The sequence below is a fragment of the Trachypithecus francoisi genome, unplaced genomic scaffold (genome assembly GCF_009764315.1).
Source record: "Trachypithecus francoisi isolate TF-2019V2 unplaced genomic scaffold, Tfra_2.0 Lachesis_group10, whole genome shotgun sequence".
NCBI classification, from domain to species: domain Eukaryota; kingdom Metazoa; phylum Chordata; class Mammalia; order Primates; family Cercopithecidae; genus Trachypithecus; species Trachypithecus francoisi.
This window is the reverse complement of record NW_022681455.1, coordinates 112,826,751-112,891,659: the sequence shown is the minus strand read 5'-3', so window position 1 is coordinate 112,891,659 and position 64,909 is coordinate 112,826,751. Positions and strand designations below refer to the sequence as shown.

The 64,909-nt window shown below is 42.8% G+C and overlaps 1 protein-coding gene across 3 annotated transcripts; it reads right to left on the bottom strand.

The window, feature by feature from the left end:
• Nucleotides 1–4,303: 4,303 nt before the first annotated feature.
• PMFBP1 (polyamine modulated factor 1 binding protein 1) lies at nucleotides 4,304–59,289 on the bottom strand. Of its 3 annotated transcripts, none has more exons than XM_033218847.1 (21): nucleotides 59,115–59,289; nucleotides 58,047–58,118; nucleotides 51,754–51,906; nucleotides 41,085–41,333; nucleotides 37,516–37,737; nucleotides 27,269–27,439; nucleotides 25,822–25,932; nucleotides 23,335–23,461; nucleotides 23,090–23,247; nucleotides 19,444–19,687; nucleotides 17,226–17,415; nucleotides 16,903–17,056; nucleotides 15,763–15,930; nucleotides 15,354–15,491; nucleotides 11,108–11,272; nucleotides 10,377–10,544; nucleotides 9,904–10,071; nucleotides 8,660–8,763; nucleotides 8,053–8,127; nucleotides 5,066–5,304; nucleotides 4,304–4,560 (listed from the first exon to the last, which is right to left on the bottom strand). In XM_033218847.1, the coding sequence occupies exons 2-21, from the start codon at nucleotides 58,056–58,058 to the stop codon at nucleotides 4,544–4,546; spliced, it is 3,033 nt and encodes a 1,010-aa protein (XP_033074738.1). In that variant the 5' UTR covers nucleotides 58,059–58,118; nucleotides 59,115–59,289; the 3' UTR covers nucleotides 4,304–4,543. The 3 variants fall into 3 exon arrangements, with proteins under 3 accessions (XP_033074738.1, XP_033074737.1, XP_033074739.1); XM_033218846.1 differs by lacking the exon at nucleotides 59,115–59,289 and adding an exon at nucleotides 58,892–59,093; XM_033218848.1 differs by lacking the exon at nucleotides 37,516–37,737.
• Between the last annotated feature and the right edge of the window lie 5,620 nt (nucleotides 59,290–64,909).

Genomic DNA, 64,909 nt, shown 5'->3' with positions numbered 1-64,909 from the left:
GTGTACACCTACTCATGGGATTGCTGGGTCGAATGGTAGGTCTGTTTTAAGTTATATGAGAAACCTTCAAATCTTTTTTCACAGTGGCTGAACTAATTTACATTCTCACCAGCAGTATATAAGCATTGCCTTTTCTCACCAGCCTTGCCAGCATCTGTTATTTTTTGACATTTTAGTAATAGCCATTCTGACTGGTGTGAAATAGTATTTCATTGTGGTTTTGATTTGCATTTCTCTGATGATTAGTGATGAGCACTTTTTCATATGTTCGTTGGCTGCTTGTATGTCTTCTTTTGAGAAGTGTCTGTTCATGTCCTTTGCCCATTTTTAATGGGGTTGTTTTTTACTTGATTTAAGTTCCTTATAGATTCTAGATATTAGGCCTTTGTCAGCTGCGTAGTTTGTGACTATTTTCTCCCACTCTGTAGGTTGTTTATTCTGCTGTTAGTTTCTTTTGCTGTATAGAAGCTCTTTAGTTTATTAGGTCTCTCCTACCAATTTTTGTTTTTGTTGCAATTGTTTTTGCTGACTTAGCCAAAAATTCTTGGCCAAGGCGGATGTCAAGAACAATTTTTTTTTTTTTTTGAGACGGAGTCTTGGTCTGTTGCCAGGCTGGAGTGCAGTGGCTTGATCTCGGCTCACTGCAACCTCCACCTCCTGGGTTTAAGCGATTCTCCTGCCTCAGCCTCCCAAGTAGCTGGGACTACAGATGAGCGCCACCACGCCCAGCTAACATTTGTATTTTTACTAGAGATGGGGTTTCACTATGTTGGCCAGGATGGTCTTGATCTGTTGACCTCGTGATCTGCCTGCCTCAGCCTCCCAAAGTGCTGGGATTACAGGTGTGAGCCACCACACCTGACCTGATAATGATTTCTTTTTGTTTTTCTTTTTTTTTTTTGAGTAGGAGTCTTGCTCTGTCACCAGGCTGGAGTGCAGTGGTGCGATCTCGGCTCAATGAAAGCTCCGCCTCCCAGGTTCACGCCATTCTCCTGCCTCAGCCTCCCTAGTAGCTGGGACTACAGGCACCCGCCACCATGCCCAGCTAATTTTTTTTCTACTAGTAGAGACAGGGTTTCACCATGTTAGCCAGGATGGTCTTGATCTCCTGACCTCGTGATCTGCCCGCCTCGGCCTCCCAAAGTGCTGGGATTACAGGCGGTAACGATTTCTATAGTTTGAGGTCTTGCATTTAAATCTTTAATCCATCTGGAGTTAATTTTTGTATATGGTGAAAGATAGGGGTCCAGTTTCATTCTTTGGCATATGCTCCGCCCGTTTTCAAACTGGGTCGTTTGTTTTCTTGAGTTTTAGGAGTTCTCTATATATTCTGGATATTAGCATCAGAGATATGATTTGGAAATATTTTCTCCTATTCTGTGGGTTGCTTTTTACTCTGTTGGTATTGCTTTTGATGCACAAAATGTTTAAAGTTTCATGATGTCTAATTTGTCTATTATTTCTTTTGGTGCCTGTGCCTTTGGTGTTATACCCAGGAAATCACTGCCAAATCCAATGTCATGAAGGGTTTGTTCTATATTTTCTTCTATAAGTTTTATAGTTTTAGTGGCTACATTTAGGTCTGTGATTCATTTTGAGCTAATTTTTGTATATGGTATTAGGTAAGAGCACAGCCTTATTCTTTTGCATGCAAATATTGTTTTCCCAGCACCATTTGTTGGAAAACAAAATAAAAAACTATCCTTTCCCCATTTCATAGTCTCAGCATCCTTGTCAAAATGATTTGACCACATATGTGAGGGTTTATTTCCGAGATTCTTCCTAGTCTATTCCACTGGTCTGTATGTCTGTCTTTTGATTTATGTGGCAGTACCACACTATTTTGATTACTGCAGGTTTGTAGTAAGTTTTGAAATCAGTAAGTTCTTCAGCTTTGTTCTTCTTTTTGAGACTGTTTTGGCTATTGGGATCCCTTAAGATTCCATGTGAGTTTTAGGTTGAGTTTTCCTATTTCTGCAAAAGAAAAAAAATAATAATAATAATTGGGATTTTGACAGAGATTACATTGAAACTGTAGATCACCTTACGTATATTGACATCTTAATATAAGTCTTTCAATCCATGAACATGGGATGTGTTTCTGTTTATGTCTTCTTTAATTTCTCTCAGTAATGTTTTACAGTTTTCATTGTACAAGTCTTTTACTGCCTTGGTTAATTCCCAAGTATTTGTTTATTTTTGATGCTATTATAAATGAAGTGAAATTATTTTTATAATTTCCTTTTCAGATTATTAATTGTTGTTATATAAACCTGCAGTTCGTTTTTGTGTGTTGACTTTGTATCCTGTTACTTTGCTGAATTCATTATTAGTTCTACCAGGCTTTTTTTGGGAGGGGAGGTGGTCTGTAGAGTCTTTAGGGTTTTTTACATATAAGATCTGTGAACAGAGATAATTTTACTTCTTCCTTTCCAATTTGAATCCTTTTTCTTTCTTTTTCTTGCCTAATTGCTCTGGCTAGAACTGCCAGTACAATGCTGAATAGAAGTGGCAAAGTAGGTGTTCTTGCCTTATTCCTTATCTTAGAGGAAAAGCTTTTAGTTTTTCACCATTGAGTATGATGTTTGTTCTGGGTTTTTCATATGTGGTTTTATTATGCTGAGGTAGTTTCCTTCTAATCTTCATTTATTGAGTACTTTTAAAAAAATTCATAGGGAGGCCGAGACGGGTGGATCACGAGGTCAGGAGATCGAGACCATCCTGGTCTACACGGTGAAACCCCGTCTCTACTAAAAAATACAAAAAACTAGCCGGGCAAGATGGCGGGCGCCTGTAGTCCCAGCTACTCGGGAGGCTGAGGCAGGAGAATGGCGTAAACCCGGGAGGCGGAGCTTGCAGTGAGCCGAGATCCGGCCACTGCACTCCAGCCTGGGCGACAGAGCGAGACTCCGTCTCAAAAAAAAAAAAAAAAAAAAAATTCATAAAAGAGTGTTGTTGTAACCATTTCTTTTTATCATCAGCTGTTGGGACTACTTTTTAGGAACTCAATTCCTTGGTTATTTCTTACCAAATTATTATCAGTTTCCCTGCCCTTCCTCCTGTCTTCAGAGAAACTGCACTTCTCTAAGTCCATCCCCTGTACTCCGCCAGGTCTTCTGCTTGGCTGGGCTGTCAAAGTCAGATGGCTGGGTAATATGTCGATGTTTTTCTGGCTCTGCCACCAATTAGCTCTCCATAACTGACTACCTGCTTTGCTCTGGTGTAATCACTCCACAGGAAGTGAAAAATAACTTGGGAAAGATGTACAACATTAAAAGAAACCAGAGATTGTCATTTTGGCCAACATATATGAAATATTTTGGTAAATTATAGAGATAAAATCCCTTTTTAGTAGACTAGGCTGGGGATTTTAATGGCATTGAACTTTTGTTTGAATAAAGTAAGCCACAGGCTAGATTAGTACTAGATTTTTCAATCTTTGTTTTCTCTAGAAAATAAACCCATATTCTAAACCACATGAGGGAACATAGTTCAAAGGGCTTAAACAGACAACAAGTATCATAACAGAAACTACCAGAGATGCCTGTCACTCCTAGCTCACACTGCATTTCTGGAACTGCCCTTCCCAAGTTCTATCAGGGGCATCCTATGTAACTTGTTAGTGTTCCTATTAGCAGTGAATGTTCTTGACCTTTATTAGGCCCAGGAAGAATATTGAAGAATCATTGCTAACCAGTGGGTTTCTTCCTTCACTTTTACTGCCCCCCTCAGAAGTGTAAGATCTTTCATTTCTTTCTCTTATATCAATATTACACTAGTAGTGAGTTGTCTCCACTTCCTATAGACTAGAAATATAAATTCTAGACATGTACTCAGTTTAACAAAATCCTACCAGAATAAAATATTAGCTGTCCTTGGAGTTTGTCCTAATGGAATTTCACTTGTACTGAGGTGGCTGGGGAGGAAAACACAATTGTTAGAGGGAGGCACGGAATGTGGAGCTCGGGGGCGGGGGCAGGGGGTGTGCTCTTGCTCCCCCATTGGAAAAACACAGCCCTTATTGCTCTTCCTTTCTTTGGGGGTCTCAGGATTACTTCCTTTTTGGAGTTCTTAGACTTTTTCTTAAGTTTCAGATAGTAATGGAAAGAAAATAAAAAAGGCACTACTTATCACTTTTGTTTGTTTAAAAACGAATCCAGAAGCTTGCATTGGGGATTATGGCTTCCCCGTATATGGAAGAGACCAATATCTCTTAGAATCCAGAGAAAAACAGGATGAACATGTTGCTGGGGGATTGCAGGGCAGAAATGTCTGCAAGACACCAAGAGCTCACCACAACCGCTGTGCTCATGCTCATGTCTTTATTTCATATTTGGGCCTGGAGATGGATGTCTGCTTCTAAAGCTCACTCCATGGCAGGAAGTGGCCAAAACTCAACGAACGTTAGTGTCTTGCAAAATAGGCTGGGACCATGATCTATTCCCGTAAGAGCTGATCCAGGTCAAGAGAGAGGGAGGGCTGGGAACTCACTGTCCTCGGAAGAAACACGCGTGGAAATGCTGCTCATGGCTAGATGTGGATTCTAGCAATACGAGGAACCTGAGGGAACAGGGAGGAAATGAGAGTTTTGATTTGAGGAGAAATTAACGAGGTGATTCCTCAAGGACTGGCCGCATGGCCAGGCAGCTCTGCCTGGTGACTGCCGCAGGTGACTTCTTGCCTCTGGGGTGACATGGAGTTTACAGGTGGCAGGAAAGGTGGCTGTGGACTCAGGCTCGGTAGGTGGCTGGGGTGCTCTTACAGGGTTTCCAGATGTGGAAGGAAGATGCCTCTACTACCTGTTCCCTAAAAGCGGTCTGGGTCAGGGGAAGGGACAGGTCTGAGATGTGAGGCACTTGGGTATGCTTCAGATGTTCTTAGATCAGAAGGGGTCTTAATTTGCCTCCTGCCTTTACAGATGTGAAAACAACAATCTTTGGTCCCAAGTAGCTAAGAAAATGACTTGAGGTCACAAAAGGCCTATTTTCTTCTTCCTACTTGAATTCTCAATCCAGTGATTTAAAAAAAAAAACACACTTATTTTATTGACAAATGGCAGACGTACCCGGGCAATGGGGCATCCCGATGTACTTGGTGAGGTCCATTCTTTGACCCACGTCCTGGGGCAACCCCTTCCAGCCCAAGGCACCGCACACTTTCCCTCTCTGTGTGGACTCCGTTTTGCTTGGGCCTAGGGCTTTGGTGCATAGCCTTGTGTTCTCAGCTTTTGTCTTCTTATCTTCTATTTCCTTCTTCAGCTTCTTGTTTTCCTGCTGCAGGTGGACCATTACATTGTGGAGGTGGCTGTGGGAAGAAGAGGAAGGATGGGTTGTGTTGGGGCTGCTGGTTCTGCTTGGTTCCCTGCTAGAAAGGACAGATAAAGGTGTCACAGGGAAGACAGCACAGACGCCCACGTCTGTTCACAGCAGGGCTGTTACATGTGCTCTGTAGAAATGGAGGCCTACATGTGTACTGTGGAAGAAGCCCAGGCCTGGGGTCTGAGTAGACCAGGAGCTGGTACTCCTGCCCAACTCTGCCAGTTCTGGGCCTGTTTTCTTATCTGTCAGACGGGGACAGTGAGGCCTGGCCTGACTGCTGGGGTTCATATGAGGATCTGGTTTGATAAATGATAGAAATTTGACTTGAAGAACCAGATAGGGACAACTGTGATCAGGTGTCCTCGGGTTCTCATGGCCGTGCCTTCGAAACATTCTCACCCAGCACCAATGCCAAAGCCCGTATTCTCTCTACTTCCCTTTGCTGAAGAGTCAGGAGCACAGGAGATCCTAGCTCTGTCAAGAACTTGGGCAAGTTACTTATCCCCATTTTACAGATGAGGAAATGGAGGCTGCCATGCAGAGGAGGGGAAAGATAATTTAGCACATTCCCTATGCCTCAATAAATGGCAACTTGTATTATCACTGTTGTGTGTCTCCAAATGAATGTTGAGGGCAGTGGGTGAAAGTGGGCTCTGAAACCAGACTTCCCACATTGGAATTGTGACTCTGCCACTTACTAGTTTTGAGACCAGGGGCAAGTTACTTAGTTTCCCAGGTCCTCTCTTTCCTCATCCATAAATGGGGTTCATGACTATACTGAACGCAGGAGGTCTTATGAAGATGAAATGAGCTCATACGTGTTAACACTTAGATAGTACCTCACACACAGCAAAAATATGTATTAGTTGAGCCACTATTATCATTAAAAGATGCTTTTCTTTCAAATAAGAACAGGAAAACTCAAGAGTGAGTTCTTTGTAAAAGAGAACTTCCTGGACTTGGCACAACAGAAGAAAAAGACTGAAGTTATCTGTTACCTTCAGAGTCTGACAACTTTTCTTTTAGTTACACCCTAGTAAAAAGTTTCATGGTCTTTTCTAGAGGAAATCAAGTAGAGAATTCATCCTCAACCTCCTCTCTGGGCAATATGCTCTACCCTTTTCCTCTCGACAAAGCTGGCCAACCTTGAGGACGCCTCTTCCCCCGCCCCTCAGCCCCTCATTCCCAGTGCCGCTGGGTCTGGAGAGGGGGTCTCAGCAGTGCCCTCCTTCCCTGGCTCTCTGGGCCCCTCCTGTCAGCATCTTGAAAGCCTTCAATATCCCATCCACGTCCTGGTTTCTCAATTCCTTGGCCTCCTTATTCCAAAGGTCTCAGCCTTCTCTTCAACTCAGCCATGTACCCAAGGCCAAAGCCTAGAATAGGGCTTTCCACCTGGGGTGCCATGAATGGATTCCAGGTGTTTGGAGATGCCCACAGCCCTAGGGGCAAGGCTCTGGGGCAGCCACTGCTTGGTCAGCTTTGTCACAAGTATGCCAAACAAATGTGGTTATTTTTACCCTTCTTTTTTAGAGATGGGGTCTCATTCTGTCACCTATGCCAGAGTGCAGTGGTGTGAACATAGGTCACTGCAGCCTCAACCTCTTGGGCTCAAGCAATCCTCCCGCCCCAGCCTCCCGATTAGCTGGGACTATAGGTGTGCACCACCACGCCTGGCTAGGCTAATTCTTAATTTTTTTTTGTAGAGTCAGGGCCTTGCTGTCACCCAGGATAGTCTTAAACTCCTGGCCTCAAGTGATCCTAAACTGTGGTCATTTTCTTTTTCACTTTTATTTTATTTTCACTTTTGTTAGGTTCAGGGTACATGTTGCATCAGCAAGCTCACGTCACAGGAGTTTGTTGTACAGATTATTCCATCACCCAGGAATTAAGCCCAGTACCCAATAGTTATCTTTTCTGCTCCTCTCCCTCCTCCCACCCTCCCCCAGCTCTCACTTACAAGTGAGAACATGTGGTATTTGGTTTTCTATTCCTGTGTCAGTTTGCTAAGGATAATAGCCTCTAGCTCCATCCATGTTTCCACAAAGACATGATCTCATTCTTTTTGATAGCTGCACAGTATCCATGGTGCTATGTAAGGTATTGTCGTTTTCTAAGTGTTCCCTGAGGAAAGGATGGGAAGCGCTGTCCTAAGGCTTGTTGTTAGTTGTTACTTTGCCACCTCCAAAATCTCAGTTTTAGATCTTCATACCTTCACCTCCATTCTCAAACTGGTAACACTCCTCGCATACCTCCCTCTTAATGGACCCAGCTTTGACCATGAGGGGAAGCAAGACCACCGGCCCCCAGATGACCAGGGGGAACAGAAGGGCTTCTCCAACCTGGCCTGCTCACTTGATGATTTCACGAAGAGATGTTCCTTGTCTGTGCCTTCACTTGGGATCTGTTAGAGCAGCTCAGCCCCTGCCCTAACTAATCCAGTCTGCCTTCCACTGCCTGTTCCCTGCTTAGCACCCTTGACCTCTGAGAACCAAGAGAGCAGGAAGGAACAAAAAGACCACTAAACTCCCTTTGGATTTTTGGTGAGAGAACTAAGGCTCTGAGAGGTCAAGTGATATGCCCAAGGTGACACAGATGCAGATTCGGGACCTGGAGGTCTTTCCGAAGCACTTTCCTGGGCTGATCCCCCTATCAAGGGCTAAAGCCAGCCCTGGCTCCCTGCTGACCCTTCCAGTCAGCTCCCAGGAAGTAGCCGGGGTAGTGTAAGATGACTTACTCCTTTTCACCACTCAGCTTGGCGATGTATTTCACCTGCTCTCGGAGCTTGTTTCCCAGTTTCTCATTGGCGACCCTGTAATAAAATCACAGGAGAAAAGAGTGGCCAGTTGCCAGACTCCTGTGAGCAAGGGTGCAGGGGCTGAATGGGACGCTGGGTTCTCAGCAAGATGGCAGCTACATCCCAGGCCCCCCATGCATCACCCTGTCCCCAGAGTTGGGGCCTTCCTAGCACCTGGGCATTCAGTGGACTCTCTGAACTCAACTCCTATGCAAAATCCCTGTCAGCCCAGGTGAGTTCAAGGGAATGAGTTCAAGAGGGCCAGGCAGTGAAGCTGGATCCCGGGACGGGAGGAGGACATCTGAGCCACAGCAAAGCAGTCCTTCCTTCTTGCTGCTGCTGTTTCCAGGTCAGCAGGGCTCTCCAGACCTGCCTGAAGGGTTGAGCCCTCCTCTCCATCTTATTCCCATCCCTTGGGTGTGGGCTGAGACTGGATCTGTTTTCCAGGAGTTCAGGGATGTGTGTGTGACTAATCTTTAGCACCCGTGTGGCTCCTCGGCTCAGTCCAGGCCTTGGACCCTGCCTTCCTTTTTCCTCTCATACTCACTTCTGCTGTTTCGCCCATTGCTCCAAGCTGGTCATAATCTGATCATTCTCTCGGTAGAGCCTACAGGTGTCTTTGGGTACAGACCGCTGGGGCAGGCAGCAGGGCTTGGGTACAAGAAGAAAACGAGACAGTCAGAGGTGGGAGCACAGGCCTGTCATCCCTCCTTCCGAGTCAGGCCTCTTCTGTCTTCCTGGGAAAAGAAAACTTGACTCTGCTGTCCAACCCGAGGCCAGAGTTGTGGAGTTGCCACCAGGCCTCCCCCTCTGGCTGTGTGTGTGGCATCCCACACAAAGGTGACATTTCTGAGAAGGCACCATTTATAGCAGAGACACAGTAGATTCGTACATTTATAATCCTGGTTTCCAGTGTGAAGGCATTAAAGTGACTCCTAAAAAAGAAGTATGCTAAGCCAATTTTCTAACAGATGGAAGAAAAACATCTGGAGGAAGAGGAAGAGATGCCTTCTTTCTCTCTCTCTTTCTCTCTCTCTCTCTTTTTTTTTTTTTTTTTGGACAGTCTTGTCCTGTCATTCAGGCTGGAGTGCAGTGGCGTGATCACAGCTCATGGCAGCTTAACTTCCCCCCGGCTCAAGCTATCCTCCCACTCAGCCTGCCGAGTAGCTGGGACCACAGGCGTAGGCCACCATGCCCAGCTAACATTTAAACTTATTGTAGAGACGAGGTCTTGCTGTGTTGCCCAGGCTGGTCTCAAACTCCTGGACTCAAGCGATCCTCCTGCCTTGGCCTCCCAAAACGTAGGGATTGCAGGTGTGAACCACTGTGCCTGGCCTAAGATGACTTCTTGGTAATTTGAGTAAAGGCCCAGTGACCACCTGAGCTGTCCTGTGGCCTCCAGCCATGAACTTCACTGCTCAGGGAGGTGGGCCTGGGACAAGCCCAGAAGGTCACTTAGCCCATTCTACTGTAGGGTCCAGGGCTGCCAAAAGTGTCAGGATGTACTCTGGAAGGGCACCCAGTGGACCAGGTCAGGGGTAGCTGGTGTACCTGACAGTCTCTTCTCTAGAATGGGGCCTTCATTCTGCTCAGTATCTATCAACAAAGCCACAAGAACACGGGTGGGTTGAACCAGCAGCTGTGGCCCTTGCTTTGTGCTAAATGGAGGGGATGACCTTTCCTTTGCTCCCAGGCTCCCCCACCCCACCAAGGGCTGTCTGGCATTTGGGTGGCCATAGGATGTGCCTGAAGGCACAGAGAGGAGGCACGCAGAAGCTGAGGCATGCCCACCTCCTTATCGTCCTCAAGGAGGTTCTCTTTCAGGGCGGCCATCTCCTCCTGGAACTCCCTGAGCTGCTCCTCTTTGGCTGCCAGCATCTTGAGGTCATTCTGGTGTTGCTTCTGCCACTGCAGCACCTGACAGCTCATCTCTTCTAGCTTCTTGTCGAAGGCGTGCACCTACTCAGGGGAGCAAAGTGAGGAGGGGGACTCCAGCTGGCCTCCCTGACCCCAGGACCCACAATAAGGCTGGGGGGTGCTTCCTGGGCCTTGGGAGACGTGTTGGGGGTATTTTCTTCCCAGCAGCCAGCAGAGGGCACCCATGCTCCGATCTTTGCCGCCTCTGCCTGAAGTTCAGGGAGCCAAGAAAGTGGAGGGAACCTATCAGCCCAAGGAACAGCTTCGTGCTAAATAATTCTGGATGCAAGAGGTGACCTTGTGGACCCCTACGAGGAAGGCAGCCCAAGCCCCGGGCAGCTCCTCACCTCCAGCTCACTCTCCTGGTGGAAGCCCCGCAGTTTTTTTAATTCCATATTGAGCTTTTTCATCCTTTCCTCATAAGCAATGATTTCCTCTTCCAGCTGAGCTTTCCTCTCTTGGGTCTGTGTCAAGCTTCGCTGCAGGCTCTTTGTCTCCGAGGTCACATGATTGAGCTTCCGGAAAAGACAAAGAGGACGAATGGCTGTCAGAGCCTTTGGCCCTCTCTGCTGAGTCCTGAATGGAGGAGGGTTCCAGTCCCTTCCTGTCCTCTGCCCAGGGTGAAACAGATGGTCACATTGCTTAGTCTCCCAGAGGGGGGTGGGAAATGACAGTGGTTGGTTTTCTGTACCCTGCTTTCTCCTCCCTACCCACTCCCCTCATTTCTTCCTTTTCCAATCCCATGAATTGATGGGCCGGGCCATGATCAGCACAGGATGGGGCGTGAATTTCCCTGACAATCCAGACTTCGGGAAAACCTTGCCCCCGAGTCACCCAGGGGCAGAAAGGCTTGCCAGATTTGGCCTTGATCTTTGGCCTCTTCCTCTGCCCTCCACCCAGCTCCAAGCCTCACAAAGAGGAAGCAGGCCTTCTCTGCACAGACATCCCAGCCCACATAAGGGTTTGTGATGGCCCCAATGACAGTCAATAGGCAGGAAATTGGCTCCTGTGCCTCTCCCGCTCCCTTGACATTTCCTCGCCTGAAAACAGGCCTGGAGACTAGAGGGTGTGGCCTCACCTTCTCCAGGGTTTGTGTCAGGTCGTCCTGGCAGGCGGCTGACTTCCGGGATAATGCATCATAGGCTTCTTTGGTGATGGTGGTCTGGAGATAGTGCTTCTCCTTCTGCAGAGCTTTGTCCAGCTGGGCCTGCAGGCTCATTAAGGACTCCTTCTGAAGGGCTATCTTTAGGGAGGGAGAGCAGAACTGTCAAGGTGCCAGCTCAGGGTCATAGAGGCATTCTCTGTGCCTATAGGAAAGGAACAAGAGCTAGGCTCTCTCCTGTCTGCAACAACCTGCAGAGTCCGTGTTAACACCCACGTCTTCACTTCACCGTTGTAAAAGGTAGAGCTGTCTTTCTAGGCTCTTTTGCACCCCCCAGCCACATTTTCCTTTCTAGTTAGCATTTCCCTCAAACACCAGGAGTACCAGCCGTGCTGGGGCATGATATACCAAGTACACAAAAAAGTCCCTTTCACATACTCTGCAGTCTTTGATAAAGACCCGGAATCCGATTTGAGGTTAGTGAACATGATAACAACGTTTCCTTTGTGTTTTATGACTCACTTAGTTCCTGACGTAATTCACTAGACTTGATGTACCATGAAAGCAGGACTGTGCCTGTGTTTTGTTTCCTGCTGTTTCCCCATTGCTGTAACTCAGGGCACGGCACATGACAGAGGTTCAGGAAATGCTCAGAAATGGCCATTGTTCTGTCACGTGAAATATTGTATTTTTGGAGTTAGGGATCAATTGATCAACATGTTAGGGAACATGTAGGTCTGGTAGAAGTGTGTTTAAAAACTGAAGTCTGTTTTCAACTTCGTAATGAGTATTCATGGTATAGTTAAAAGGAAGTTGAGGTCTGGAGTCAGAAAAATCTGGGTTGAGGTCCAGGTTCTATCATTTACTTATTTCTCCAGCCTCAGTTTCTGCTTCCACAAATTGAAATCATTTTGTTTCATGGAGTTTTTATGATGATCAAATGAGGTGATACATGTACAAAGGGCTTTCTTTTACTATACGACTATGAGTTATTGTCATAGACACACAGAGAAACTAGCCACCTTCTATACTTTAAGTACAGGACAGATATCTGCTTCTGAGTCTGGAAGCTGGAAGGAGACTGCAGAAATTCATATGCCTGACTTGTATTCTTTGGTATTCTAGCACACCTGCATCTGAAAGTGGCCATGCACACAGAAACACATTCTTTTGGGTTTTCTTGTTTTATCTCCAGTAACTATTCAGTGCTTCAAGTTTATTACTTTTTCAGATACAATTTTGAGTACCTTTGGCCCTGGGAATTAGTGAGACGAAAAGTGGTAGATTGGACTTCTGACACTATATTTTACATGCCCTGGTGGTGAAACTATTCCTAAAGATGAAATAATTTGGTCTTCTGAAAACAGAAGTGAATCTTTTCTGGGGACTTCTGAAAAACATGGAGTCAGCAGGGTCTGCCCAGTAAACCAGAGGAATCACTGGAGAAACTATAACTCACTGTCAGTGCTTGATAAGTGATGGTTGAATGAGAAATGTCAGTATAGAGGTAAGACACTAAAACTGAGGATGGTGAAAAAAAAATGACAGTGAAGCTAGAAGCTAAAATGGAAGCTTTAAAAAATTTTGCTAACATGAGTGGTTTAGCTTGGAGAAAGATTCTAAAAATCTACATATAGAAATATGTGAATTATAGAATTCAAGAAGTTCTAGTAAAAGTTCTAATAAAATACCTACTCTCTCTGTTGTCAATGGTATTAGGTCTAGATGGTTTTATAGGTGAATTTCATGAAGTCATCATTGATTCCTCACTTTCTCTCACATCCATTCCATCAGCTAGACTGGTGAATTCTAGCTAGACCTCCAAAACACATCTTGAATTTGTTCGCTTCCTTCTTCACTGATACCATTCTAGCCTGGACAGAAATAGCTTCCTAAATGGTCTCTTCACTTCCATACCTACCACTCCCTCCAATCCATTTCCACACAGTAGTCAAAGTTATATTTTGCAAACTTAGATCAAATCACCTCCCCTGTCCCTTTGAGGAAATCCATCAATGGCTTTCTGTTGCTTTTAGAATAAAACCCCAAATTTCTTAACAGAGGCCATAATGTCTGTCCCTGCTTCCTTTTTAATCTCATTCTATACCAACGTCTCCCTTGATCAATGCATTCCAATCATACTGATCTTATTTCACTTCTTAGAATGTGCCAAATGTTATATTAAAAGATTGAGACATGATGCACAATCAGGACTCATACTAGGAATGCAAGGGTAGGCCAAAATTGGGATCAATTACTTAATTTTATTCACCACATTATTTATTTAACTCATTTCCCATTTGCCCCAAGAATACTGCACTAGCAGTGAGCTGCAATTTTTTTCTTTCTAAATGGGAAATGGGTTAAGAAGGTTGATATAATCATCTCAATAATTTTTTTAAAAAAAGCATTTGATAAAATTCAGCATCCATATTAATAAAACTCTTAGTAATGTGAAACTGAAAAAAAATTGCTAAAGGCAGCAACAAGAAGGCTACAGGGAACATCATACTAAAACAGAGGCATTCCTTTAAGATTCAGAAAAAAAAAGCCTGCCAACACTGCTGCTGTTGAACATTAAACTGTAGGTACTGTCCAATGCAATAAGGCAAGAAAAATTAAATAAATATAAATATTGCAAAGAGATATTAGAAAACTGTTGTTGCTTGCAAATAATATAATCATCTACTTAAAAAAAAACCATGAGAAGTAACTAAAAAAAAATTACAACTTATAAGTGAGTTCAATAAAATGTCCAAATACAGACTGAATATGTAAAAAATAAATGAGCTTTCCTATTATTGACAGTAATTAATTTATAAAATACTGTGGAAATATTCTAGAATCAAAGAGATGAAAAAGATATCAAGGTATATTGCCTTGGCTTCAAATGGAAAATTTTCAAATTAAAATATGGAATATTAATGAAAGGAAGTACATTCTAGAAAAATAATCAAAGCTTCTTTCTAATGGTTATTTCAATTAATTAAGTTTTCCATATGTGAGGTATGTTTTTAAAAGTTGAAGATGCTTCTACACACACACACATCCCTTAACTTCCTGATTCTCATTAAAGGTAATCTGAAATTATTGTTTTTACTTTCACATTTACTTGGTTATCTTTCTTTTGGCAAATATGACACTAGGTTCATACTAAACACGTAGGAATCTGAGTATCCCATATGTTCATGGAGGTTCCTTAGGGATCTCAGTGACTCAGACTTCAACTCTGGGTCACACTCAAGGAGAGATTATTATCTCTGGAGGACAACTCTGAGAACAGTCAGTGCCTTAGGCCTGTGCTGTATAATATAGTAGCCACTAGCCACATGAGGCTATTTATGTTTAAATAAGCTTAACATTAATTACAATTACAAATTCAGTTCCTCAGTTATACCGGGGCTCTTTGATTCTAGAATATTTCCACAGTATTTTATAAATTAATTACTGTCAATAATAGGAAAGGGCTGCTTGGCCTTTCATTTGTAGCCCAAGAGACCATCTACCAAGGTGTTATATTTTTCTCTTGCCCAGAAAGGTGGAAATGATTTAGCTGGAGAAAGGATGGCTGCTTATGATGAGGGAGAAATGGAAGAGGTGTTAGAACTGGATAATTCACAGATTCAAATAGTGGTTCATCCTATCACTTGCTGGTCAGTGACTTTGGCCCTCCATCTTTCTTTCCTCTATCATGTCTCTCATGTTGGCTGTAGAGCAGATGGAAGCCATGTAAAGAGCTTAAGTGGATGATAAATAAATGATGACTGAATTCAAGCACAGTGCTTAGCATATGTCAGATGCTATTTACTCCTTTCTGTCATTTTTACTTGTGTAATGAAAAATAACTATCCCCCCTTTCATCTCCTTTTTGTGCTTCATGACAAGTTTTGGAAGTGTTCCCTAGCAAATTGCCCCCCAAAATGGATTCATTCAACTCTGGTCTAAAATGGAACATTGGAAGACTTGATGCCAAAGCCCAAATAGCTTGGGGGCTCCACCAGATATGAGATGAGATCTTCCACATATGGAAGAAACATTTCTCTGGCTCAGCAACCAGGTGCCAACCGGGAGGGAAGTGGAGCTGCAGGTGGCCCGGGATCCGCAGTTGGCTGAGCAGTTAGCTGCATTTCTGTGTGGAGGAGAGGTGGGTACAGATTTCAGGTCAAGGGTCACCGGGTTCAAGTTCCTCACTCCCTTGGGGTTCCTGTTCCTGTCTACTCACCTCTTTATTCAAGTCTTGGATGACTTGCTGGCTGGTGTTGTATTTGTTGACAGAGGATTCCAGTTGTGTAGAACAACACTGTAACTCTGCTCGGAGATTCTCATTTTCTTCCTCCAACTTTCTGGAATTCTCTTTCAACTGTTCCCTCGTTAAAGAACAAAGCACAGCAAAGAGGTGTTAATCTCAGATAACTGTAAAAGCCCCACTCCATCCTCCCTCTCCCCCAGCTCTGTCTCCACCCTGCGGGAACTCAGGCCTTCTCACTCCCCTCCTCACTGGCCTTTTCCACTGTCCTTCCTGTCTTTCCTAAGGTCTGAGCATCCATTGCCTCTGCATCCCCCAAGGCCCTGCTGGGGTCATGTCCCACTCTGGATTCCTGACCCAGCTCTCCTGGGATTCTCCCACTCACCGTCTTGTCTTTCTTTTTAAATTCCTGCCGCAGAGCTTCAAGTTCTTCCTCCATCAGCTTCTCACGGTCTTTGTTTTTCTTCAACTGCTCCCGTTTGTCCTCCAGTAGCTTTGTGGCCTCCTGAAGATCATCTTCTAACTTGCATTTGGTGGATTCTTGCTCCCTGTGCTGAAAAAATAAAGACTGAGCTGAAAGACTGTCTTAGATTATATTATATTTGGGGGAAAAATACAGACAATTGCACACAGAGCATGGCTGGAATGAATAAGAAGACAATTCCTTAGTTATATAGCATACGTAAAATAAAAAGTTTCCTCTAATGTCTGTAATATTTTTTCTTTGTTCAGTCAGATATAGCAATTTATTTTATTTATTGATCCAATTCCTAAGCACCGCTTTCTTTCCCAATTTCTCACCAATTCTTCCCAAAGATTTGGAAGATTCCAAATCTTTATCAAAAACCTTTTTGAATGAAGTTTAAAAATCTTAGAAGAGCATAAAAAGAGTAATTCAGAGATCAAAGACTTTAAATTGACTGACAATTATCTCCTGCTGCTGGGCACTATTTAAAAAATAAATAAATTGACTGATAAGAATAGCTTTTGAATCCTAGAAAGAACAACATTGTTGTTTGATTAATTTTAAGGTTAACCATTGAAAATGCTTCTTACTGGTAATGGGAGCTGGTGCTGAGTGGCTGGCTTAGCATACTAACACAATTCTGGTCAATTAATTTGCATGGATTGGTAGTGACATCTTCCCAAATAATGACTGATATATTTAATCTTTCTCCTTTTTTTTGAGACAGGGTCTCTGTCACCTAGGCTGTAGTGCAGTGGTGAGATCATAGCTCATTGAAGCCTCAATCTACCAGGCTTAAGGGATCCTCCCACCTCATCCTCCCAAGTAGCTGGGACTACAGGCATGTACCATTATGCCCTGATAATGTTTGTATTTTTTTTTTGTAAGGTGGGGTCTTGCTATGTTGCCCAGGCTGGTCTGGAACACCTGGGCTCAAGTGATCTGCCTGCCTTGGCCTCCCAAAGAGCTGGGATTACAGGTGTGAGCCACTGCTCCTGGCCTGTGTTTTATCTTAAGCAGAGCAAGCATTTGAATGGGCTGTCTGCCTGCCCGTCACACCTGGTGCTGAATGAGCTTGATACGATCGAGCATGTCATTCATTTTCATATCCTGCTCAGCCACTGTCTTCTGAAGCTGCCTCTTTTCCTTGTCTGAATTTTCAAGCTTCCTCAGGGCTTCAGAGAGTTCTGATGACAGCTCCTCCACCCGTTTTCTAAAGCAAAATAACAGCCACAGGAGGACAGACTTCAGTGCCCATGTGGGCAGATTGCAGAGCTGACCCCATGGGAAGTCCTTGCTTTCCCATGCCTGGGCAGCTGCCCACAGAGGGCCCAGCTGGCTCAAGAAGGACAGAACCTCTCTCTGGAGGTGAGCCTGGGCACCTGTTGCAGGTTTGTTCCTTCTCAGCCATCGAAGACTCCTTCTGCAGCTTCTGAAGTTCTCGCTGCAGTTCCTGGATGGTGTCTGCCTTCTGCTTGTCCAGGAGGAGGCCATTCTGCAGTTTCCTCTGGGTGTCCTCCAGGTGACAGCCTGCCAGCACAGCCTCTTCTTTGCACTGGGCTGCTTGCTGAGCTGCGGGAGCGGGGAGATGGCCACGTGAGAAGGGAGGGTGTATGAAGATCACACTCTTATCAGCCTGGCTGAAGAGTTTCTCCTTTCATTTTGTGCTCTACTTCAATTCCCAGTCTGTCCTTATTTTTCTCCATTTCACGATCAGTCCTAAAGAACCCTATTAAATTATCTGTCTTTGTCTACCCCTCATCTGTGGACACCTTCTGGACTAAAATTAAACACATTGGTAGAAATTTCTCAGTAACTCATGTGCAACTCATTCTGTCATTGGGGACAAATCCTGACCCTCCTGGAGTTTAGAGGCTCCTGAGGGAGGGTTACCGGCCCACCATCCTAGAGAACACTGTCACGTTAAACTCACACTGACCAGGTTCAGGAAGAGAGATCCACATGGGCCAGAGCGCTTGGAGATGGATGAGTGGACAAACAGAAGCCGAGATGTAGAAAAAGAAGTGGGAGGAAGGGAATTCCAGGGGCGGGGATTGTTAGAGCAAATGCCTGGTGAGGAGAATGGGGAAGGTGTGTGGGAGGAAGGGAGAAGACATCGATTTGACTGGAAAGGGAAGTGGGGAGGAATGGTGGCTGATAGAGTTGAGTAAGTGGATGGATGAGTGGGGGCTTTGGAGGACTTTGGAAGCCTAAGAGAAATGCTTAGATGTGATTTAGTGCGTTCTTGAGCAGGAATCTGACATAAAAGAAAAACTGCTTCAGGAAAATTGGAATACATTAGAATAGAGAAAAACGTCCAGCAATATTCTTCTAGCCCATGCCTTTGCTTCCACTGGGTATGAGGGGAAGGCAGTTACAAAGTTAGAGCTGGGGCTTGAAGTTTTGGAGTTACCTGTGGAGAAAGGGAGCTACACAGAGGAGGGAGCTCACTGAAGAATGAGGAAGAAGGGGAGAGTCCTTGATGACTACAGTCAAAGCAGGAGAGAAAAGAGAACAATGGGGAGGTTTGTGGGAGAAGGATGGACCCGTGATATCTCCAAAGCTGAGAAACAAGCTTTGAGGCATAAGTAGCCAATAGCATCAAGGAACACAGCATTAAAGGAGGGTAAAGAAGGAAGCCAAGCTTGGATCTTATCTTATAAATTGATAAGTAATTCATGTAATATAAATTTAGCACCCCCACCTCCACTTTTTATGAGACAGAGTCTCACTCTATTGCCCAGTCTGGAGTGCATTGGCGTAATCTCAGCTCACTGCAACCTTGACCTCTCAGGCTCAAGTGATCCTCCCACCTCAGCCTCCCAAGTAGCTGGAATTACAGGTGCCCACCACCATGCCTGGCTAATCTCTGTGCTTTGTAGAGACAAAATTTTGCCACATTGCCCAGGCTGATCTTGAACTCCTGGGCTCAAGTGATCTGCGCACTTAGGCCTCCAAAAGTGCTGGGATTATAGGCATGAGCCACCGTGCCTGGCAAATTTACCCTTTAAAAGTATACAATTCAGTGGTTTTTTGGATACTCACAAAGTCATGCAACCATCATCAATATCTAATTCCAGAACATTTTCATCACCCCCAGAGAAACCCTGTACCCAAGGCAAGAAGTTATTGGTGACCTCTGAGAAAGCAGGCTCTGTGGAGGGACAAGGACATCATTCATAGTACAAGCTGCACAGAACAGAATGTATTTGGGGACAAAAAGGAGAAAGGGAATAAAAAGCCAGGGAAGGGAGAAGCAAATTGTGTGATGAGGGCCTGGAGAAGATGGAGAGGAATGTGGTGCAAAGGACAGAGCCCTGCCTCCCTGTGGCCAGGAAGGCCCAGGGTCTTCAGGCAAGACTTCTGGGAGAATGGTAGGTGGATGACTCCAGAGGGCAGGTGAGCTTGGGAGTGGGTGAAGGAATACAAGAGGGTGGTGGCCACTGCTGTGAGGTATAGGATGAGGCCCTGAGGAGGTCTGCAGTGAGACACTGGAGGGGGCGAGGGGAAGTGGCCTCTGGGAGAGAGAAGGTGGCTGCTCTAGGGCGGCACTAGCCCCATAGAAAAGTGTGGTGGGGACAGCACCTGCGGGGGCCTCACCAGCCAGCCTCTGCTGCTGCTTGGCTTCTTCGAGACTGTTCTTCAGCTTCTGGACCTCAGCCTGTAGGGCCTCACACTCCACCTCCTTGGACTTGTCCTGCTTAGCCTCCTTGACTGTCATTTCGAGTTCTGTGGCCATGCATTGCTGCTTCTCCAGCTCCTTCTCCTTTTTCAGGAAGCTGTTCTGAACCTGTGTCAGTTTCTTCTGCAGCTCGTGCAGCATCTCATCTTTCTCTTGGAGGAACTGAAGAAAGCAAAATGCAAATGCTGGGAAAGGTCTGAGTGGCGGTGGATGAAGGCAATGAGAGGTTGTCTCAAGCCCTCATCCAAGCCACTGGCATCCCCTGTCTGGACACTGGGCGAACCTCCCTGCCTCCACTCCTTTTCCCCTCAGGCTATTCTCCACACCGTCGAGAGAGGGAGTCTTTATTCTGATTCTTATTATTGTTTTTGAGACATAGTCTCTCTCTGTCACCCAGGCTGGAGTGCAATGGCATGATCTTGGCTCACTGCAACCTCCCGTGTTCAAGCCATTTTTCTGCCTCAGCGTCCCAAGTAGTTGGGATTACAGGCATGCGCCACCACGCCTGGCTAATATTTGTATTTTTAGTAGAGATGGGGTTTCACCATGTTGGCCAGGCTGGTCTCAAACTCCTGACTTCAAGTGATCCACCTGCCTCAGCCTCCCAAAGTGTTGGGATTACAGGTCTGAGCCACCATGCCTGGCCTTTTATTATCTTAGTTTAGTTTTAGTTTTTGAGGCAGTCTCACTCTGTTGCTCAGGCTGGAGTGCAGTGGCATGATCATAGCTCAATGCAGCTATAACCTCCTAGGCTCAAGCGATCCTCCCATCTCAGCCTCCCTTCACAGCAGGTAGCTAGTCAGGTGTGAGCAGGGCAGGAGAGGGCTCCCCTGCCACATACACCAGGGTTGTTGGGCGACCATCAGGTGATAGTCAGGAGGTTGTTAATTGTCACTCTAAAGTAATAATTTGTCACAGCCGGTGCCAGGGAAAGGCAGGCTCCTAATAGATAGAAAACACCTGAAACTGGTGAGTAGCGGATTCCTGGGTAAGGTCTCAGGAGTTAGGAGAATGGTGAGAAGTAACGCAGGACCCCAGGAGTATATGCAGGCCGAGGCAGGTGGATCACTTGAAGTCAGGAGTTAGAGACCAGCCTGGCCAACACGGTGAAACCCCATCTCATACTAAAAATACAAATATCAGCCAGGCATGGTGGTGGGTACCTGTAATCCCAACTACTTGGGAGGCTGAGGCAGGAGAATTGCTTGAACCTAGGAGGTTGCAGTAAGAAAACCCCAAGTCAAGAGGTCAAACGGCATTCGGTCTCTCAAGTCGCCTGCTTGGCCCTCTTCCGAGTGTATTTTCCTTCCTTTCATTACTGCTCTAAGGCTTTTAAAAAACTTCACTCCTGCCTGCTCTAAAACTTGCCTCAGTCTCTCCTTCTGCCTTCTGCCCCTCAGTCAAATTCTTTCTTCTAAGGAGGCAAGATCTGAGGTTGCTATAGACCCATACGGATAACTACCACCGTACTATCCTGAGTAGCTGGGACTACAGGGGTGGCCATCACACTTAGCTAGTTTAAACATTCTTTTTGCAGAGATGGGATCTCACCATGTTGCCCAGGCTGGTTTCAGACTCCTGGGCTCAAGTGATCCTCCTACCTTGGCCTCCCAAAGTTCTGAGATCACAGGCATGAGCCACTGTGCCCAGCTAGAGGTGGGGATCTTAAAAGTGCAAGTCAGATCTTTTGCCTCAGCTCAAAACCCTCCACCGGCTTCCATCTCTTAGAAAAAGGAGGGAGTCCTTACAATCACCCTATGGTCTGGTCTGAGGCTACCTGTCTGACCTCATCCCTTGCCACCCCGACCCCTCTCTGCTTCCGCTGAGCTCCTGGAACACTCCAAGCAGACCCCACCTCAGGGCCTTTGCACTTGCTATTCCCTCTGCCTGGAATATTCTTCCTCTAGACCTCTGCCTGGGTGGCTCCCTCACTTCGTTCAAATCTCTGCCAGAATGTCACCTTATCAGAGAGGACTTCTCTGGTCACTCTGTGTAAAACCACCACCAAGCTGTTGGAGGGATTTATCAGTGTCTGACATGGGTATATCAGTATTATATATTACTTTTGTTTACTGGCTGTCTCCGCACACAGGAGTGCAAGATCCATGAGAGGTGGCATGTTGCAGGTTTTATTATATTCTTAGTGTCTAGGACAGTGCTTGGCATATCTCAGGGCTCAAAAATATTTGTGGAGTGAATATACAAATGACTCAAAGCCATTTACCCAGACTCCGTGCCTTGTCATCATCTCTCCAAATGCCTCTGTTTTGATGGGCATATCTCCTCTGTGCCTTGAAACAGGAGGTTTTCCTGACCAGCCAGTCTATCAACTGGATGATGATGATGGTGATTATTATTATTTGAGAGAGAGTTCACTCTTGTTGCCCAGGCTGGAGTGCAGTGGTGCAGTCTTGGCTCACTGTAGCCTCCCCTCCCGGCTTCAAATCATTCTCCTGCCTCAGCCTCCCAAGTAACTGGGATTACAGCCGTACACCACCATGTCCAGCTAATTTTTTTTTTTTTTTTCCAGTAGAGACGGGCTTTCACCATGTTGGTCAGGCTGGTCTCGAACTCCTGACCTCAAGTGATCCACCCGCCTCGGCCTCCCAAAGTGCTGGGATTCCAAGCGTGGGCCACTGCACCCAGCCCTCAGCTGGATTATTTTTAATAGCTCTGACGGAAGTTCAGAGTCAGAATAGTACTGATTACAAAAGCTTGCATTGGTTTCACAACCTTTCTGTTCTTCGTTCCATTTCTAGGCTTTTCTAAGAACTTGATTTATGTTGGCAGTAACAGTTCTTTTAGGGCACAGCTCCATTAATATTTTCAAACTGCCTATTTACATATTCATAAAATATTTGTAATTTGTTTGTTTGTTTTGAGATAGGGTCTCATTCTAGTGTCCAGACTGGAGTGCATGGCATGATCACGACTCACTGCAGCTTCCACCTCCTGGGCTCAAGGGGCTCACGTGATCCTGTGACTTGAGCCTCCCAAGTAACTGGGACTACAGGTGCACACCACCGTGCCCAGATAATTTTTGCACTTTTTTGTAGAGACAGGGTTTCATCATGTTACCCAGGCTGGTCTCAAACTCCTGGGCTCAAGGGATCTCCCAACCTCGGCCTCTTAAAGTGCTGGGATTACAGGCATGAGCTACCATGCCCAGCCAGATATTTGTGATTTTAAAAGTGAAATTCACTTGAAATTCTTCGTAAGGCTATCTATTATTTTATATCATTTCCTTCCACTATCAGGCATAAAAAGAGTATAAGGGAATGATGCAAGTAAGTGTGTCCCAAATGCTCTTGCTACCTTGTGGGGCTTGGGAAAAGTCAGTGCCTCTGTTTTGGTCCCTGCATGATCAGATTCATTTATTATGTATGATGAGAAATACCAAAGAAGTGCTTAGGATTGCATCTGGGCCTGAAGAGCCACCATCTCATTGTGCTTGTGTTGAGGCTCCCAAAGCAATCACGGTGGGTGAAGGCAGAACCGGTTCCTGACAGGGCATGGCCTCACACCTGCCCCATTGGGAACTCCAACCAGTGTTCCTCACTTTACCTTGTCTTTCTTCAAAGCGAGCTTTTGGGTCTCGGTGAACTCCAGCTGCAGCTCCTGCAGCCGACACTGCAGGATGGCGATGTCCTTATCCTTCCTCTCAATGTGGGCAGATGTCTCCTCCCGCAGTCTGTGCAGGTCCAGCTCCAGCTTCATCATGTCTACCAAGGGGCGGGACAGAGTCTATGCTCAGGGGAGAGCTAGGCTTCCTTCTGGCTCCCCTGTCACAGCTTGCCGCCCTGGTTTACCCTTCATGATGTTTTTCTTCTGTTCTGACACGACCTCTAGTTCCATGCGCAGATCCTTCACCAGGTTCTGGTACTCCTCCACATGCCGGCACTGGCTGTCTTTCTGCTCCTGCAAGTGCTTCAGTATCTGGCAGACGGAAGAATAGGGCAGGATGAGGAGATGAGAGAGAATGGAGAATGCTTTCTAAAATGCCCAGTGGCCACACACAACAGTTGGTAGGGACAGAGTAGTAGAGTAACGGTTGCTGGGTACCAGGGGATGGGTACGTGGAGTGACTGCTAGTACAGGGTTTCTTCTGGGGTGACACAAATGTTCTGGAATTAGGTAGTGGTGATGATTGCCCAATGTTGTGAATATACTAAAAACCAATGGTGAATTTTATAATTTGTCCATTGTATCTCAATTAAATTTTTTAAAAAAGAGAATAAAACAAAAGGATACTGCAGACTTCTCAGGCTCACACGGAATACACATAAAAGCAGCCATCCCTGTATTCCTTCCTCCCTGAGACAGACAGTTGTTTATGGAGAATGTACTGTGTGCCCGGCACTGTCCTGGGTGCTGGGCATGACTCTGTTAATGTTTTCAAAGCAAATAATGTGGAGCAAAAGACAGACAAATCCTTGTCCCCACAGAGCTGACCTAGTGGGTGAGATGAAGAGCATAATAAGTAGTGGCTTATAGAAAATGTTAACAGTTGATAAGTGCTATGGGGGAAACAGAAGAGTGAAGGGGAATGGAGGGGCATGGGTGGGCGAGGTGCATGTTGTAATTTTGAGTAGGACAATAGGCTGGTCTCCCTGCAAAGGTGGCCTCTCAGCTGAGACTTGCTGGAGGTGAGCTTTCAGGCGGGGAGACTAGCCAGAGACAAGGCCTGTGGAGGGAACAGGTAGGAGGCAAGCGCAGCTGGCACAGAGCAGGCGATGGGGAGAGCTGGAGGAGGGGTGAGGAGCTGGTGGTTACATCACGTGGGGCTTGGGGCCCTTCTGCAAGACCTTTGGCTTCTACCCTGAAGGAGAGGGGATTGTCTTCCTCACCAAAAGAAGGCAGGAGCATGTGGCTGGGGAGGAGTAATTCGTTGCCTGGGCATCAGGGATATTGGGGAGAGGACTCAGGAGGGGGCACTGCAGGGACTCAAAGCCCCACACTGTGCCACACTGGCTGACGGGAGGAGAGGCCTGCTGGAAAAAGCTGGCGTGGGTCTCTCGTTCCTAATGGAGCCCCCGGAAGCATGAAGGCTTTGGAAAGGAAACACAGCACGATGGGGGAAGGTGTACTCTGCTTCTTGGGGAAGTTTGTATCATTAAAAAAATGGAGTCTTATGAGATTTTTGCTCTAGGTCAGGATGTGAATAACATGTAACTGATCTTTAAAATAAATATTGACAGATGTCCAAGGAAGAATTACAAAGTTCAATATTGATCCCTTGTTTAACCAACTTTCTGGGATTGGAAAGTCCTGGAAAGAGGAGAGTCTCCTCCTCCCTGACTAGAGAACCCCTTGGGGAGCTGACGTGTTGTTTATTCCCTCTGCCACCCCACTTCACCCCTATTTCGGCATCAGTCTTGGGGCATGCAGGCATGCCAGCACCTGCCCGGCGTGGCCTCCTGTGGCTGGCTTTGCCAGGTACCAAGTTCAGTCACGGCTGACTTAATAGGATCTCACCTAAGAGGACACCTGGCCATGTTTTAACTCCTGGTTCATCTTTTTTTTTTTTTTTTTTTTTGAGATGGAGTCTCATTCTGTGGCCCAGACTGGAGTGCAGTGGTGTGATCTCAGATCACTGCAACCTCGACCTCCCGGGTTCAAGTGATTCTCCTGCCTTAGCCTCCCTAGTAGCTGGGACTACAGGCATGTGCCACCACACCTGGCTAATTTTTGTATTTTTAGTAGAGATGGGGTTTCACGAAGTTGGACAGGTGGGTCTCAAACTCCTGACCTCAAGTGATCTGCTCGCCTTGGCGTCCCAAAGTTCTGGGGTTACTGGCATGAGCCACCACACCTGGCCAATCAATTCTTGCTATTTGTTTACATGGTTTAACTGCTTATTTATTATTAGAATCAACTTTTGATACTGCTTTGAATTTTGCAAACACAGAGTTCTCAAAAAAAAAAAAAAAGCAGGGGGAATAAATTTGGATTAATAATCTTTCCTAAATTAGCTACTTTTCAACTCCAGCCAGACACTAGGAGGCTGGATGGTCCTTTTGAATCTAGCAAGGCAACAGAAGTATTCTCTTGTTTAGGTGTACTGTTAGAGACAGGTGCAATTAAGAGACAGGTGCAATTCCAAAATCGAATGCAGCCTGTCTTTGGGGTTTGGCACACATTATACACAGTATCCTTGTGGCAGGGCCAACCAAGGTCACACAGATATAAAATAAAATGTAAACTGTCATGTAAAAATAAAAAATAAGTAGGAAAGCCCAGAATCAAACCCAGCTCAGCCCGATTCCGGTAGGCACAGATCAGCAAATTTCTCCCACCTTTTTGATGTCTTCACACTCTTCTGAGGAGCTAGGAGGGTATCTGTGGGTAGCTGTATAGGAAGCAAAGTCGGCTTGTAGTTTTATCAAAGCCTCTTCACGTTCCAGAACCTGCAAATAAGCTTAGATCGGTTATGCCGGATGATCAATGAAACATGCTTGTTACCATGACTATTATTTCAGAGTGTTCCTTTCTGCAGCATAAGTTAGTTGCAGAATTAGACAATTTATCAGGCATTCCCCGTGGGGTAGGTAGGGAGAAGCAATTAAGCTCCCCATCTGACATCAAGGTTTTCTAAGGCATATGTGATCTGTCTCAAGTTCATCAATGCCCACACTTGCACTCTCTCCTAAACCTCTGTTTGGTCCATTTGATGAGGCAGAAGAAGGTTCTTCAGGGGCTGTGATGGAGAGCTGTACCTAATCTATCAGAGGACAGGATACGAAGTTTGAGAATTAAAGAGGGAAGTTCCTTATGGAGTGTGTGACTGTGTGTGTAATTTCTTTTTTCAAAAATTAAAAAAACATGAAATTTTGGTTTTAATTTTATGCTTTTTTGATTTTGTTGAAAATAATTCAAATAAAACCCAAGCATGGAAAAGTGAAACCCCCTCTTCACTTATTCCCCCCTCTCTCGCTTCCACTAAGGGAGAGGACAGTATTGAAAATTCAGTTTGTACTTACATATTAGTATTATCATCAGAGATAAAACAAAAGTAGGACTGAACTATACATGGAATTCTGCAACTTATTCTCGGCAATAAGTCACAAAGCTCCTTTCGTGCAGCTCTTACAGATGTGCTTAGTCGTTTTTACTGGCTGCATATTATTCCACAATAGGGATATCTCTTTAATTATTTCTCTTAATCTCTTTAACCATTTCCCACTGATGGGCATTTAGGTTGTTGTGTGAGAGATTTTAAGATTCTTTTTTTTTTTTTTTTTTTTTTTTTTTTGAGACGGAGTCTCGCTCTGTCGCCCAGGCGGGAGTGCAGTGGCCGGATCTCGGCTCACTGCAAGCTCCGCCTCCCGGGTTTACGCCATTCTCCTGCCTCAGCCTCCCGAGTAGCTGGGACTACAGGCCCCCGCCACCTCGCCCGGCTAGTTTTTTGTATTCTTTAGTAGAGACGGGGTTTCACCGTGTTAGCCAGGATGGTCTCAATCTCCTGACTTCTTGATCCACCCGTCTCGGCCTCCCAAAGTGCTGGAATTACAGGCTTGAGCCACCGCGCCCGGCCGATTTTAAGATTCTTTAGAATTTCAAACTACGTGGATGGGGAGAGGCCTTATCATGGAGAATATGAACAAAGTGGGAAGGCAAGTATATATCAGACATTTGAGGATTCTTGGTGAAAAAGATTAATTTAGGTGACTCTTTTTCCCTCCTTTCTCTCCCCATGTCTCGATTGAGGGTCTCCCAGAGACATTTCTAGAAGAAGGCACTTACCAAAGCGTTACTGCAGGCCAGCTTATTCCGAAGTTCTTGAATGAGATCATCCTGTTCAGAGACCTTTTGCCAGACCTCAGACAGTCGTTTCAGGGTCTCCTGATGCTCTTGAATCATGCAAGGAGAAGTGTATATTCGTACCTTTGAATGATCACCCTTGTTCTCAGGCTCCTGAGAGATTTAAAAAGAATGGGTTGGTTTTGTTTACAGTTTGTGAGTTACTTCAGAATTCCATGAGCATGGAAAATCTCTAGACCTATATTCTAAAGGTGTATGTTCATATATGGAAATCATGGTTTCTTTAACAAAAGAAAAAATATTAACTAGTGCATATACATGGTAAAAAGCCCAAATGGTTCACAAAAGAAGACACTGAAAGATAAGTCTTCCTCCATCCTAACTATGACTCAGGTCCCCTTCTTGATGATAATCCATGTTACCAGCTTTTTGGATATCATTCAGGAATATTTTATGCATATTTGTATATGCATATACGTATACGCATATAACTCTCACTTTTTTCTTACACAAATGAGTCTTTCTTTTTTTTTTTTTTTTTTGAGATAGAGTCTCACTCTGTCACCCAGGCTGGAGCTCAGTGGCACTATCCTGGCTCACTGCAACCTCAGCCTTCCGGGTTCAAGCGATTCTCCTGCCTCAGCCTCCCAAGTAGCGGGAATTACAGGGATGCGCCACCACGCCAGGCTAATTTTTTTTGTATTTTTTAGTACAGACGGGGTTTCGCCATGTTGGCCAGGCAGGTCTCAAACTGCTAACCTCAGGTGATTCACCCGCCTCAGTCTCCCAAAGTGCTGGGATTACAGGCCTGAGCTACCACACCCGGCTGACAAATGAGTCTTCTATACAATATTTAAACATTGTGTTTTCACTTGACAATTTATTTAAGATAGTTTTCATATTTTTACTTATTGATCTATCTTACTCCTCTTTTAAAATTAATTTCAAATTACACAAGTAATTATATTTATATTGTCTCTCTAAAACATTGTAACACTACAGGCAGATCTGAATTTTTCTTCAACCATCACTTCTAATTTCATTATCTCTTTACTTTCCAGAGATGACAGTCTGTGCATATTCTAGAACTTTATACTATATTTACATAATATAAATGAATCTCTACAATATAAATTATGTTGGCTTTTTAAAACATAAAAAATATGTTTTTTTACTTAGCAAGATGTGTTAGAGATTTATCAATGCTAGTACATGTGCTTTTATCTTGTTCTTTTAAATTGCTTTTAAATGTGTGAATCTGGTTTCCTACTGATGAGAATGTAGGTTATTTCCACATGGTTTTTTCTGAAACAAAGCCGAAATGAATACTTTTGCACAGAAATCTTTGAGTATTTATTCTGGTAATTGTGTACATTAAATTCATAGAAGTAGGACTCCCAGATCATGTTTAAAATTAGATATTGTACTACTGTGCTTCAAAGAAATTAACACTTAACACTGTCATCAACATTAGTATGGCTATTTTCCTTGAACCATATTTGGTTTTTTTTTTTAATGTCTTTCCCTAGATCGTTTGAAATCATGCATGGAGGTTACTGCCCTCTTATTGGTTCGCATTTATAAGGGGGTAAGTTGATATACATGGTAGAAAAAAAAAAAGCAAAGTGTTCTAGTTTGGAGGGTAGATCCTTTCCCCATTAAACTTGTCTCCCTAACCGGGCTTTTTCAGGCAAAGTTAGGAATACTTCATGTTCACTGAGCATGAAAGCCTCCCGTGAGCAAGCTGCAGGAAGGCCAGGCAGAAATCTAAAACTGACTGTAAATAATGTTCATGTAGGTAATGCAGAGTCTATAGGGGCAAATGACTGGAAAACATAACAGAAAAGCTAACAAAGGAAGAAGATATCTACAGCTTTCAATATCTTCTTAATACTATGAGATGAAAAATGGAAATTAATTTAGAAGGAATAGGAGAAATACTCTCTGATGTGAAGAAAAATGTAGATCTTCAGACTAAAAGGGTTAGTGAACTGTTGAGTGGCTTAACCCCCTGAGCCTAAAAACCTCTAGTGTTCAAAGAGATAAAACAGGTAATCTCCGAAAAATGAGAAACACATTAACATTTAACAATGCGTCTCTAATACTGGGTGGTACAAGGAAATGCAGCAGTATCTTCGAAGACTTAAGGGAAGATGCTTTTGAAAGTTTGTATATACAGCCAAACTAGCATTCAAGGATGATGACAAAATAAACCTTGCTCAGACATGGAAATACTGAGAAATTGTGTCACCCACAATTGTTTCTGAAAGAATTAAGAAGGAATTATTTACAGCAAAAGGAAAACTCCAAGAATGTAGAAAAGGTGAAGGGACTGCTGAGCACAGTAATGAGAAACAGTTGGGTTTATTTGTAATATTAAAGAAATAGATATTTCCTATGTTATATAAACAGTTTCAGAGATTTAAAAGGAGGTAAAAAGCTTTCCAGCTCATTATATTAGGATGGCATAATCCAGACACCAATACGTGAGGAAAGCACAAACATTTAAACCATCAAAGTAATCTCATTTCTGAAAATGGATGAAAAAAATAAACTTTTAACAAATTTAGTAAAGTTCATTACAATTATTAATAATATATTATGATAAAGTAGGGTTTATTCCAGGAACATAAAGATTGTTACTATATATGATAATCTATTCATGTAATCTGCTTCCTTGAAGGATAGATGCTAATAAAAATATCTGATAAAATTCAACCTTTATTCCTCATAACAATTCTTGATAAGCTAAATATAGACAGTCATATTTCCAATTTGAGAAAGGAGATTGAAAAGAAGCCAAAAACAGGCATTATACTTAATGGTGAAATACTAGAATTACTTCCTTTAAAATGAGGAGCAAGGCAAAGAGGCTACAATTCCACATGGCTCTAGAGGTGCTGGTCAATATAATAAGGTGGAAAATAAGCTGTGTAAATTTTGAAAGGGAAAGCAATTTAGGAAAATCCAAGACAGTCAAGTGAAAATCTGGAAAGAGAGCTCAGTAAGGTAGCAGGATAAGAGAGAAGTTTTCCCTATATATCAGTAATAATACAATTAGGCCAGGCACGGTGGCTCACACATGTAATTCCAGTACCTTGGGAGGCTGAGGTGGGCAGATCACTTGAGGTCAGGAGTTCAAGACCTGCCTGACCAACATGGTGAAACTCTGTCTCTGCAAAAATAACAAAAATTACCTGTCCGTGGTGGCCGTGCCTGTAGTCCCAGCTAGTCGGGAGGCTGAGGCAGAAGAATTGCTTGAACCCAGGAGGCAGAGGCTGCAGTGAGCAGAGAGTGCCTCACTGCACTCTAGACCGGGCGACAGAGTGAGACTCCATCTCAGAAACAAAAAAAATTGGCTGGGCCTGGTGGCTCACGCCTGTCATCCCAGCACTTTGGGAGACCAAGGTAGGCGGATCACCTGAGGTCAGGAGTTCAAGGCCAGCCTGACCAACACGGAGAAACACCCGTCTCTACTAAAAATACAAAATTAGCTGGGCCTGGTGGCACATGCTTGTAATCCCAGCTACTTGGGAGTCTGAGGCAGGAGAATTGCTTGAACCTGGGAGGCAGAGGTTGCAGTGAGCTGAGATTGTCCCATTGCACTCCAGCCTGAGCAACAAGAGTGGAACTCCATCTCAAAAAAAAAAAAAAAAAATTAATAAAATTAAATGTATAAAAGATTCCATTTAAAAAACCAATAACAACTGAAATATGTCTAGGAATAAACATAGCAAGAAATACATGAGGTCTACAGAGAAAAGTACAAAATCTTACTGAAGGACACACAAGAAAACTTGCATAAAAGTAGAAATATGTTATATTCCATAGGGTATGCTAATTTCCCCCAAATTCATACATAATTTGAAAGTCAGTCAACATAAATCTAAATTTCATTAAGAGAAGAAATAAACAAAAGGCCAAGAAAAAATGGAAAGTGTAGAAAAGTGAAGGCGGACCTGTCCTAACAGGATCTATTAAAACAAGCTACCAGTTAAAGTCACTAAAAAACTCTGACACTGGCACAGGAACTGGCAGAAAGATAAAAAGAATACAGAGTCCAGAGAAGGTCCCGTGTACAGAAGACTTGGTTTGTGAGCTGGTACCTGAACCAGTGTGGAAGGCCTGGGATGTTCAGTAAATGGTTTTGGGACCACTGGATATCCATTTAAATAATAAAATTAGAGCCTTATGTCATTATACATATAAAATATATATTCCAGATGGACTAAAAATAAAAACATAAAAATGCAAAATTATAAAAGTGCTAAAGAAAATACACAATAAACTTTTATAATCCTGAAGGCAGTAAAGGCCTTTCTAAGCAAGACATAAAACCTAGAATTTATAAAGGACTGACAGATTCAACTCCATAAAAATTAAAATATTCTGGCATTACATAATGGTAAAGGGATTGATGCAACAAGAAGAGCTAACTAGCCTAAATATATATGTACCCAAGAGAGAAGCACCCAGATTCATAAAGCAAGTTCTTAGAGACCTACAAAGAGACTTAGACTCCCACACAATAATACTGGGAGACTTTAATACCCCCACTGTCAATATTAGACAGATCAACGAGACAGAAAATTAACAAGGATATCCAGGACTTGAACTCAGCTCTGCACCAAGTAGACCTAATAGACATCTACAGAACTCTCCACCTCAAATCAACAGAATATACTTTCTTCTCAGCACCACATCGCACTTATTCTAAAACTGACCACATAATTGGAAGTAAAACACTCCTCAGCAAATACAAAAGAACAGAAATCACAAGAAACTGTCTCTCAGACCACAGTGCAATTAAATTAGAACTCAGGATTAAGAAACTCACTCAAAACCGCACAACTACATAGAAACTGAACAACTTGCTCCTGAATGACTACTGGGTAAGTAACGAAATGAAGGCAGAAATAAAGATGTTTTTTAAAACCAATGAGAACAAAAACACAACATACCAGAATCTCTGGGACACATTTAAAGCAGTGTGTAGAGGGAAATTTATAGCACTAAATCCCACAAGAGAAAGCAAGAAAGATCTAAAATCGACGCCCTAACATCACAATTAAAAGAACTAGAGAAGTAAGAGCAAACAAATTCAAAAGTTAGCAGAAGACAAGAAATAACTAAGATCAGAGCAGAACCGAAGGAGGTAAGAGACACAAAAAAGCCCTAAAAAAAAATCAGTGAATCCAGGAGCTGGATTTTTGAAAAGATCAACAAAATACATAGTCCGCTAGCCAGACTAATAAAGAAGAAAAGAGAGAAGAATTAAATAGACGCAATAAAAAATGATAAAGGGGATATTACCACCGATCCCGCAGAAATACAAACTACCATCAGATAATACTATAAACACCTCTATACAAATAAACTAGAAAATCTAGAAGAAATGGATAAATTCCTGGACACATACACCCTCCCAAGACTAAATCAGGAAGAAGTTGAATCTCTGAATAGACCAATAACAGGTTCTAAAATTGAAGCAATAATTAATAGCCTGCCAACCAAAACAAGTTCAGGACCAGATGGATTCACAGCTGAATTCTACCAGAGGCACAAAGAGGAGCTGGTACCAGTCCTTCTGAAACTATTCCAATCAATAGTAAAAGAAGGAATCCTCCCTAACTCATTTTATGAGGCCAGCATCATTCTGATACCAAAACCTGGCAGAGACAACAAAAAAACAGAATTTTAGACCAATATCCCTGATGAACATCGAGGAGAAAATCCTCAATAAAATACTGGCAAACCGAATCCAGCAGCACATTGAAAAGCTTATCCACCATGATCAAGTCAGCTTCATCCTTGGGATGCAAGAGTGGTTCAACACATGCAAATCAATAAATGTAATCCATCACGTAAACAGAACCAATGACAAAAACCACATGATTACCTCAGTAGATGCAGAAAAGGCCTTCGACGAAATTCAACAGCCCTTCATGCTAAAAACTCTCAATAAACTAGGTATTGATGGAACATATCTCAAAATAATAAGAGCTATTTATGACAAACCCACAGCCAATATCATACTGAGTGGGCAAAACCTGGAAGCATTCCCTTTGAAATCCAGCACAAGACAAGGATGCCCTCTCTCACCACTCCTGTTCAATACAGTACTGGAAGTTTTGGCCAGGGCAATCAGGCAAGAGAAAGAAATAAAGGATATTCAATTAGGAAAAGAGGAAGTCAAATTGTCTCTGTTTGCAGATGACATGGTCGTATATTTAGAAAACCTCAATGTCTTAGCCCAAAATCTCCTTAAGCTGATAAGCAACTTCAGCAAAATCTCAGGATACAAAATCAATGTGCAAAAATCACAAGCATTCCTATACACCAATAACAGACGAACAGAGAGCCAAATCATGAGAGAACTCCCACTCATAATTGCTACAAAGAGAATAAAATACCTAGGAATCCAACTTACAAGGGATGTGAAGGACCTCTTCAAGGAGAACTACAAACCACTGTTAAGGAAATAAAAGAGGACACAAACAAATGGAAGAACATTCCATGCTCATGGATAGGAAGAATCAATATCGTGAAAATGGCCATACTGCCCAAAGAAATTTATAGATTCAATGCTATCCCCATCAAGCTACCACTGAGTTTATTCACAGAATTGGAAAAAACTACTTTAAATTTTATATGGAACCAAAAAACAGCCTGCATAGCCAAGACAATCCTAAGCAAAAAGAACAAAGCTGGAGGCATCATGGTACCTGACTTCAAACTATACTGCAAAGCTACAGCAACCAAACCAAAACAGCATGGTACTGGTACCAAAACAGATATATAGACCAATGGAACAGAACAGAGGCCTCAGAAATAACACCACACATATACAATCCTCTAATCTTTGACAAACCTGACAAAAACAAGCAATGGGGAAAGGATTCCCTATTTAACACATGGTGCTGGGAAAACTGGCTAGCCATATGCAGAGAGCTGTAACTGGATCCCTTCCTTATACCTTATACAAAAATTAACTCTCTCAGGATGAATTAAAGACTTAAATGTAAGACCTAAAACCATATAAACCCTAGAAGAAATCCTAGGCAATACCATTCAGGACATAGGCATGGGTAAAGACTTCATGACTAAAACACCAAAAGCAATGGCAAGTAAAGCCAAAATAGACAAATGGGATCTAATTAAACTAAAGTGCTTCTGCACAGCAAAAGAAACTATCAGTGGAGTGTACAGGCAACCTACAGATTGGGAGAAAATGTTTGCAAGCTATCCATCTGACAAAGGGCTAATATCCAGAATCTACAAAGAACTTAAACAAATTTACAAGAAAGAAACAACCCCATCAAAAAATGGGCAAAGAATATGAACAGACACTTCTCAAAAGAAGACATTTATACAGCCAACAAACTTAGGAAAAAAAGCTCATTATCACTGGCCATTAGAGAAATGCAAATCAAAACCACCATGAGATACCATCTCATGCCAGTTAGAATGGTGATCATTAAAAAGTCAGGAAACAACAGATGCTGGAGAGGATGTAGAGAAATAGGAATGCTTTTACACTGTTGGTGGGAGTATAAATTAGTTCAACCATTGTGGAAGACAGTGTGGCGATTCCTCAAGGAACTAGAACTAGAAATACATTTGATGCAGCAATCCCATTACTGGGTATATATCCAAAGGATTATAAATAATTCTACTATAAAGACACATGCACATGTATGTTTATTGCCACACTGTTCACAATAGCAAAGTCTTGGAACCAACTCAAATGCCCATCAATGTAGACTGGATAAAGAAAATGTGGCACATATACACCATGGAATACTATGCAGCCATAAATAAGGATGAGTTCATGTCCTTTGCAGGGACATGGATGAAACTGGAAACCATCATTCTCAGCAAAGTATCACAAGAAGAGGAAACCAAACACTGCATGTTCTCACTCACAAGTGGGAGTTGAACAATGAGAACACATGGATACAGGGCGGGGAACATCACACACCAGGGCCTGTCGGTGGGTGGGGGGCTGGAGGAGGGATAGCATTAGGAGAAATACCTAATGTAAACGACAAGTTGATGGTGCAGCAAGCCAGCATGGCACATGTTTGCCTGTGTAACAAACCTGTACGTTGTGAACATGTACCCCAGAACTTAAAGTATAATAATAATAAAAATTAAAATCTTCTGTGTGGTAAAAAATACCACTAATAAAGTAAAATGAAAAGTTACAGACTGGGAGAAAGTATTTGCCACATACATAATGAAGCATTATTACCTGTAATATATTAAGAAGTTCCTATAAACCAATGCAAAAAAAGACTAACAACCCAGTAAAAAATGAGTTAACAAGTAATTCATGAAACAGAAATCCATATGACCAATATGCTTATGAATAGTGCTCAATACTTCATAAGTGTGGTGGAGACTGTGATGGGCCTTCCAGATCCCCTTTGGCAATGAAGGACTTATTGCCCTTTATGGGGATTGTGTAGGCTGAAGAAAACTGCTTTGCCCAAGGCCACGCATCTCTCCCTGCGGGGCCCACATCCCATAACTGTTGATGACATGGAGGCGTAAAGGCCAGCTCCCTTCCCTTCAATTTAGCAAGGCTCTGAGGTTCATCTAGCTCTGTGGGGTTGGCTGAGGCCTTTGTTGAGACTGCATCACAGCTCAACTTCTTTCTTTGCCCAAGCTTGCTTTCCTCTCCTTCCTTTCACTGGTGTTAACACCAAGAGCTCTCCCTAAAAATGTCCTGCGCACTACTCTGTCTTCGAGCTGGCTTCCTGGGTAACTCAAACTGCACCTATTAGAACTAAGGAAATGAAAATTGTAACCAGTTAACGTTTTCCCCATACCCAACAGCGTTTAGCACAACTTTAAAAGAATGAAAACATACCGTGTGGATGGGTGTGGGGAAATACACTCTCTTAATTATTGTTGGTAAAAGTGTAAACTGGTAGAACTTTTTGGTATACAATTTAGAAGTATCTTTAAACAATAAAACTAAGCATATCCTTTGACCCAGCAATCACACTTCAAGAATTATCCAAAAGAAATAAGGAAGTTAATTACAGCTTGTTTGTAAAAGAGAGGAAAAAACAAGTCAATAGGTAGTACATCCCTACTACAAAATACAAGGTAGTAAGTAAAATAAATTGTTAAGATGTGCATTTTAGGCTGGGCGCAGTGGCTCATGCCTGTAATCCTAGCACTTTGGCAGGCTGAGGTGGGTGGATCACATGAGGTCAGGAGTTTGAGACCAGCCTGGCTAACATGGCAAAACCCTGTCTCTACTAAAAATACAAAAATTAGCTGCACATGGTGGCGTGTGACTGTGGTCCCAGATACTCTGGAGGCTGAGTCAGGAGAATCACTTGAACCTGGGAGATGGAGGCCTCAGTGAGCCGAGACTGTACCACTGTCTCAAAAAAAAAAAAAAAAAAAATGCATTTTGAAAGTAAGTTTTAAAACCATTTTGATAACCACTTAGGTAAAAATAACCTCCCGCCCATTTATATATGTAACTGTATATAGCACAAGCCCCGAGAGGATTCTCAACACATGATTCAAGTAATTACCTAAGAAGAGGAGGAGAATGATGGGGAAGAGGTTGAAGGCAGACTTTCATATTTAATCTCTGTACTTCTGTCTAGAAAGCCTATAATAATTGTATTACTTGTGTAATTAAAAACAGCCGTTAAAAGAAAAAAGAAACAAACCAGGTGTTTTGACTCTTCTTTCCCATATTTCATAGCTTTTTCCTCCTATTTGATCCTGAAGTTGTGGTTTGCATGAGTCCTGTGGCCTAGCAGAGCCCCCTGCCGGACCCCCATGAGAACTAACAAAAGATTGGACATTGTTAGGGAGAGCTGTTGGTATTAACACCTGTGAAAGGAAGAGGAAGGAAGCAAGGTTGGGCAGAGGGAGATGAGCAGTGATGCAATCTCAACAAAGGCTCAGCCAACCCCACAGGGAACTGCGGGGCTGGAGCTTATTTGGTAATTCTCTTTTGGCATTATTTGAAGTGGTGGCTCTTTATATTAATTAAAGAGCCTCAAAGTTGTGAAGAAGTGATCTTACAGCATATGTGAAAGCTGGGGGTTCAAAACCTGAGGGCTACAAAATCAAGGGCAGGAAATGACATTTGGGTTAAGGTTTGGGTTTCCAGTGGAGGAGGCTGGGACGGTCTGAGGGGACCACCTGGGAGCATGTCCACTTGCCTGGATTGAATGGCCTGGCTTAAGTCCTACCTGACCCATGATCCCGCCGAGCTCCCCCTGCAACATCTTCACTTGGTATTCTAGTAACTCGATGTTGCTCAGGGAAGACTGGTATTTATCCCTGTAGAGGCTTAAGCTCCTCTCTAGGGAGGCGATCTTGTCCCCGGCCAAGGCGAGTTGCTCCTGTGCCAAATGGAGCTTCTCCCCTGTGTTCTCGTTGTGATTTCCCATTTCCTCCTCATAAAGAATCACCTGTAGGTGTAGGAATAAATCCACATTGAGCCCATGGAAGCATGTAATGAGGAAAGGATGCAGTTGTAAGACTCCCTGCAGAGAAGTCTTGTATCTAAACCAGAAGACCAGATGAACAGAAGAGAGGCTGCACAGATCTAAAAGCTACAGTATGTAATGTCAAGATGTTAATGATCGGAAATAAAAAAAGATGGCCTAGTTAGAGGTAAGCTCCTTCAAGGCAGGGACCATATCCATTTCCTATTCTGCCCAGCATGTGGTAGGAACTCAGTAAATACTTGCTAGTTGACTAAGAGGAATGAATTTTTATAGCTCTGTTTTTTTAAGGGCTTGAAATGCTGGTAGTTTTTCCTTTCCAGGCATTCTCTAGAAGTTGAACTTAGAAAATGTAGACTTCCTCCTGCACACAGGACGATGTCAACAAAGTTCCCAAGAGAGGTGGGGAACATGACCCAAAGTTCCTCTGGGATTTGCACAATCCTTATTTAGATTTATTTACTTCCTCATCAAGTAATTAGTCAACCAATGGACAGATATTTATTGAAAGCTCATGAGCATTGTGTTAAGGGCAGAGGGGATATATACATATTAGACATATGCTCACCCCTCAAAGAATTTAAAACTTTCACAATCTTGGGGAGGTAAGAGTTAAAATGAATAAACAGCTGTAGGTAGTTGAGTGTGCTAAATCATATGACTAGAATCTGATGTGTTGAAGGAGTTAACAGCAGAAGAGTCATCAAGGATGACTTTATATCAGTTTAAATAATCCAATGCAGAATGCTGATAGAACATGTTCCATTAGTTGAAGCTCATTATACTTGCTGCCTGTCATTTGAGATTCTTCTCAGGAAAGGATAACTTTGTGTAAGGTATCTACTATGTAAGGAGAAGAGGAGAGGAATATTTTATATCCAAGTATTTGTAACTGAAGCTATCAGTGGCCAGCCCATATCCCCTGGGCACTTGCTATTTCTTTGCAAGCTAACCCATTCCCACTGCAAGCATATTCAACTCTGCCTGAGGGCTTCTCTGATACCAGCAGCCCATTCAACCAGAGAGGGAAGACCGGGTAGGTTAGAAGTGCTGGGGAGTTACACTCAGGAGCAGCCCTCAACCAGTGACTGGGGTGTGTTGGGTTCACTCTGAGGCATGTCCTACACTATCTGCCAGAGTTCCCCAGAGGGACCAAGCAAGCAGTCTGCTCAATATCAATGTTCTTTATGAGCTTTCGGTCCTTCTTTGACTCACTTGCTCGTGTGCTTGCAGGAATCACCTCTGGAATTAGTTACTTGTATTTATATCCTTGTTTTAGGGTCTGCTGTTGAGTGAACGCAACCTTAGACAGAAGTTTGATGAGGCTGTGCAACAAGACATTGGGGGAACTTGGCAGAAAGTCTAAAATAATTTTCTCAGTGCTTTCTCAGTTTGGGATCTTTGACAGTGACTGTTATTTGCTGAGTCCCATATGGATTCTCCCACTCTTGCTTAGTAATTGAGCCTTGACTGTACTGGGGGCAGCAATGCGCCTCCTAAAACACCACATTTCCTAGGCTTCCTAGAAAGTAGCTGTTGCCGCATGACTAATTCTGGCCAGTGATATTTAAGTGAAGGTGTTGTGGCTTCCGGAAAGTGTCCTTCAAAGGAGGGGAGTGTGCCTTTCCTTTCCACCCTTGTCACCTGGTCCCCTGCCCATTTGTCTGGATTATTTGGAACAAGGATGTGGCCGAGTATGGTGGCTCACGCCTGTAATCCCAGCACTTTGGGAGGCCAAGATGGGTGGATCACCTGAGATCAGGAGTTCAAGACCAGCCTGGCCAACATGGTGAAACCCCGTCTCTACTAAAAATACAAAAATTAGCCAGGCGTGGTGGCATGTGCCTGTAATCCCAGCTACTCAGGAGGCTGAGGCAGGAGAGTCACTTGAACTTGGGAGGCGGAGGTTGCAGTGAGCCGAGATTGGGCCAATGTACCCCAGCCTGGGCAACAGAGTGAGACTTCGTCTCAAAAAAAAAAAAAAAAAAAAAAAAAGGATGTGACGGTTGGAGCTCCAGGAGGCACCTCAGGTGACTTAGAGAATGGAAGCCCTGAGCTGATGATGGTGGAACCCAAGGATAGACCCTTAGACCTGATGACACATGCAGTTGCCATAACAGCAACAGACCACCTGTCTCTGACCTTTTTAAATATGACACAGAAATAAACTAGCTTATTTATTTTCTGTTATATGCTGCTAAACAGAATCCTAACTCATTCAAGGTCGCTTGATCCAGGCTGGACCCTTTTGTTTAAGTTGTACTGAACCAGTAAGTTTTAACACAGCCTTGCACTGTCTTTTTAAAACTATGTGTGTGTGCACAGGCTTAGTCACAGATTATATTTGTAGGGTTAGAATAACCTTTCTCTGTTCCTCCCACTCTCAATTCTTTTCAGCAAATTTTCATTAGGTGACAATATTCCCTTTTTAAAAAGTTTATGGTCTTTAAGGTCGTTCCTAAAGTCCTTAAATTTAGTCCTTAAGCAACAGCACCATCCAAAACACTCTTTGAAATTTTTTTTTCTTCTCTGTCCTTCCAATAGAACCTAACTCCTTGAAATTTTATCTTTAAATCTAAAGAAAGAAAATGCCAGGAGAAATCCCAGGATGGAAGAGTATGTCTGTCCCATCACTTAGAACCCACGGTTTACTGCAGCTAGTGCTATCACTGCTCAAGTGGTTTTAGTGCTGCAGCTTTGGGTCCTTGGAATTTACCTGGGATTCTGCAGGGATGCTACTCTTTGGCTTAGAAAATACCACCCTGGAACATGAATGGGAATTAATGCCCTGAATATACTTAAGTAAAGTCTATATGACCTAAAACTCCAGTCTGAAAAAATTACCTGGTACTCTCAATGATTGACTGCTAGTCAACGTCTGGTTATCTTATCTAGTGTGCAGGTGCCAGGAATTTATATATTATCAAGACCTTATTTTTCTAAAAATGGTGGATTTAATGGACCTTATACCTCTTTTATAACCCTCAGAGACCTACAGTCTTTTGCATTTAAATTGCAATGGTAATAGAATGGAGAAGATGGACTTATACACACACACACACACACACACACACACACTCCACATATTCCACATGCATGAATACTGGAGCTCTCATCCAGTTACACCATTCAGTTTAGTTTCCTTCTGCTCAGCTTCAAAAAGATCAAGAATTAAAGGGGAAAGTTTATAAAACCTGCTTGAGATGTTGCAAAGCTCTCCTAAGTCCAACATCTGCTTTCTAGTGGGTTTGGTGTGATTTCTGCAGGCACCTAAGAATGTGGGGGTATTTCCATGGTTAATCTTTCTATACCTCATCTTCTTTCAGTTTGCAGTGATGGTGCAGAAGAACCAGGTCAGAAGTCTGCTTTTCTAGGATGGACTGATACTGGCGGAGAGAACAGTAAGAAGTCTGCAACTCCTCTGTGCGAAACTCCAGTTCTTGTTGAAGGGCCAGCAATTTTTTCTTCAGTTGCTGGAGTTGCCTCAGATGACACTGTTTACTGGACCCAAATTCCATCTCTGACTCCTCGAATGCTAATGCCTGTGCTTGCTTCTTGTTCTACAATAGAGACAGGATATACAGAAAAGGCTTAGGCCATCACTCAGGATGTATATTCGTTCCAGGATTGTTTTCATTTGTTCAGTCATTCACATCCATCTATCCACCTTTTTATCTCTTCATCTACAGAGAACTTTTCACTCTATTCACAAGGAAATGTATCACTTAGTATTTCCACTCAGTAAGACAAATTCAATAGAAGTTCAATAGAAGAAAAAAAATGGTTCTTATCCACCAAAATCTTATTATTTAGGTCAGAAGAAAAAAATATACACATAAAGGACCTAGAGAGATATGTGTAATAATATGCTCAGGTGTTGCCTTCCCATATAAAGATAACACTAGTGACTTGGAAGGAAATGGATTTCTGGCCATGGTTCTTGGACTAAACTTGGTATTAAAAACACCTGGGTAAAGGAGCATTGCATTGAGTCAATGGTGAGTTCTTGGGGATTTTGAAATGCTGGAAAATGAGAGCCAGAGATATTGTTCAGGTACAGCTGGGCACTGACTCTGTCTCCTTCTCCTGAAGGAAGATGTGACCTTGTAGATGCTGACTCTGTTTGTGTGTGTGTGTGTGTGTGTGTGAGATCTCTTCTTGCTAATCCACAATCTACCTGAAATGCTGCTAGTCTTATCCTACATTTTCGTTCATTCATTCTTCATTCATTCATTCACTTAATAGACACAGGCTAAGCACCCCTGTTGTACCAGGTATTCTTCTGGTAGGACACATCCCTGTGTTGCTGATGCTTCTATATTTCCTATATTTTCCAGCATCCCTTATGACAATGACATGTGAGGGAAAGGTGGATAAAGAGGGTAGCCTGTGGGCAGTCCTTAGCATCCAACCCTGCTTATTCTCCTCCTGTTCATTCTTTAAGATTCTGTTTAAAACCTGCTGTCCTTCCTGTTTTTTCCCTGCAAAGTTGTCTTTGCACCAGTACCACAGACTTTGCTAGCATGTCCTTAATGTGGTATTCTGTATTCTGTCTGTAATTATTTCTGTGCATTTTAACTTCTAATTAGATTATAAACTCCTGGAGGGCAGGGCCATGTCCGCTCTTATGGGGCCTAGATTATAGATTCATACATACCTATGTATTGAATGAAAGAAATGAAAATAGAGTCCAAGCAATCTCATTGGCTTCCAAGGGTTTGAGCCTGTGGCGTTGACCTCATTAACAGAGTACTTCTAATACAGTGGCTTTCCAATTTTTAAATTAACTTTTTGAAAACAGATTTATTGAGGTATACTTTGCATATCATGAAATGCAAACATTGTTAAGTGTGCAATTCAATGACTTGTAATAAACTTATAGAATTGTGTGACCATCATTACAATCCAGTTTTAGAACATTTCTATCAACCCCCCAAATTTCCTCATGCCCATTTTCAGTCACTCCTGCTCCTTCCTCCAGCTCCAGGCAACCACAAATCTGCTTTCTGCCTCTATGGATTTTCTGCCTTTTCTAGATGTTTCACATATGAAATTGTATAGTATGTCATTTTTTGGCTTCTTTAATTTAGCATATATATATATATATATATATATTTTATTTTGAGACAGAGTCTCTGTCACCTGGGCTGGAGTGTAGTGGTGTGATCTTGGCTCGCTGCAACCTCCACCTCCCTGGTTCAAGTGATTCTCATGCCTCAGTCTCCCGAGTAGCTGGAATTACAGGCATGCACCACCACACCCAGCTAGTTTTTGTATTTTTAGAAGAGATGGAGTTTTGCCATGCTGGCCAGTTTGGTCTCGAACTCCTAAGCTCATGTGATCTGCCCGCCTTGACCTCCCAAAGTGCTGGGATTACAGGTGTGAGTCACTGTGCCTGGCTGCATAATATTTTTGAGGTTCGTCCAGTTTGCAGCAAGAATCAGTATTTGAGGCTGGGCGTGGTGGCTCATGCCAGCACTTTGGGAGGCCGAGACGGGCGGATCACGAGGTCAGGAGATCGAGACCATCCTGGCTAACACGGTGAAACCCCGTCCCTACTAAAAATACAAAAACTAGCCGGGCGAGGTGGCGGGCGCCTGTAGTCCCAGCTACTCGGGAGGCTGAGGCAGGAGAATGGCGGGAACCCGGGAGGCGGAGCTTGCAGTGAGCTGAGATCTGGCCACTGCACTCCAGTCCGGGCGACAGAGCGAGACTCCGCCTCAAAAAAAAAAAAAAAAAAAAAAAAAAAAAAAAAAAATTAGCCAGGCTTGGTGGCGGGCGCCTGTAGTTCCAGCTACTCAGGAGGCTGAGGCAGGAGAATGGCGTGAACCCCGGAGGCAGAGCTTGCAGTGAGCTGAGATCACGCCACTGCACTCCAGCCTGGGTGACAGAGTGAGACTCTGTCTCATTTGGTTTATCTGTTCACCAGTTGATGGATATTTGGGTTATTTACGTTTTTGGCAATTATGAATACTGCTGCTATGAACATTAACCATACTAGCCTTTGTGTGGGTATGATATTTTCATTTAATTAATGTGCTTAGCAAATAATGTGGTACACCTACTATATCCAGAACTACACTAGGTAATGGGGATATAGCATTATATAAAACAGACAAATCCCAACTTTGTGGAGTTTGCATCTAATATGGGGAGAGAGAAAACTAAGCAAGTATATATGTAGTGTATTAGAAGGACAAAATGCAACAGGGGAGAGTGAAACAGAGGAGGAAGATGAGGAATGCCAGGATGGAGGAGGTTATATTTTTGAATTAAATGTTTGCGGCCGGGCGCGGTGGCTCAAGCCTGTAATCCCAGCACTTTGGGAGGCCGAGACGGGCGGATCACGAGCTCAGGAGATCGAGACCATCCTGGCTAACACGGTGAAACCCCGTCTCTACTAAAAAAATACAAAAAATTAGCCGGGCGAGATGGCGGGCGCCTGTAGTCCCAGCTACTCGGGAGGCTGAGGCGAGAGAATGGCGTAAACCGGGAGGCGGAGCTTGCAGTGAGCTGAGATCCGGCCACTGCACTCCAGCCTGGGCGACACAGCGAGACTCCGTCTCAACAAAAAAAAAAAAAAAAAATTAAATGTTTGCATGGAGGACCAAATTGACAAGCTACATTTAACCCAAAACTTGAAGGAGGCAAAAGAAGGCATCTGGAATGCTCTATGGAGAGATGGCCCTGGAGGTGGAGGCATGCCTGGTGATATTTGAGGAGCCCCAGGGGTTGCAGCCACTTTTTTTTCTGGCTGGAGCAGAGATAGTAAGGGGAAAAGTTGTACCTGATGGAGTGAGATAGGAAAAGAAGGTGAGGTCTTTAGGACTCTATAGCCATTCTCGAGAGTTTACCTTCTTTCAGGGAGATGAAAGACCTTTGGAGGGTACTGAGCAGAGGAGCAGCATGATCTCCCTGAGCTTTTATGAAGGACACAATGGCTGTTTATTGGAAATCAACTCTAGGCAGGCAAAGACAGAAGCAGAAAGACCAGGTAGGAGGCTACTGCAATAATCCAGACAAAGGATGATGGTGTGGACCAAGACGGTAGCAATGGAGGGTGTGAGAAGTGGCTGGGTTCTAGATGTATCTTGAAATGACAGGACACAGGAATTGCTGCTGGGTTACAGGTTGGATGATGGGACATGATGGTCATCCATAACAGATGATGCCAGGGTTTTGGTCTGAGTAACTGGGGAGACGGAATTTTAATGAGATTAATTCAGTAAGAGCTGGAACCTGAAAGACAAAAAACCTCTACTGAGAGTGGTGGTGGCAGCACAAAGAAGGTAAAGGAGGCTCAACCCAGTCCAGAACCAGAAAGATGATAGCTGATTGTGTCAGTACAATCCGAATGACCCTGTCCAAGCTCTACTGGAAGTGTCTCATCCTAAGTGCCTCAGAATTGAGAAGACAGACAGAGAAAATGGACCCACTGTGGTCACCAGGCAAAAGAAATCCTAGGCAAAGACATGCTGAATGCTTGACCTGAATCCAGTGTATGTGACTGGGGGAAAGTTAATAAGACCTCTTTTCTAAGCTGAACAAAGCTAAATTTTGTATTTACTTTGTGTAGCTATAATTGCCAGCATTTATATTAAATGTTGCTGTTTAGGGCTTTCATTCTTTTCAAGATAAGAACACTGCTAGTCTCACAACTCATCTGTGAATGAGGTCTGGAGAGAAGAGAGTTGGGAGTAGCGTGTGTGGTGTGCTCATGTGTGCGTGTACGTGCACATGCACGGATACACGGGCTTCTGAAGAGCCTGAGTCCTCCTGCTTATACAGTAAGTTAACAGGGTGGGGAGCTACCTGGAAAAAACATGATCACAAATAAGTACTTAACGTGGACAGAATTAATGCAAAGGAGTGAGCATCCTGGGGTAGGGTTAATTCAGAAGGGTTTATTTTAGTATATATCCAATAAAATTCTTATCAGGCCAGGCATGGTGGCTCACCCCTATAATCCCAGCACTTTGGGAGGCCAAAGTGGGTGGATGGCTTGAAATGAGGAGTTCAAGACCAGCCTGGGCAACATAGCGAGACCCCCATCACTACAAAAAATTAAAAAATTAGCCATGCATGTTGGCACGTGCCTGTAGTCCCAGCTACTTGAGAGGCTGAGGCGAGAGAATCACTTGAGCTCTGGAGTTGGAGGCTTCAGTGAGCTACGATCACACCACTGCACTCCAGCCTGGGCAACAGAGCAAGATACTGTCTCAAAAAAAATCTTTATCAGATTTTGCCAAAATCCTTTTTATTTTGCTTCGTAAGCATCTGTCCACTGCTGAGTGTGTATAACCCTGCTGAAAACTAACCGTGGTCTCCTGTTGCCTATTCATTCTTTGCTTCTCTTTCCTTCCACATCCCTATTTTTTCTTCACTGCCCAGAAGAATGAGAGAAATGCTCTTCTTTTAAAATAAGTCAAACCCTCTCTCTCTTTAGGGCTTCCCCTCTAGTACCTGGTACCCCCATCTATACTTAGGTGTGTTTAGAATTGCTCTTTGGCCTTAAAGCTTCCTGTGGGAAATAAATGTCTTTTCCTAAATGATGTGTATAAAGCTTAGCAGTCTGGCAGGGATACTGGTGAGATGTCAATGCTTAATCTTCCCCAGAGGTCATCTTGAATCTTCTGGGTTTAATTTTGGTCTGAGGCAACATGATGGGCTAGCCAGATGATGAAAGTTCATGCAACTCTTCCAGTACAGGACAAATATAGCACCCAATCTAATTTGCCTGGTTATAAAGATCCAAGGACTGCTTCTATCTGCAGAGAAACTAGAGTTCTTTGGATAGGAATTTTAAACATTTGCACACTATAGATATCAATGGGTTTAGAGGAATCAAATTTCAAAGACTTGGAGAAATGCCTAGACTTATTTGAGACCTATTAAATTTCTACTTATTTATCCTTATGCATTCAAAAGTTTATTTTTCTAAATTCTAAAGGAATAGAAAATGTCACACTATGGATTAAGCCTACACTTCACTTACAAATGTGCTGAAGAGCAGTATCTCAAAGGCACCAACTTATTTCCTATTGCTTCTTTGTCTTTTTTTTTTAAACATTCTTTCTAATGAAGATGCAGATATTTTATTAGAGTCTTCTCTGACTTTTAAACTGAGATCTGAAGAAAATAAGCATGTTGAAAGACTAGTTCTTACAGAGGTGAGACTGGTTCTTAAAATGACCATCTGGAGTGAGATGTGATTCTGGAGGCCATCTGGTCTACCAGGTTTCTCAGCTGGATTTCTACCCAGGTCTCAGCTGCTTGAAAAGATGGGGACTGCTGGCTGCCCATAGGAACCTGTTCCCATATTTAGTCAACCTTTCAGCCCTACTTGTGGTCAAAGAGATTATAGCTATTGCTCCTTCCTTGCCTATGTGGCCACTTGATCACAGAAGGAAATTAATTGGCCTGGCATGATTTGCCTTTTGAAAAGTCACGTTGGTTTCCACCCAATACTTTGTGCTTTTCAAGTTGATGCTAATTGATTGATGTTAAGTTCTGTATTTTCCTTGTACTGAAGTTAAGCTGACAGGTCTATAATTACCAGGATTGTCCTTTTTCCCTTTTTAAAAAGATGAGCACTTCATTTACCCTTTTTCAGTCTACAGGGACTTTCTTTATCCTTTTGAGTTCTCAAAAATAATCACTAGCAGCTATGTAATAACACCTGCCAATTCCTTAAGTACTCTTCGAAGTATGTCATCAGGACCTGCTGATTTGCCTAAAGCTGGCTTTTCAAAATACTTTTTAACCATTTTGTTCCCTGTTCTAGTTTGCGCTGACTAGGTTGGCATTGTTCTGATAACTGAATCCCTAATGATTTTTTTTTTTTCATTTAAGAACCAAAAAGTCTCACTATCTTTTTTTAATGGAGATTTTTTTCTTTATTGAGAAACTTAAGACTTGGATACATCAAACTGAATTAATTTCCTGGGGAGGGGACCAAAATCCACAATAGAAAAAAGAAGTTAACACTGTCTGGGCCACAGCAGAACCAGAGAATACATTTGTATAGCTGAAAAATTCTAAGTGCTTCATATTTGACCTTTTGATACAGCATGATCTATTAAATTTGTGATAGGTATTCTTGGTGTTGAGGTCCATAGAACAACATAGGAAGTCTGCAAACTTTCAGCTGAATTGCATGAGGGGTTATTTGGCTTTTGAATCAGTTTCTCCTTGTTCACGAGGTAGCAGCAGCAACCATTAGCACAGATGAGGACTAACTTACTTTTTCATTGTCATGAACTTCTTTTCCTAACTTTGAGGTAAGTGAGATATTTCCTTTGAACTCTAGTTTAGCCTTATATCACTGGATAGGTTTATCTGCTTTTTTTTTTTTTTTTTTTTTTTGAGATGGAGTCTCACTGTGTTGCTGAGGCTGGAGTGAAGTGGCATGCTCTCAGCTCACTGCAACCTCTGTGCCCTGGATTCAAGCACTTCTCCTGCCTCAGCCTCCTGAGTGGCTGGGATTATAGGCGCCTGCTACCATTCCTGGCTAAGTTTTGCATTTTTAGTAGAGACGGGGTTTCGCCATGTTGGCCAGGCTGGTCTCGAACTCCTGACCTCAGGTGATCCACCCGCCTCAGCCTCCCAAAGTACTGGGATTACAGGCGTGAGCCACCACGCCCGGACTTATCTGTTACTTTTTATGTCTTCTACAAATTGCATTTCTTGTACTTCCTTGTACTAGTAGAACAGAGAACTGTATGTTTAAGAGACATGAATTTTAGATGCATCTTTCTGATGTTGATATTCTTCTCACTAGTGACTTCTGCTTGCCTGAGAGTCACTTAAAAAAAAGTAGTTTAGAATAATTTTTGATTTACAGAAAAATTGCAAAAGTAGCTCAGAGAGTTCCCATATGTTCTTCATACAGCTTTCCCTAAGGCAAACTTCTTAAATAACTGGGTACATTTGTCTAAACTAAGAAATTAATGTTGGAAGATTACTATGAACTATACTTTATTGGATTTCACCAGTTTTTCCACTAATGTGTTTTCTCTGTTCCAATATCTAATCCAGGATTTCACATTGCATTTAGAAGATTCAGTGAAATATTTTTTTTCCATTCCCAATGATTCAAAATGATACTGTGTAATAATGTCCATCAAGATTCTACTAACTTTACATCTTCAACAAATTACTTTTATCTGCAGGAATCAAACTCGCCTTATATAGCTTTATGCTAAAAATAGTGTCCTCTGTACACTTCAAAGATGAGTTCGGCAATCTGAGCTCTACTGAATATCAGGGCATGCACCCTATGCCACCATCAGGGAATGGAGCCTGGGAAAATTGCTCAAAAGGCCCTTTCTTTTCTGGTTTGATCATTTTATTATGATATCTTTGTTGTTCTTTTCTCCTTTCACTTTAACTGAGATTCTCTTTTGATTCCTGGGCAGGCCCAGGACTATGGTGAGGCAAGTGAGATGCAAATTTTAAGGAGGCACTCAGTCTCAAGGTGGAGCACATGCAGGTTGGCACCTGAAGAGCTTGTGCTCATGAATTTTGCACCTTAGCCACCCCATTTGCTTCACCCTATTTCCTGCTCTGTTCCTGGGATTGGGAGCATAACGTAGTTGTGATTTGCAAGGTCATATCACTCACCCCTTCGCTGCCACTCCTTGTATTATACATAACATCTAATGTAATATTTTAATCTTTTTGCATAATTGTGGTCGTAAACTCTGACCTCCTGCTTGTTTCCCCAGCTCCTTGTTAGAGAGTAGTCAGAATTTCAGAAAGTCCTGGTTTCCCTTTTGTTCCCATATTACATTTCCATGTGGAAGGCAGATCTTAAAGGGATTTTCTGGGCGGATGAGTGTAAGTCTACATCTAATTGTGTATTTGTATGCGTAGTCTGCTATTTAAATTCTGCACTAAGTGCTAGGGGAAAAAAGAGCCCGCTTTAAAGCTTGTTTCAAGCTGTTAGACCTTCTTCTGGGCAATTAGAATAATAAAATGCAATTTAATACCTTTCTCCTTCCAAGTTGCCAGGTACATTTATAAGCCACATGGCTTTTCCTGACTGGGGGAATAAGTAAACTCATGACAGCAATGGTGAAAATATCCTAAAATGTTAATATTTAGAAAGAAGTAAATTATGATAATCTTCTTCCTGAGATCCATTTAGGAAACCAGTGGATTTTTCTCTATTTGTGACTTTCTGAGGAAAGCAATGCTTAGAAGATGAAGTAGAAATGCTTTGTTGGTAGTATTTCTAGGGCATTGCAGGGGAACAATTTGTGGTTTCAATAGTGAGGCGGTAAGTTCTGGGAGAACTCTTATAGACGCAATGAAAAGAGGCCAGATCCTTGACCACAAACAGTGAAGAACACGGTGGTGGCTTCACAGCCTCCCAGAGGCTAACTTTGGGTGTCCAGCAACAGGTCTGTGCAGCCAGGACCTGCTTTCTGTTTACCAAGAACTCAAGTCACTAAATGGAATGAAGACCACAAGTAAAGAATTCTTGGAAACCCAAAATGTTCAGAGAACTGTGGGAAAATATCTCCCAGCTGGCTCCCCAGCTTGTGTGGATAAATTTAGAGACTGACTTAAAGACCTTAGATTTAGAGCTTCCAAAGAAAGCAAACCTCAGGCTGAAATGAAATTACCTCAGCTGATGAACAGCCTAGACTCTAGATAAGTATTAGTCCAAAATCAGTCTCCAGAAAGATGCTCATGCCAGGAGGTCTGCATGTTCACACATGCATAGGGTCAGTGCTACTGAGTGTCTTGGCTTGGGCAGCCCTGAAAGCAGGCTCTGTGACAAGGAACTGAGGGTCAAGTAGTAGTTGATGTGGGAGGTGGTCTTAGTAAACTCTGGCTGGGGAGTGGGAGACTGAAGGAAGGGAAAGAAGCAGATAAAAGGTGTGTCCACTCATTGATTGATGGGCATTTGGCTGGTTCCATATTTTTGCATGTGGTGTATATATACAATGGAATACTACTTAGCCATAAAAAGGAATGAATTAATGGCATTCGCAGCAACTTGGATGGAATTGGAGACTACTCTAAGTGAAGTAACTCAGGAATGGGAAACCAAACATCATATGTTCTCACTTATAAGTGGGAGCTATGCTATGAGGATGCAAAAGCATAAGAGTGAAACAATGAACTTTGGGGACTCTGGGGAGGGTTGGGGGATGGTGAGGGATAAAAGACTACAAATTGGATTCAGTGTATATTGCTTGGGTGATGGGTGCACCAAAATCTCACAAATCACCGCTAAAGAACTTACTCACGTAACAACAACAACAACAACATTGGGTTAAAAAAAAAAGGTGTGTCATCAAGTCAGGTACCACTGTGAGCAACTGGGCTCAGGTGCATTGAGGAAGTCTGTGAGACAGCATGCCTCGGGTTACCTCTGACGAGGGAGAAAGGAAGGTGGGAGATGTAATCTACCATCTCCTCATCTGACATTGCTTGAAGGTTGCTTCTAGAGGCATTAACTCTTGAGAAACTGAGCTTGTCCTATTATCGTTTCCTGCATCCAGAAGAAAAGCTTACAGGCAGTAAGACACAGGTGCAGCAATAAATATCCCTTGCTATCCCGATGCACACTGATACCTTGGAGCAGGTGCGATGGTTTTTATTTTCATGGTTGACTTAGACGTTTGTCTGAGATCCATAGCAGATGCTGCTCCCCTTGTATCACTATGATCTGATATTTTCAGGGCAACGGACTGTAAATACAGGTGTGAAAGGCCCGATAAGGAAAACATTGTGCCTAGGATGTACATGACCTTGGAGATAGATGGAAAAATCCTGAAGGCAGGAATGGCATTTTCCGTGTGTGTGTGTGTTGGGGTGTGCGTGTTTAATTCTCTTAATTCTCTCTCATTGCTTGCTCAATAAGTACTCTTGAATGAACAGTGGAAGAACTTTCTATTATTCCCGCCCAAGGGAACAGAGGCAGAAGTCGAGGGAGCAGGGGTGAGCGGCCGCTGCCAAGTCCCTTACGTGGCTGCTGTTCATTGCCTCCTCCATGCAGAGCTGATTGTCCTGCAAGGTCTTCCTCTGTCTCTTGCAGACATCGTGCAGATTCTTGATGTCAACTTGCAGGCTTAACAGCTTGCTGTTCAGGCTGCTCACTTCTCTGTCTCTCTCCCCCGCCTAGGCAGCCAGAAAAACAAAAGCATCAATTATAAGCTATCAAGAAAGTGCTTGCTTTCGTTCACTTAACAGGTTGACAGAGACTTGAAATTTGCTGGAAATTTGTCCATCAACCGTTAGCTGTTATTACTCATCCTGTGTAACATTTACACAGTTTCCAATTGCCAGGTGTCTGAGCGCTCTGTGTTATTCAGACAATTACTGATTTATATTAATTAATCTTCACCACACTGCTGAGGGTGCACCACAGACAATTCCCCTGTTTTTCAAGAGGAAGTCAGTGCCTAGAATAATTCTAGGCACCTAGTGGACTGTCTATAAATATTAATGGCTCTGCCACTGATGAACATATTGAGATGTCAAATGAACTTGTCAAGACAAGTATAGTGAATCCATGATGGGCTTGATATGGGATTCTGAAGTCTCTTACCTTTCTCTTCTACCCACTAGACTACCAAAAGATCTCCCTCACCTATAAACCCAGTGCTTTTCTTTTTTTTTTTTGAGACGGAGTCTCGCTTTGTCACCCAGGCTGGAGTGCAGTGGCACAATCTTTGCTAACTGCAAGCTCCGCCTCCCGGGTTCATGCCATTCTCCTGCCTCAGCCTCCCGAGTATCTGGGACTACAGGCACCCGCCACCACTCCAGGCTAATTTTTTTTTTATATTTTCAGTAGAGACGGGGTTTCACCATGTTAGCCAGGATGGTCCTGATCTCCTGACCTCGTGATCTGCCCACCTCAGCCTCCCAAAAGTGCTTTTCTTTAGAAGCATTCACAATGGGAACAAAAGTGAGATCCCTGGGCTGGTGGCTAAGTTCTGTCTTTGATTATGAGTGAAAAGAATTAGCTAATTGTTGCTAGATGGGGATGGAAAGTAGTGATTGAGATATAAATAGAGTGTGTGGGGCATAGTAACTTGGGTGGGGGTGCGGGTGCAGAGCTGCTGTAGGAGGGTGGCGCTTTATCACACCAGGATGCCACCTCCACTCCCAGAGTTGTGGGTGGTAATGGTGTGAAAAGGAATGAGGAAGAAGTCCTGTGTGAACCTGTGTAGTGCTTCAGTTCTGTCACTGTGCTGGTTTTCTACAACGCTCATGAGCACAGGTGTTACTGCTGCTGAGTTTTAAGTCTAGGAACTGAGGCTGTTTCTTTCATGGTAAGTACATGGTTTGGCTCTGTATCCCCACCCACATCTTATCTCAAATTGTAATCCTTACGTGTTGAGGGAGGGACCTGGTGGGAGGTGATTGGGTCACGGGGGTGGTTTCTCCCATGCTGTTCTTACAATAGTGAGTGAGTTCTTACAAGTTTAAAAGTGTGGCACTTCCCCTCACTGTCTCTCTCCTGCTGCCGTGTAAGATGTGCCTTGCTTCCCCTTTGCCTTCTGCTATGATTGTAAGTTTCCTGAGGCCTCCCCAGCTATGTGGAACTGTGAATCAGTTAAACCTCTTTTCCTGATAAATTACTCAGCCTCCAGTAGTTCTTTATAGCAGTGTGAAAATGGACTAATACAGTACCTATCTCTTAGGTTAGATTACCAAGAGGGTTCTTAAGTGAGGATTCATGGCATCTATTAAAGAAACACTCCCAAGAAAAACCAGCATGGAAGAAGGGGAAGCAGGATAGGGAAAGGGTAAAAACCAAGTACAGGTAAATTTTCAGAGAATCCTGTGGGCAGTAATTTTAGCCTGCTCATACAGGAAACTCTGGAATATAAGCTACACCTTAGAGTCTGTCCTGATTGGTGTCAGTGAAAGCTGGGCTGTCAAACTCAGTATCAGTCAGTCAATGGCCAACGGCCATCCCATGGGTTATAAGCAACTAAGAACTTCCAGCTCTCTGCCCCTGTAGGCAGTGACTTCAGTAGTCTAAAGACAATTCTTCTAAGAGAGTTACAGCTGCAAAAGTGCGCAGTAGGCAGGGGATAGGTGCATAGAAATAGTGAAGGGAAATAAGCCACAGTGCCCAAGGCCTCACATCTGGTTAGTAGTAGGGCCAGGAGAGCACGTTCTTCCTGACCCTGTAGCTGGTGCTGTGCCATCATATCCGACTGACTGGTTTGTCTTTTGAAATACATGAGCTGCATAACATACATTCCCAGAGGAAGTGGAGACCTGATATGGGCATCGTAAATCAAGCCTTAAAGGACCCCTACACAAGGCCGAGGGGGGCTGGAGGACAACGGCGAGAATCGGACATTGCAATGTCAGAGTATTCGGAATTCAGAAGGTTTCCCAGAACTGCTGCTGTCTCCGCTGATTTATTTCTTCATTTCCATTTAGTACCTGGATTTTTTTTTAACCACTTTACAGTTTAATTAGGTTAACGGCATGGCTCTGTCATTAAAAGGATTTCATTATCTCAAAACTCTCCCTCCTCCTCTCTTGCTCCCATCCTTCGTTCCTTACTTCCAGAAAAATAACAGTGGATGTCAATTGTCCTAAGCATGTAATTACCATTAAGACAATTACCAGGGACTCTCTTAAGAGAATATGTGTAGAGTGGCCTTAAAAAACGGTGTACAGACACTGTTTTCTAACTTGGAAACAAAATGCTTAACTCGATAAAGAGTGGTAGTTTGATTCTGGTGCTTTGGATCCCTTTCCTGTGGTTACCACACTGGGAATAGGGTATGGAGCCTCTCCAGGAAGTGGGACCCTAAGGAACCTCTTCACTCTGGCCACAGGACTGTCTTTCTTTGGCATCTATGAGCAATTTAGGTGACAACAAGATGCCTGCTCCACAAGAGAGCCAAATACCCTATACTCTTGCCTGGTGCTGAATATATGTGTCTTAAGGCAGGGACCCTGACAGCAGATTGTTCCCCATGGAGACTAGTACACTGAAGGCTCACTAACAAAATACCAATGATACACACTTGAGTTTCTCTAAATTAAAAGTTAAGTGCTCTCTCTCAGGCCAATAAAAATATCCTTTCTTCCTCCAGTTTTGGATGTCCTCTGAGTAAAAGGCCTGATAGCCCAATTCTTTTGCACCACCAGAAGTTCAGAATTGGATCTTCAATGTAGATGATCTCATCTAATTTGTACATTTAGCGTTGGCTCAGAGTCTCTGAGAAAATGTCTTCATTCACGAAACAAGGTTTGGAATAAATCATCTTTCTTTGAACATTCCTTAAACCAGTTGAATAACAAATATGTTTTGATGGATGTCAAGTGAAATTGACTTTTGAAAACAAAACTTAACCATTCACTCCTGGAAACCAAATTATAAAGAGGTTTTGATGCATCAGAAAAGGAGTAAAAAGGCTGGGAGAGTCATCAGGTGATTTCCAGAACCACGTTCAATTTTTAATTATAGGGAGTTATTAGAAAAGGCTGTGCTCACCTCAGAACCCCAGAAAAGCCAATGTTTCTGGGGTCTCAGTGAACCTAATTTCTTGCTAGTATCTCACACAGATATTAGCTGTAAACTATTTATAATCCTATCTACTTTATGAAGGCTAAATCCCAGGCAGATGCCTTTTGAGTATCAACATGCAATAGGGATAGATTTAATCTGACATTTCATCAATCATAGCTCTGTAACCATTACTGGGGCATGAGATGAACTGAGAGTCATAATGTTGACCCTCAGGCACCATCTGATCCTGTCCTGGATCTGAAGTCATTAACAATGGCTGAAATCACAAGTCTCCGCTGCCAGGTGAGTTTTCATTTACATAAGTCATGTACTTAGTTACCTGGTTTCTCTTATATAAGGTTGGAACCTGGTCACTCTGCTTTGAAACATATGACAGCAGCAGCAGCAGCTATCAACCCACAGGCAAAATGATGAGTGCTGATACTGCAGTGGCTACCATATTCATGATAACTATTAGAAAATAAGTTATTTACTGAAGCAAATTTTCTGTATTGATTAAATGGGTCTTTTGTCAAAAAGCATGGTATCTCAAACATATATTTCAAAACAGGAGAAGACATTTTGCTCTAGGTTTCCAAGTATTGACAGTCTCAAGCTTCTTCTTGGGGGAAGCTAATGTTAAATTGAAGCTCGTGATTCAGTAGCATTTTCAGAGCCCAAGAGCATTGCAAAGATTCAAAATGGCAGCATTCCCAGGGATTTGGCATTTCAACATGAAAATCCAGGGTAATTTAGGATTCAACCAATAACACCATAAAGGTCATCATCTTTGGGATATTATCTTATTTGTCTGAGGATAAGGACAAATCTTCAATAATCAATGGGAAACCACTTTTAACCACCACTAATATCACAACCATTCAATTTATGGTGAGAGTCATGCCTTAAGAATCACAAAACCTTAAAAACTAACATTGATTCAGGAATTTTTACATTCTACTTGTGTAATAGTAGAGTTTACAGTTATCTGCAGTAATTTTAAAACTATTATTGATATTACTGACTTGATTACCAGTTGACTTTTCCATTTATAGAAATATTACAGTTTTTGCATTACTTATGATGGAAATGAATGGGTACTTATACAAGGTTTTGCCTGTGAACAAACATTTAGAACCAATTATGTTCATATACTGAAGAGTGACTGTATTTTATGGTGTTCTAAATTCTTTAAAAATTGGTGTATACCTGTGTAACAAATCTGCACATTCTGCACATGTATCCCAGAACTTAAAGTATAATAAGAAAGATTAAAAAAAGAAAACATTATGAAATGTAAGAAGGCTAAACACACATACACACACACGCACACGCTTAGATTAACAAATTAAAAAAGATATCTGAGAGATTCCCTTATCAGTTGTATATTCATTAACAAGTTATTTAACTTCTGTGGCTACATTTCCCTATAAAATAGAGATAATTATAGTTTCCTAAAGGTTGTTGTGATGATTAAATGCATTGGTAGATACAACGTACTTAGAACACTGTCTGACACATATTGTGGAAGGCTAGATTAGTGTTTGCCATAAAAACAAAATTGGCCATAAGTATACAGTGTAGGATACACATGACATATGGTGGAGATCAGCCACCTATGGAACGTGGGCTGATTTTTATTGGCACCTGGGCAATTTTCACAGACTTTTCACTATCATATCATTTGAGAAATTATTCTACCAAGAAGGTAAGCTCCATGAGAGTAGGGATCTTTGTCTATTTTGTTCACTGCTTTATTCCCAGCTCCTAGAACAATGAATGCCTGGCACATTGAAGGAGATCCAAAGATATAAGTTAAATGAAGAAACAGCCTTCTAGAAAATCCATACCAGATCCTTGTTCCCCACAGAACTGGTATCAAGTTCTGTATGGCTCCAGTAATGCAGCAGGAAAGGAGTGGACTGCCTGTTTCAGAATCTGCTCACCTCTTGGTAGGAGGTCTGTTAAAAAGCATATGGTACGTGGGACAATCCTTTACTCATCAAAACAGTCCCCTTAAATCCTTTCTGAAACAAGGTAGGGCATACATAAACATAGTTTGTTGCTGTTGTTGTTGTTTTTGTGACAGGGTCTTTGTCACCCCAACTGGAATGCACTGGTGTGATCATGGCTCACTGCAGCTTCAACCTCCCAGGCTCAAGTGATCCACTTGCTTCAGCCTCCCGAGTGGCTGGGACCAAAAGAGCATGCCACCACACCTGGCTAATTTTTTTTTTTTTGTAGAGACAGGGGTCTTACCGTGTTGCCGAGGCTGGTCTTAAACTCTGGGGCTCAAGCGATCCTCCTGCCTTGGCTTCCCAAAGTGCTGGGATTATAGGTTTGAGTCACTGCGCCTGACCCCATAAACACAGTTTGACCAAAAGATTAAACTAATCAGACACTCCATCTTCATATCATTCCAGATAAAGAGAGAATGTTAGCAACAATAGTTAATATCAATTAAATACTTTCTACATGCACTACCTTTGCTAATCCTCATACCAAGTCTTTGGAATAGGTGATCATCATTCATATTTTCTAGATAAAGCAAAGGAAACTTAAAGTAGGCAAAAAACTCAGTATCATACTGCTGATAGATATGGACCCAGACCCACCCAGCTCAAGTCTGGGCTCTTAAACACGATGCTCTGCTGCCCACCTCTGTCCATGATATTTTGTGATGCTTGTTACTGGAATTTTGAATAATAAAACATGAAAAAAAGTCCCTTGTAATGAATATTCAACTCCACGTATGTAGAGGAGTTAGGAGCCTTACCTCATCTTTCATTTCCTTGGCAGCTCTCAGTTCTCCTTTAACCTTTAGTATTTTCTGAGCTTTGTTATAAATCTGAAAAAGTCCAAGTATTTAAGATGGAAAAAGTATAAATGAGCCTGCCCTTTAAAGATTTTCCCAGCTGGATCTAGGCCCTCAGCAAGAGGTTTGGAAAATTTTCCCGAACTGTTAGCAATATCCATTTGCCTACCCATCTGTTTGTGTTTTCAAAAGTGTGTTAAAACCTCCAGATGGTAGGACCATGGTTTTACATCTTTTCCAGAAAACCACTATTTGGTGAACCAAACAGTTTCTGAATTCACCCTTCTTGGAAAGCAAAAAGTCTGAATCGAGTTTACTTTTTGGATTTCTATGTACTCTATGGCTCAGATAGAGTTAACATTATGTACTTACTGTGAACCAGACATGATGTGCATGACCCAACTTCATTCTCACATGAACCCTGAGAGGCAGGGACTACTACTATCCTCATTTATAGACAAGGAAACTGAGGCCCAGAGAGGCTAAGTGACTTACCCAAGGTCACAGAGGCTCTCTTACTACTCTATGAGGAGCTTCCATTAATTTTGTAACTATTCATACGAAATATCTGATGATGTGATGTTTTTTAAGCATCAGCTTGTTATAATGTTGATGCTCATAAAGTTAGGAAACCTGTGAAGTGCTGAGACTTATCTAGCTAGAAAGCCTCCAAGGTCTTCGCACATGTATGTGTGTGTAAGTACAGGATGATGCATTTGAGGTCATAATGCACTGAGCTTATTAAAATTATCTCATTCATTCTGTTTTTAACCCTAAGAATAGAGGAATTTCCACCAGGAACTTACCTGCAGAATAGCTCAAGGAATAAGAAGCTATTAAAATACTCATCTTTTGTAATAAACCACATCCCCTATCCCTAATATATGCCAAGAGGAAGAAAGAATGTTGGTGATGTGTGGAATCTGGAATGTTTTATGGAGCTGAATTTTGATTTCCTGCATTGTGTACCCTCTGAAGTCTTCATGCACAGAGGTGTGTCGTGGGAATGGAGGTGTGGCTCAGGCTCACCTGGTGGGGACAGGCTAGGTGATGGTGTAGCAACAAACAACCCCCAAGTCTCAGTGGCTTACAACCGTGAAGGTTTATTTTTTACTCTTGCTACATGTCCTTTATGAGTCAGCTGGGGCTCTGCTCCACATCGTCCTCAGTCTCCTCATAGTCCTCAGCTGGTGGAACTTCTATTATCTAGTATGTTACCTGTTGCCATGGTAGCAGAAAGGGAACTTGGTGAATCACCTACTGGTTCTTAAAGTGGAAGTGAAACACTTTGCTTCTGCTCACATTTCATTAGCCAAACAAGTCACATAGCCATGCCTAACTTCTTCCTTTATCTCCCCAAAGAAATACAGGCATATGTCAGAGGGATTGTGGGTTCGGTTTCTGACCACCAAAATGAAGCAAATATCACAATGAGGCAAGTCACACAAATGTCTTGGTTTCTCAGCGCATAGAAAATTTATGTTTACACTATACTGTGGTCTACTAAGTGTGCAATAGTATTATGTCTAAGAAAACAAGGTGCATAACTTAATTAAAAATACTTAATTGCTAAAAAATGCTGAGGTGGACACAAGGGAGCACATGCTGTTGGAAAAATGGCGCCATTAGACTTGCTTGATGCAGGATTGCTACAAACTTTCTATTTGTTAAAAATGCAATATTTGTGAAGCACGGTAAAGTGAAGAGCAATAACACAAGGTATGCCTGTATTGGCGAACATCACAAATGACTTCCATACTAGTCAAGCAAGAAGATTAAAAATAGCGTGGCATAAAAGAACACTAAACAGGGTTCTAGGCCACCAAGCTTATAAACCTGGTTCAGCAGCTCACTGGAGGAGTGGGCTTTGGAAAGGCCTTCATATCTCTGTACCTTCATTTCTGCTTCTGTAAACTAGGAAGCTGTAATAAATGGCCTTTAGAAGTCTTTCCTAGCTTTCAAGTTCACTGATTCAGTGCTCTACCATGATGGACATCTTTCTGTAGGAGGAACTATGAACTCAGCCCAAGTATCATACAAAAAGTTGTAACAGAACAAATGTATCCTTGAGAATCATACTTCTTTGCAGGCAAGCCCACTGGATAGTCAGGAGATGATTCTGAAATCAAATGAAATCTTGTCCAAAAGACAGAAAACTTATTTTCTAGATTGTGATAGTTTCATCCACTATGGAGTTACACAGCTGTAGTTGCAAGAGCCAAGAGCATTTCGAAGCAAAATAGAAGGCATAGGTTCTAATATTTGCATGAAAATACACTGAATTTACTAAGTAAGGTAAGAAGAAAAAAAGAGAGCTGGAGTTTGTTGCATGAAGGAGACGTCAGAATCTTGAGTCATTAACAATAGCAGCGGGCAGTTTGGAAGGGCTTATGATGAAAAAACTGGAAGTGTTATATGATAAGTTTTTGATGCATTTGACAGTAATGTTTGTCAGATGGATAGGGAAGAGTGCTTTGGGGGAGCCCCACAGGCTTTACGAAATGCTCATGGGAATGTTCACAGTGCTGTCTGACTGAGGAGTGTGGCTGGACAGATACTTTGTGGAGGAAGGACTCATCCCAGAGGGAGGGACTCTCTACCAGATCCCTGGTTACTGACTCTCTGAAGCCAGGACTTTGCTCATGTCTCTCTCCTCTCAAACCTTTGTTCTTACAAAGACGCCTCCTGCCTCTCTGTTGAGACTTTTATTTCTTCATGCCTTGTTGCTGCCATCTGCCCAGGGAGCTCCTTTCTTGTATTCTAAACTCCTGCCATCTGCTTTTCAAAGTAGGCCTTCTCTTGGTGACAGCTGTGCCTAAAAAAAGTGATTGTAGTGAAAACAAAAACTTGGTCAGAGCTTCTAGTGATGTTTTGTGCCTCCCCTCAGTCCACTCTCAGAGCACCTTGCAGATTCCAAAGAAACACCTAACACCACACCTCAAATGGGTGACTAAGGCAGCAAGTATCAAGTTAGGTGTGCAAAAAGAGAAAATACATATTTCTATTACTCAGTGTTTTTGTTAAGCCCCGTTTTCACCAAATGGCAGAAAACATAATCTTAGTTATTTCTGAGAAAGCACCATGACTTTCAGGTTACAAATGAATCGGTTCATGATTCCCTCACAGTTCATGATTCCCTCAACCTCTTTAAGGCCTCTCCAGAGTCCGCCTAAGATTTTGGGGTCCCAGTTTGGATCCTGGCACCAGGGGAAGCTTCTGGTCCATGGTCATGGGCATCTCTCCCAGCTAGAGTATGCTGAGGTGTCATTGTCCTGGTCAGTAGGCCACATGTATTAATATTAGTCTGTTCTCACATTGCTATATGGAAATAACCGAAACTGGGTAATTTATAAAAAAAAGAATTTTAATTGACTCACAGTTCTGCATGGCTGGGGAGGCCTCAGGAAACTTACAATCATGGCAGACAGCACCTCTTCACGAGGCGGCAGGAGAGAGAATGAGTGCCAGCAGGGGAAATGCTAGACGCTTATAAAACCATCAGATCTCATGAGAACTCATTCACTATCACAAGAACAGCATGGGGGAAAACACCCCATGATTCAGTCACCTCCCACCAGCTCCCTGTCACAACACATGGGGATTGTGGGATTACAATTCAAGATGACAAAGCCAAACCATATCACCTTATATCCTGTGTCTTCCTCATCCTAAGGGCTTTTGGGTCACCTGGCTCTTCCTCATCCTTTGAAGATGTTCCTCCCTGTTCCCCATGAAGACACAAACACGTGCACACACGCACCACACATACATACACACACACCACATGTGAGTGGTTTCAGACCGTCTTTTAGATCTGTCCTATCAGCATTCTATATTATACCTTGAAAGGTTCTGAGAGAAAGGGGACATGATATTCACTTTCCTGGTTTTGATCAAAAGTTCCTCTGCCCTTGGATTGCTAAACCTATCTGGGAATCTATTGTTTTCCCTCCCTTCTGCCCCATTTCATAGATCTCACCAGGGTCTAATTCTCCTGCTTACATTCTAATAATCCTATTCCTCCTCTTTCCTAACTCAGAGGGTGTTTGTTTAGTTTTGGAGAGAGGATCGAAAAGGGGACAAGTGAACAAGTTCTTTGAAGTGCAGTTTGAGCAGGCCAGGATGTGAAACACACCAGTTAGTACTTCACATACCACCTGTCCACATTAGGTGACCCCAATGCCGTAATCACAGATTGCTAATTTTGACTCCCTCCCCAAGGAACTGGTAACTGCCTGGGTATATGGTTGACTCCTGGCCTTACCGCGACATTGTTGCTCTAAGGAACACCGACTATTCCTTTTCCTTCATGGCCGGGATGGAAGAATATCAAGGGTCTGTTTTTCCTAATCTAAAACATGTTTCTGGGTTTTCAAGGAAAGATGCTTTTTTGGTTTAAAATTAAAGCTATCTTTATGGGATAATACAAACTAACTTAGGCTCCAATGTTCTATCTCTTACCAATGAAAAAAGTGTGATGAATCTTAGAGCTCTTCATTATTGAAATGATGAGAAGGTGCTCAACATTTTCTCTATTTTTAAAAATATGTGAGCCCCATGAACAGACAGGGATGCTTATTGGATACTAAATTATTTCTATCCAGAATGTATAATTGGAGCCAATGTGCAGAGGCTTTTTGGCATGAAGAGAGTTTGTCTTTTGAATCCAAACCCAGTTCTAAAGGAGAAAATCCCTGGTAGTGTAGGGCATAACCAGTAGGGGGAGAAGGTATGAGGAGATGATGTTGGAGATGGTTTTGCCAGGGTTTGGGGTTCTGCAGAGTAACAGTGAATAGGAACCTGACACCAATGTCACTGACTGAGCCATAGTCCAATTCCAGGACTGAGGTTCTTCTGGAGAGAAAGTAGGGCTAATTGGGTCCTCCCAGAAAGAGGCTTTTGGATGACAGAAGAAATGAGGGGCCAGGAGGAGCAGGAGAAGGAATCCAGGATTTATGAGACTTACTGTCCTAGATGAAAACCTCTCCCCTTGGCTCTCTCCTTTCACAGAGGCTGTTTGTTGTCTGTCCCAACATCCATATTCACCCATACTCTTTATTTTCCTTAGTAACAGATGCTCATTTTATTGGGATGCCCAGGCACTCATCTAAAAGACTCTATCTCCTTTTAGCTTGCAGCTAGGTATGATTATGTATCTAAGTTTTGGTCAACGAGACATATAAGGAAGTATTGTAGAGACGTCCATGAAATCTTCTTAAAGAGAACTAGTGCACAGCTCTTTGTTCTTCTCACCTTTCTAATGGCTTGCAATGCTGATTTAGTGCCTCGTGTTCCAGCAGCCATCTGGAACGTGAGGCCCTAATGCTATGGAACCACCATTGTCAGCCCTGGATAGAAAGAGCAATATCTATCTTGCTTAAGTCATGATTTTGTTTTTAATTTTTCTGTTTCATACACCTGAATCTAATGCAAGCTGACACTGACAAAACACCCTTATTTAAGTTACTCTCAGAGATCTCTCTCTACAACTCACTCACCATTTCTAGCACCTCCACTAGTTGCTTTTACTCTACATTTTGGAACCCCTTTTCATTATGGACCAGCTCTTTGGTGATTCCACAGACAGGTTTCTCAAATGCCCCTTCCCTTCCTCGACTTGCCTTGGTTTTCTCTCGAGACATCAGTTCTTTGTTTTCACTTTCTCCTTCTCCACTTGCTGTATAGAGTAGAAAGAGCCAGGGTCAGGGAGAGAGGAACATCTCAGTCCTCCCACTGCCACCACCATTACTCCCATGCCATTTTGGAAAATTTCCCATTTTGAAGTACACAGTCACCTAATCTTTGTTGCCATTATCATTGACTGACATGGAGCAAATTCTCCCATTTGGTTGCTCTTTCTTTATGAGATATATTCTTTCTGCCTGTCAAAAGTCACACATCTTCAAGACCCAACCCAATTGCCATTTCTTTCACCTTCCCTAAACTACATGTCACATGAACTCTTGTATGGCAGCTACTATATGCCAGGCAGTGTTCTGAACACAAAATAACAGAGCTAATCCTCACAGCAGCCTTGCCAGGTGTGTACTCTTCCCCCCTTACAGCCCTTTTCCTATACCTCTTTTAACACAATGATCTGCCTTTATTATGGTTGTTTGTGATTTGCCTTGTCTCTCCCCAAAGGTAGCAGTGACGTATTCTGGTGAAAGAACAGGAACACACAGGCCTTTTTGAAATAATTTTAGATTTCCAGAAAAGTTGCAAAAATAGTACAGAGAGTTCCTGTATACCCTTTCCGTAGTTTCCCCAGTATTAACATCTTACATGATGATACAATGATCAAAACTAAGAAATTAACACGGGTCCAAAACTATGAACAAAACTATGTACTTTGTTAGTATGTCACCAGTTTTTCACTAATGTCCTTTTTCTATTCTAGGATCTGATCCAGTATTCCATATTGCATTTAGTTGTCTTAGGTCTTTAGACTCCACAAATCTATGATAGTTCCTCAGGCTTTCCTTGTCCTCCATGACTTGGACACTTTTAAATAGTACTGGAAAGTTATTTCACAGAATGCCCCTTAATTTGAATTTTAAACAGTACTGGAAAGTTATTTCATAGAATGCCCCTTAATTTGAATTTGCCTGATTTTTTTTTTTTTTTTTTTGAGATAGGGTCTTACTTTGTTGCCCAGGCTGGGGTGCAATAGTGTCATCACAGCTCACCGCAACCTGGACTTCCCAGGCTCAAGCAATACTCCCACTTCAGCCTCCCAAGTAGATGGGGCTACAGGCACTCACCGCCACGCCTGGCTAATTTTTGTATTTTTTTTGTAGAGACAGGGTTTTGCCAAGGCTGGT

What these genes read in the sequence shown, in the direction of transcription:
- PMFBP1 (XM_033218847.1), bottom strand. An exon ending in TCGGCGGGATCATGGGTCAG is followed by an intron (nt 27,440 to 37,515) that starts GTAGGACTTAAG and finishes TAAATCTCTCAG; the next exon opens with GAGCCTGAGAACAAGGGTGA. An exon ending in AAGGAACAAACCTGCAACAG is followed by an intron (nt 17,057 to 17,225) that starts GTGCCCAGGCTC and finishes ATTTTGCTTTAG; the next exon opens with AAAACGGGTGGAGGAGCTGT.